Source organism: Lichenostomus cassidix, chromosome 4A (genome assembly GCF_008360975.1).
Source record: "Lichenostomus cassidix isolate B80296 chromosome 4A, HeHo_3.0, whole genome shotgun sequence".
NCBI classification, from domain to species: Eukaryota; Metazoa; Chordata; class Aves; order Passeriformes; family Meliphagidae; genus Lichenostomus; species Lichenostomus cassidix.
Window position 1 is genome coordinate 5,705,564 of NC_139485.1, and position 72,089 is coordinate 5,777,652.

The window sequence follows — 72,089 nt, forward strand, 5'->3', positions numbered from 1 at the left end:
CTCAGCCCTCCTTGTCTTAATCCACGCTGCATTGGGTATGATAGCTGAGACGAACCATTTTACAAAAAGTAATTTTCTTCCAGCTGAGATAACAAATTCGTAGGTCTGTGATAACCATCTAGAGCACTTGAGGTAACAATACCCCCCACCTGAACAAATTACCCAGCCTTCAAAGCCATACCTGTAACAAAAGACTGAGGTTGTGGCTTCTTTAGACCTGCTGTGATGAGGTGTAGGGAGATCCGACACAGTCCAACTGCTCTGAAAGCATCACAGAAAGAACACTCTCTTAGTTACTCAGTAAAGCAAGACCATTCCAATAAAAATGGAAGTGTACATATCTATATCTCCTGTGAAGAATAACGTGTTACAAAACGAATGATCTGGAACAACTGATGTTCTGGTACCTGATTGAAAAGCCATAAGACTGAACTGGGTGGTTCTTACTGATCAGTCCCCTGTTGCAATATATATTCATTCCATGACTGCATTTAACCCAGAAATTGGAAAAGGTTTTGTAACAGGCCAGTGATAGACTTGAAAATTGGAGTTCCATTGTATTTTTCTAGGTTGTACAAGGAATGTGGCTAATGAACCTGTGACTCACTTGAGTTTATTGGAAGGTCACAGCAAAACTGAGTCTCCTGAAGTGACAAGGTGGTAACCCATTATGTGAGACAAATTATTTTTCATTCTTTGAGTATGCATTAAAGTACAATTAATCATGATAACAATCTTTATGTATTAATAGAGCTCTGCTGCATAATTTGAGAAGATTTTCAATTTATTCTAGCACCAGCCAACATCCACCATAAAGTGTCTATTCTAATGTTAGTGACTTCTGTATGCAGAAGCTGTTGTAATATTTCTGCTTTGATTATAAAATAAGCTCTCTTTTTACAAACATAAAACTAAATACTGCTTATTATTTTAGAGTAAAACTGCAGGCAGCAGCATGAATAATACACCACTAAAAGATTGGAATAACTCAGGACAGCCAAATGAACGTTACATGGATAGTAATTTTCCATTTCCTTTTAACTAGAAATTTTTTCATTGTCAATACCCTGCACTATTTTTTTTATTTTTTTGAGAACTTTAAAATGATTTATAGAGAACTGCAAAGGTCATAGATTGAGTGTTCTTAACTAAAAGACAATTTAACCAGCCTTCTGAGAGAGGAAAAATCTACCATCTTAGGTTTGTTGCTACTTAAAGGTCAGAATTTATCCACATACCTTGCAGTAGATTATCAGGACTATTTCTGTTCTTCTGGATGTTAATTTCTTTTGAACACACTGGCAAATACTGTGTTATCATAGGATGCCACAGTGTGGTAGCTGCTGGTAAATGCTGTGGGTTTAACAGTAACTTTTTGAAATGTGTGATAATATGTGTGCAGGTGATTTTACTGAGCTTTTAAATATTTCTACACTTTTCCCCAAATGGACCTTTTTTTTACTGAGAGTGAATTTTAAGACTTTTCATGTCATTATGCTTGCATTTATTTTCTATTTTTTGGCTTCTCTTTATGTGATCAATAAGGAGCCTGTCCTGCTCACACTGCAGCTTGCAGTGCTGAAGAAGCAGTTGAGGCACAGAACAGACAGTGCCAGGTACATCAGCACTGGGGAATCAGACACTGTGCATCTGCTTTACAGGGAACAGTAAACAGATATAAATCCCCATATTCATCACTGTACTTGTGGGAATGCAAAACTGCAGCAATGACAGTGCTGGTAACTAGCAAGAAGCTTGCAAAAGTCTGGCATCTCCTTGTCTTTGTTTTCCCAAAAATACTTGCTGCTGTGGTTATGTTGATGCCCATTTTTTATTTTTTTCTGTTACGGAGAGATTTAAAAAATTTTGGGCAAGAAAAAACAAAGTAAGGAGGGTTTTTATATCCTTCTGGTTGATAGAGGTTTAGGATATAGAGTAATTTTATTTATTAGCCTGTCAATCAGTTTTCTGTGTTTAGAACTCCTTACTTTCTGGTTATGGTCTGTTTCTCTGACTGATCACTTTCATCTCAGGACATGGGTGGTGGAGAGAAATGAAACAGGGCTTTGTCAAGAGAATCATGTCCTGCTTCTTCAGGAGATGGAGAGCATGTGCTAGGCTCTGCCTCAAGTTCTGCAGATGAGAATGACACTATCCCCATCATAACTGGTGGTGATAAGTCAGATTTATCCTTTTTTTTATGGCTTCTCTGAAACTAGCTGTAATACACTTGGAAAGAACCTTTTTCATTCCCTGAGGCTCTGGTAGGATAACAGAAACCAAATTCTGTTCCACCTATTAGGTATGAATTTGGGGCCAAGATGAGTTGTGGCTACTGCAGAGCCACTGTACCTGGGACACCACCTTAGTACATGAACTACAGCTTTAATTAGGCTGCTTTTTGCAAGCAGAAATATTTCCCTTTCAGTGAAAAAATTGAAGGGACTCTGCTTGAATTAAATCTTGGTATGAAACTGTACTTAACTGCTTTGTTTGTTTGACTAAGATCTCACAGGGAGTTCCAGCAAGCCAGACCTGCTCCTTTGCCCACAAGGCTTTCAGTCTGGGCCAAAATGTTGTCTACCTTGTGAGGTTTTTGTGAGTTTGGCTTTTTGTGGTGGGTTTTTGTAGCAGGCTTTTTCCCCCCTTCTTTTTCTCTCTGCTGCTTCCCACACAGCTTGTCAGTGTTTTGCAAAGAGCGAGACAAAAGAGTGGAAGAATAAACTGAATGTCTTCTCAACACAATAAAAGTAAGAGAGTGACAGCCACTGACTGAGAATTAGAACTAAAAATATTCCTCTCTATTCTGAAGGTGAATCTTTGAGATAAGACTAATTTTGCTAATAAAAGCCCCCTGATGTCTCATTTCAATAGACTCAGTGCAGCAGTTTCTGGCAGGAGTTCCCACTCCTGTGTAGGTTTTGGCTTTGCTTAGAAAAACATCAAGCATGGTTGAGCATTTGTGAGCAAAATAGTTCTGGCAGTTCAGTCTTCTTTTGTTTTTTTCTTTGTTAACATTGCTTCAGGTATGTTGGTAACTCATGGTAGAGGTGAACAACTGTTCTAACAGACCCAAAAGCTGTTTGTCTCTCTTTGCACTGAATAGTTTGTTCTACTGACTCACAGATGGGACTACTGACCCATCAATAACCACATGCAAAGACGAACATCAGTGTCTCCTCTGAAATAAGGCAGTTCTGAAGACAGGTATGCAGAGTGAGCTGTAAAACAAGAGACATGTGCAGTACTAGCGTCCAACTGTTAATTTTAATAAACTCAGCTGTGAGCTGGAAGGAAGTGACTTGTTGATTTGTTATTCTGTTTTAATTTGGTACCCAAAACAAGTCCTTCAGGAGGCACTGTAGGTTTTTTTTTTTTCTTTTTGTCCTGAGAAACTTTAATTTGATGCGAGAGATAGAAAAGCTGAGAAGAAATAACTTTGGGAAACAAAAGGGGAATAGTAATTAAGGGCAGATTTCTAAAAATATTTAAACAACTAGACATGCAGTTACACTTACAAAAGAAACTGTGACAGCTGCTTGTGCTGGGCTGTACACAGCTATCTGAGAGAAGTGGGATAACTGCTTTCAGGAGGCAGGGTTCTTTGGGGTTTTTTGGGCTTTTTTTGTGATATTCAGTACATAAACTCTTTTCTGTGGGGGAAAAAGAAATGTTGAGGGATGGAGGGACTTCAGAACCTAACCCTGTTCATAGAGACTGTTCTTGACCTGAGATACAACACATCTGAAACCCAACATAGCCAAAAGAGCTGAGGGCCTGATATAGAGCAAAAATGAAAGTTCTTTGAAGTTCAGGCTTGTTGGCTGCCATTTCTCAAGCCAGGCAAAGCACTGAATGCTTTAGGAGAAAGAAGCAGGCCTGGCTCTGGAGTACACAAATTGTATCATGAATATGCTTCCACATTCACTGAGCTCCACCCACCTATAGCTCCTATCCTAAACACCATGTGCTTCCACAGCTTGCTTTGAAAATCAACACCCTTCGACTTCTGATTACAAAATCCCAGGTGAATATCAAGGAAAAAGACAAATAAATTGCTGCACAAATGTAATGTGTGTAAGACATGCTGCTAGCTACACTTCCACTGTTGAAACAAGTATGTTGTTAGCAATTCTTTAATTACAAGTTCTAGGATACTGTTTCATTTACGATGAATGTGCAGATGTTAAAGATACCAGCTGGAAAGACAATAAATTTCCCAGTGAGCTGAAATATTTTTATTTTTCTAAATATAGTTAAAAACCTAATTTCTTTGATTATTTAGGAACATAAATGAGAGAGAAGTCCTAGGAACATTTTTGCTGTGAGACACTTTCCATCAAGCAAAAGAGCAAAATACTCTCTTCCAAACTAATTCTATTTCTGTTTACCCCTTGGACCCTTAAAGACCCATATCTCTTGATTTTGCTGTTGTATAGAATTTCAGCAGTAACTCTTACCAGTGTGATTGTGATAAAATATAACAGGATGTGCTTACTGGCTTCATGCAGATATCTGGCTTTTCCAGCCTTAATAAGGTCTCAGGAGACTGCTTTTTCAAGGTAAAGCATTCTCATGTATGACTTTTCAATTAATTTTTTTTATTGCACCAAGTTTTACAGGATTTTGTCTCACATAATCTTCTAAATGGTTTCATGTTTTTTGTAGCAGCAGAATGCTCTCAGTGATAAATGAGGCAAACATTTTCCTGTCATTTATTCTAACTGCCTTATGCTCAAAAGACACATGGGAACACATTTTATAACTTGCCTTTGATTACATGTTTTGGATATTTTCACCTAGGTAACTAAGCTGCTGAAAAATGTCATACAATTATTAAATTACTCATAGTCAGAATTTTTTAGAAGCTCTTGATGCTAGATGGATTTGGAGTGAGTGATACTAAGTAATTTGCTTCTCAAATTTTCCTAACAAAATGGGCTGTGCACTTGATAGGTCTTCTGCTGTTTTGAGTGGAATAACATTGTCCAATACTTTTGGGAAATGGAATATTAAAAAAAATACCAAAACAAACAAACAAGCCCAAAACTACCCCAATGTACTCTTCTCAACAGCTTTGTGATCATATTCATTGCTTTTAGGGTTTTATCGATGCAGTAGGGCAAATCAACTTCATACTGCAGCAGCTTAATGAAGTTCAGATTTCATCATAATTGTATGCAGTTCATTAACTTTCATCCTTTTAAAAGAAGTATGGTCTATTCCTGCAATCCTTGGTCAACACCTGGCTGAGAAGACAGTCCCATTCACCATTTGGAGACTTGTATATATTCCTAATTACAGTGATCCTGCTTGGGATAATACAGGTTCTTTAACTACCTATCATTCACCTTTTGAAATCTGAGCAGCATCCAGTGCAGATTTTTCTCTAATCCCTCTGTCACCTGACAAACCCTCAGTCCTGATGTGTAGGATAATTTCATGTTAGAAAGTGAGCCATGGCCTTTGAGAGCCCTTGCTAAGGAGCCAGAGCCCAAGAACAGATGCTCTGTGCCAGCAAAAATCAGGAATATGCAGTGCTCCCCAAGAATTCAGTGGGGGATCATGTCCTAATTTAAAATCAGCATATATGTGTAGTGGGGCTGTTGAGCACACAAGGCAAATTGTGTCTGTGCCTTCATTAGCTGTTCCATGCTGTGCTCAGCAAATGGAAGTATCACAACACTGAGCTACCTCAGACACCAGCAGTTATGACAAATTTACAAAATTTTTCACCAGTTTCATTCATCAATATTGAACATGAGATTTGAATGCTGAATTACGAGTGAAATTGTTCTGCAAAATATACTGGGGTTTGAATAACTTTTCTAACTCTCAAATTTGCTCTAATACTTTACCATTCCTTAACAAAGAATCACATTTTAAAAATGTTCTCCATTTACATTTGAGGAGCTCTGCTTGGAGCAATAATGTCAGGAAGATGATATGTGTAATTGAGGGTAGACTTCATGATATAGTTTTAAAAATTACTTCTACTAAAGCATCTGTTCTGAGGGAACTGTAATGGATTTTACTGTGGCTGAAGTTCCCTTTCTATCCAAGCTGACAGAAATCTGTGCCTGCCTTTAATGAGGACCAAAATATTACCTCAAGTACATTTAGAGGTAACTTTACAAAAATATCTCTTCCTTGGAATTAAAAAAAGATGTTCCTTTATTTGCAGACTCTGGTAACCTGTTACCCCTGTCCTGCTGGAGTCTGGGATAATTTGCTATCACATCAAATGTATTTATTCTGTGATCATAGTTTGTATGTGCAAAATGAAGTTTGCTGCATTTCAAAGTTCAGTTTGAAAATATTAATCCAACAATTGCCCTGTTTCTGGGGTTGTCAGTAGAATGTTGAGGGATGTTTTGAGCAAGAATAATCAAGGTCAACTTGTACCTCTAAGAGGGCACAGTACAGGTTAGTACAATGAGGTGGGTTAAATGCAATTTCCCTGAGAATTCTCCCAATCATCAAACAGTGTCAGATCCCCAGGGTGCAGCAGTCCTCTTTGGAATCCCTATTTTCCTGCAGCAGAATACTGTCTTTAATAACATACCAAAAATGGATGTACTTTTCAATCTTGACCAGAATTGGAAAAAAAAAATACCTCTCTCAGATTAGTTTTTTTGGGGGGATTTACTGCTTCTTTCATGCTACTTTTTTAATTATAATTTTTTTAATCAATCTGCAGACTGAGCAAAGTGGCAGAATAGCTGAATGCTCATACTATGTGCAGTCATTGGACAATAACTTTGTTCAGTCTGTATTTTTCTACAAAAGTATTAAATATAACTATCTAAAGTTTCAAGTGAATAACAGTAGAAATGTTTCATAGGGGCCCTTCCAGAAATTTCTATTTTGGCATACAAATCTAAGTCAAATTAGATTTGCAGGAGACGTCTGTAAGTAGTTCATTTTCAGCAGCTTGCTTTTAATCAGTCTGAGTATTTCCTTGACCATGTCAGATTTTTGTAAGCACTGAAGGAGAACAATTTCTAGCAAAAGGTGAAGCATATAGCCTTATAAAGTTCTGGTACCATTGAAATGAAAAGCTTTTTTTTTTTTTTTAAGACTTAAAAGACTGCAAATAAAAATAAGGCTGACTTTGATACCTCTTAAAATCTTTGCATTTAGCACTGGACGTAGTGAACCATAGTATCTTCTTTTATCTACAGAAGAGATTCAGAAATTAAATAGTCCTAATATAAAGTAATACTCTTTGGGTTTTGTTTTGTGATGTAGATATTGCTGTTTACTATTCAACTTTTTAGAGTTAAAAAAAAAAGGTAAATATGTCAAAGAACACTTTGTTTTATCTGTGTAATTATTGGGCACTAACATGGACAATGGATATTGAATCTGCTGCTTGAATCTGCTGAGTCCTGACTGCATTGTATACATTTCCCCATCTATCTTGGGTCCTGTGGGACAATCATTCCCAAATTGAAATAATGGAGTGTAATAGTCATTTGATAGGTTCAGTTTTGATATAGCCATAGGACATCATTGATGATATTTCCTACATTACCACTTTCATCTGATATGTAATCAGATCATCAGAAAATAACATTCTGGGAACTTTGACTGTTATTGAGAAATGTTGTTTGTATTTTCTTCTCCTTCCAAGAAAAAGATGCAATTTTCAAACTTCAACCCATACTTAATTTGATGGATCTTCCAGAGAAGCCTAATTCTGTCGAACTCCATGGTGCTTATAGTGGATCCAAATTGTTCTTGCCCCTTTGTGGCACAACGTGTGTGTCTGCTGTCCTCATCCATCATTTGTCTGCTGTGTCCACAGAGCAGGCACAGGCTGGCACAGCTGCACAAACTGGGCCATTGCCTGGCAGTGAGGAGGCATCACTTCACCCCTCTGTGCTCAACCATTTTGGAGTGACAGCCATGGGGATGTCTCACACCCTCCTGGGGCTGGGGAGAGGTGGAGCACAGCACCTTCAGCATCACCTGCTTTACAGAGCACAAATTTATTTGGGGTAAGACCAAGCTCCTGGTATGACCTGGTGCAACAGAGAAGTTCCATTGTGACCAGTTAGACTGTTTCCTTTTTTAAAATATCCAGAAATGTGCCAGGTTATAGTGCAGATTTAGCTAATAAACTCTCTGGCCCAAGACACTTTTCTGTCACTTTATGATGGTACAGGTCATAGCATGATCTTGCTTCAGGCCCTGCCTGTGGCTGTCACATAAATAATGAAGTCCTATGCAGGAGATATTTAGATTACTCCTAAATGTTCAGCACAGGCTCAGCTAAATGAAACAGGTCTCCAACTGATATTTTCCCCCCATTATTCTACTTTAACAAGAGGACAGGAAGTCAGAAAGGACATAAACTTTATTACTAATGCTTCAAGTTCTCTCTAACAGTGGCTAATAAAACCTCATCAATGTAAGTAGTGTTCAGTCTTTCCAAACTAAAATGTACAGTGAAAGACAGAGAGAGGAACATATATGTTTCTCTCTCTATTTCTTCTGAAGTAAAACCTTGTTAACTCTGAGGAGAAGCTGCAAAATGAAGTGATAGTGTTATTTTATTAACCTTTGTTTTTAGCCAATTTTGCCTTAATGGCAACATGTAAATTTTCTCTCAATTTGGATGTCAATCTACTGGCATATGGAATATTGTTCATAGGATTCTTACTGGGTCAGTAGATGTTCTACTGTCAGTGGTATTTGCGAAAGCAGAATCTTACTGCCAATAAAAAGTGTGCTGTAACATCTTTAATATGCAAACATATGTTCGTCTTAAATCTGCCCTGGTTGCTAATAGCTGCAAGCTGACATCTGCTGCTGTTATTGAGCCTTGTCTAGGTCTCCAATAGCTATCTGAAGAGAAAAACCTGGGCTGAGTTTCAGAGTTCAAACTATGAAAGAATTTTAGCTATATGATCTAGAAGTCTTTGGGAACATATTTATTCAAAATATGAAATCTTTCTAGAAATAATTTGAGTAGCTTGAACCAGTCTAGCATTATAATAGACTAGGGAGCACTTTCCAAACTCATTGTGGAAATGTTTCAGTTGAACATGATTCGTGAGTTTAATAACTGGATTGCCCAATAATTTGCTTTCCTAGTGTGTCAGCATTGTGTACAGCTGTATCTCATTTGCTCCACTCCAATAAATATTAGTTCACTTCTAAGGGCACCCAGAGTGATGCCATCAATTCACAGATATCCTTGCTGGCAGCTCTGTCAGTATAACTCCAGTGCCATTGGCTCCAATGCCTTTCCCACACTGCTTTCTCAGTCATGCACTGTCTCAAAAGCCTGAATTAAAGTACAGTACAGCATAATAGACCAGACAAAAGCTTTCTGTTCTGCCTTTAAGGAACACCATTTTCCTCTTGGACCTGCACAGTTGAGGAAGAGGCAGGGTACAGAAAGGAGGAGAAGAGACAAAGTAAGGATGATATAAAGGGTGTCTGTCTGGTAATAGGCAACAGTACTTCTGGTTTCCTTTAACAGCTGCTGCTGTAGGAGTTCAGGCTAGAAATGCTGTATGGGGATATGGTTTGGATTTGTGCTGAAAATCCCTTTAATAATAAAGAGATGTTTCAGTTATATCTGAGCAGTTCTTACCCAGAGCCAAGGCCCTTCCTGCTCCTCACCCCACATGTGGGAGGGAGGCTGGGGGTGCACAGGGAGCTGAGAGGTGACACAGCCAGGACAGGTGACCCCAAGTGACCCAAGGGCCATCCCAGACCACATGGTATCATGCTTTGCAATAACAAAACCTGGGCAATAAGGGCTGAAGGGGACATTTAGAGTGATGGCATTTGCCATTTCCCAAGTCACCATCATGCAGATGAAGCTCTGCTGTCCTGGGAATGGCTGAAGTTCTCTCATGGGAAGTGGGGAGTGAATTCTTTGTTTTCCTTTCCTTGTGCACAAGGCTTTTACTTTTCCTGTTAAACTGCCTTTATCTCAACCCATGATTTTTTCTCACTTTACCCTTCTGCTTCTCTTCCCCATCCACTGCAGGGTGTGAGGAGCTGAGCTTACTACAGAGGTTAACCCATGACATTTCCTTAGGGCAGGGAGGATTTCCCCTATTCATATTTCAGAGTCTTTTTTCAGTATCAGCATTTCAACTACTCTGTGATAATCTTGCTGTGACATCAGAGAAAAAAGATCCTGTCAACAGTTTGATTTAGAATTTTATTTTTTACACTTGTAAAGGAATACTGATAGTAATTCACCTCTTTTCTATATTAAACTATTTAAAAGGTGTCTCTGTGGGTTCCATCTGCAAGCTGATGACACTGAAATTTGCAGCAGCAATGCTGGAAAGAGGCTTGGCTGTTCCTTACACTGAAGTGCGTATTTTCTGTGTGTGGATCCAAAATTCCTGCAGTTTCTACAATGTTTATTCTTGAAGGATGTCCACTGACACTGAGACCTGTATCTACTGAAGAGGAGCATGGCTGAGGGACAGAGTTTGCCATCCTGTGCTAGGGCACAGACTTTTGGAAGAAATAGATTGTTTGGGGGAAGAACAGACAAGATGATAAATGGACCAAATATTAATTAGCAATTAATGACTCCAGAGGGAGGACAGACAGCTTGGAAGCAATTTGTAGATTTAGTCTGGAAAATGATTTCCCCTCAGAAGAGCTCCAGAGGAGAGCTGTGGCCTTGGAGGGGAGGAGGTGGGCAGGCTGCTCAGCTGGCCATGGCACCCTCTGAAGCTGAACTGCAGCTAATGAAATGTTTTCCCTGCACTTGACTCTATTTGTGATGTCAGGTTCATGAATGCTAAGCCAAATCTATTCAACATTTTCCTGACTAGTACTGAATTCCTGGAATTTACAGGAATCTGTTATTTGCTGATTGCACTTTCTGCCCCAGTTCAAAGCACACATTGGTACAAGTTAAGTCTGTGGTCCATAAAAGGATTTTACTGTAGGCTGAGTGAAGGAGGCTATATATGTTCACAGTACCCTTATCTGGAGAAATAATGATCTTTCAGCATGTTCCTGTTGCTTTGGATTTTTGCCACCCTGTTGTGTGATTAGAGGCATAGAATGGTGTGCATGTTTCATATCAGGGGGCATAAGGGAGTCCAAATACCAAGTGTAAAGCTGTATTTTGCAGTGAAGCTCTGCTACTAATACATATTTATCTCTGTCTTGCTCCTGCAGGTGTTTTAAAAAATATTCATAAACTGAAAGAATCACATTGTTTTGATGGCTAAATAAAATTAGAAGGACAAATCTCACTATCACCAGTTTGTTCACAAGGCAGTACAAAGTTACCACGGTTAGATATGGTGTCCTGCTTTAATGCAGCAAAACCAGCACCTTTAGTGTGCTCACTAGTTCAGTACACTGGAATATTGTGTATATTCAATATTCCAGTTTATTTCTTGTTTAAATCCTTTGTTTTGCTATTCTAGTTCCTCTTTAAAATATCATATGAATGTTTGGGTTTGTTCCTCCCACCCTTGCTTATATCTTTAGGTAGTTGTGGCTGGTTTGAGAATAAGGCCAGTAATTTTGTTGGATTGTGGCCCCTATTGGCAGCAGGAGATTGTGCTGATACTTGAAAAAGGAATTTTGTAATGATACTAGGAATACCTTCAAATGAAATTACTTGTTAAGGTGAGATTTTCTTAATAATCTTGATTCCTCTGTAAAATAGATCAGGTGATGCTCTGAACCTCACTTATGAAGTACTCCATTGCAGAATTTAGGAATTGTGTGAGTAAGTTATGAAATATTTATTTCTTCCTTTACAGCTCTGGATTACTTGGACTGATTTTCCCATTAGGAGTTTGGGCTTGCAGGGCAAAGCCAATGCACAATGGGTATCCCTGACTGCACGGGGGAACACACCAACTTCTGGAAGGTAAAAGAAAACTGGAACCACAGTAATGCCCAGTGACAGAAGTTTCAAAGCACCCCCAGACTTTTGTAAAGCCTCTCTTGTGGAAAGAAATTTTTAAAATCTTGGTATTTTATGAAGAGTTTAGATGCGGGGAAAATGAAAAACACCCTACAGTTTTGTGAATAAGTCCAGTGACAGAAACCAAGGAAAAATAAAGAAGAAAACTTTTTCTATTCCAAGAAGGGACTGAACAGCACAAGATCTGTCTTACTGCTTTCATTAACAGCTTCTGAATTGTATGTCACAGAGGGAAATTGCTGGTTTTTGTATTTATTTATCATTGAACATAACTAAGCAGGGGCTCAAAAAATTAATTCTCAAAGAGGCAATTAAAATTAATGTCTATGATGGATGGAGGAAAGCAGGGAAAGTATAACAGCTTGTGGTTAAGTAAATCATAATCTTGGTGGAAAAGACCTGAGATTGTGTGTGACCTGTAATTGGAGAGTAGTGGGGGAGAAGGCTGCTTTCTTTGGAAGAGACAGAAGCTTACCTGATGGCTGATAAGTGACTTTAACTCTCTGCTCTGGAATCTGAATTAGGTAGAAATATTCTGCTCTCAAGGTCTCCAGCCTTGCTTATTCCCTTGAGCAGTGAAAGTACTATATATTCCTCTCTTATACTGTAGTGACCTAATATGCTGCCCAGCTTCTCCTAGTTATCTTTTGAAGGACAAAATCTATTTTACCCATTTCTTGTTATTTAGGGGAGTTTTTTGTTTGTCTCAAATAAGACTCCTAGAAAGTCTCTGTATTAAGTGACACAAAGCAACCTTTCAAAGCCTGTGAGCCAAAGTATGGAATTTAAAATTGTTTTACTATAATTCAGCATGTCATAATTCTCTGCATGTACTTAATAGCATTTATTTTACATGTACTCTATCTCCAACATAACTTTTAGTCACATGAACCTTTAATTCTGAAGTAGCAGTAAGGTTCCCAAGGCCAGATTTCAAGGGGAGCCTACCTTAAGTAGTTTTGTGTTTTGCCTGAGAGAGTTCTGGCAGCAGAACCCTTCCTGCTTGAGGCATGAGTGACTGAAGGATCAAGATCTCCTTTTCTCACCTTTTCCTTATTTCCCTCAAAGGTGGTTTCTGTGATATTCCCAGTCCCAAGTACTTACTGATCCTATAGTTTCTTCCAGTGCAGTACACAAAGCTCTTTTCACTTACTAGAATGAGCAAAGTGAACTTATTTATAAAACCTTAATCAGACAATTTAGGGGACAAGACTTTGAAATAAAGAAGCCTGATTATGTTTTGGGATTTTATAATTAATATGACCTTTATAATTAGCATGTGGATCTATAGTAATCTGAATTTAATCACTTCAAATTCAACATCAATCTCTTTCTCATCAATCAATTTCTCAAACAAAATGCTGTTTGAATGCTCCCTTTTACTTCATTTAATTTAAGCCACCTTAAGAAAATGATTTGTCAAAGTCCAGAATAATTCCCTTTTAAATTAAAAATAATACTTTATTCTCCTAGCCAGCAATGAATGTGTTTGTGGTCTCCTTCCAGTTCTCTGGAAAATGGAAGTGTGCAAAATCCTTGCCTTTTTATGTTAGCTAACTACACGGCATCATTTTTCTAAGAAGAAAATGCCTGCACAGCCACCTGTTGTTCCACAGAGGACATATACATGCTGGGTTTCAGTTAAAAAAGAGCTGCTATGAATGTCAAAACAAAACAATTAGGGAAAGATTAATTGCATTTTTCAGGTAGCTAATCTTTTCACTTAAAAAAAACAACAAAACAAAACAAAAAACTCAAACCAAAACAAAAAAAAAAAACCCAAAACCCAAAAAACCAAAAACCAAAAACAAACCCCACCAAACAAAATACCTGCAAGATTTTTCCTCTCTGAGTATTTTGTCTTGCTTAGTTTATGTATTGTTGTGAGGCCTTGGGGTTTAGGGTGGTTTTTTTTCATAATAACTTCTTCCATCTCGCTTGCAGAAAGTAGATGTATGGGACAGGGAGTAGGGATTGTAGAAGGAAAAAAGGGACAGTCCTGTGATTAAGATAATAAAATTATTATAGAGATTTTTTTTCCTCTTCCTCTGCAGGTTTTCTGTCAATGTTAGGATGGCCTTGTTAGGAGCAATCCTCTATCCAGGCTCGCTATAAATCTCATTTTCAGAACAAATTAACACTATGCTGTGCCTACTACAGCACCTCCCTTGAAGAAAATACCTCTTAGCATGGGCACACTGCTGCACCAGGGCTGCTGACAGACACCAAAGCTTTTGCTCTCCACATGACCCTGGCTCTCTCTGCGTTTGCCTAAAAGACAGTATAAAAAGCCCTTTTTTTTTTTTCCCTGGCAATGATATCTTATGCAGGTCAAGCTATTGCTTATTTCAAAGCAAATAAACACTTAGCACTCCTTGCCTCACTCTTGCATCCTTAAAATGTGCAAGTAACATCACCTTTTATCTTTCCAATGTGTGAAATCAAAAGGGGGAAGGGAGATTTTCACCCTTGAGAAACTCAGAGGCTCTCCTTGGCATTGAAATAAGTTCTGTGGCAACACCATAGGCAATGGGGACATCTTTAAAAATATTCAGAAAATTACTGTTAGTTATTTCCACTCCCTGGACCTTCTCCTATTCCTGTGGTGATAGGGAACAAGGAAATGGGATGAGGTTGTGTCAGGAGTGTCGCTGTTGAACCTCTAGCAGAGAAAATAAGTCTAGGTTTTAAGTGTGGCATCAAGAAGAAGCTTTTTTTATTTAATTCCAACTTATATAGACTTTTCAAAGGTCACCCAGATTGGTCAGTTCGAAGCCTCCCCCTAGGTCTGATTGGCCAAGCCTGAACTGTCCATATCTTGAGAAACTGTTTTAATAACATCCAAACTTTATCTTTGTTTGTAAAAACACAGGAAGAAGAGAGAAAGAATTCTCATGGGAAAGGTCTGTGCTAGCCACACAGGAGAAGTTCAGGTTGTGTAGGAGGAAAAGGCTTTTCACCCAGGGAGTGCTGGTCACTGGGACAGGATTTAGTAATTTAGCTTTAGGTAGTCCTGCAGGGGCCACAGACCTGGAGTTGATGATCCTTACAGGTCCCTTCCAACCTGAGATACTCTTTGATTCCTGACAGATTTCATTACCTACAGTGTGTGGAAATTCTCTTGTGATCTTGACTCATGGCCCTTGGCAGGGTGTAAGGCTGAGCAGCTTCACTGTGGGAAGAAGCAGACCCTTCCCTGGGCTTTCAAAGGTGATAATATTCAGAGTGTATATTATATGGAGGGCAGAAGAAGTATAAAGGGTTGGTTGTGGTTTCTTTTTGTTTTTCTTCTAGGAAAGGACAATATAATTTACTGAGGTTAAAAAAATCAGTATGCAAAAGGTGGAAAAAATCTTCTTACTGCAGAGCAAGGAATGAAGGTGCATCTTCATGTTTCCTATTCATTAAAAATTTCCCAACGTTTCTTTATGGCAGAAATTCAAACACAGCTTGTTAACTTGATGTAAACTGGATACAAAATTTTGCGAATTACAGTGATTCAAGCATGTCCTGTTCGTCAGTTCTTCTGATGGAGGCAGACCCTCCATGCTGCTCTGGTATCCTCAATTGAAATTCTATTTCAAAGTAACAGCATTCTCCAGAGACACAGTCATTCAACATCCTGCATCTAATTGCAGAATCCAGGGCCTGAGGATTTCTGTCCATCTAATGAATTTCCCAGTGATCTCTTTTTCCAAAGCAGCCACAGTTTATTTCTCCTTATTTTTTGCTAGTAAGAGCTGGGCTGAAAGAAAGTTACTTGTAGGACTTTGAAGTATTGAGTCATTCATTTATTCACAGAAATAATTAACGGATGTAGTTTTACATTAACTGTTTTTCTGTTGCACAAGATAGCAATTTAATCTAGGTTTTAAATCATCTGCAATCATTAACAAAAAAAAAAGCCAACCAACCAAAAATAAAATAGTCTTTCTTCTTCACATTGAAAGCTAATTTCTCTTTTGTGTTAGATGACTAAGTACCTACCACCAGAAATAAAACGGAGTATGAAAGAGCTAAGCATAATACAGAATATATATTTAAATATGGAAAGAATAAAAAAACAAAAAAAGCAAAAAACCCAACAACAAAGTAAACCCTGCCACAGGTGGGGTTACAATGGAGACCCTAGCCGAGGTGTTAGGAGACTTCTGCAGCACCAGCCTGGCACAGAGGTATTTGAAAGAATCCATAAACCTCTGTAATGTTCCTTCTAGCTTTGCCTTGGTATAGGGAAAGGCAACGTACAGGAAATTCAATCACCTTTCTGACCACAGCAGAAGGTTATTTTCCTCCAAGGTCTGTCTTACAATGGGTCTGCCCTACCAAATGGTCCTTTGCTTCCCCCTCCAGTGTTGGCTGGGTGAAGGTGGTGAGACTTCTCTGTGAGGTGCTGCCCTGCTCCAGGGCAGCAGGAGGGTGCAGCACTTGAAAAAAAAAAATTCCAGAGCCTGGAGGCTCCCAAAGAACATTTCGAAAACAGATTTTTAATTTCACTGGTTCAATCCTTAAGCTTTAGGGTGTTCAAGTTTTTAAAAAGCTTTGATAGGTGTCATGCCAATTTTATAATAGTTAAAAGATTGTTTCGTTTTTTCAGGGTGTATTGTAAAGTAGGCACATTAATGGAGAATTCCATCCTTAAATTGTGCAATCATTCTGGGTATGGTAGAGAGTTTGAGCTCTTTGTGTTAAATTAGCCTCTTATTGATGGTTTTCTTCTGCTTTTTTTGGGAGGAGTTGTCAGTGTTTTTTGGAGGGTTTGGGGTAGTTTGTTTTTTTTTTTTTTGGGAGAGGGTGGTATGGAGATTTTGTTGGGTTTGTTGGTTGGTTGGTTGGTTGGTTGGTTGGTTTGGGTTTGTTTTGAAGGTAGTGGGGTTTGATTGATTTCAGAATGTAATTTAAAAGAATATTTTCCATAGCAGGTGCACAGAATTGCTCAAGCAGAGTTAAATGCCCAAGTCTCACTAAATTTCAGCTAGACTGCACATGAATTAACTTTTATACTGGCATTAGAAAAAGTCCCACACTGGTTTATAAAAATATTTCCTTCTCAGTAATGACTGCAAGAGAAAGTTATTACTTGAGAGTTTTAGATCAACTCTGACTCTAATTGTCATTACTGCCACTGATGCTTTGAAACTCAGCTCCAAGTTTATCATATAACATTTGGTATCAGCTGTAAAATTCTCCAGTGTTTGATTGAATGGCAAATGTTATTACCATCCCAAAAGGTTTTAATTAAGATGTTTGGAGGCCAAACAGCTGTGCATGGAAATGCTTACTTCAGCTGAAAAAAAATCAAACTTTGGAACCCATAGTTGCAAATACTTAATTTATATGCCTTATCTTCTGCTTATTATAGAAATCCAAATTAATGGAACTAGTAGAAATTGCAGACACACTTCTGCTGGTACAAAGTGGGGAACTGGGAATGAAAATGAGCACAGGATTCATCTCTTTGTATTTGTAGAACATCTGATTGCTACACCTTGGCACAAGCAAGTCTCTCCCAGAGAGGATTGAGCCTGGGGGGGATCAGGCTGAAAAAACAAGAAGACCTGAAGTAGTATGTGACTCTGAGCGTTTCTCTAAATTTAAGATGGAAAATTCCTAGAAAGTCAGCCTTGTATCCGTAATATCCAAGTGCAGGGCATCTAGTGATCTCTTATGTTAAACTTTTTGGATAATGTGGAGAATTTTTTTTGTTGGGCTTTTGTCTATCTCTCACTTAGATTTTACTTATGACTGAAATAGATGGGCATATAGGTACCAAGTTTAGGAACTTGGTTTTTTGTGGAGGGGCAGGGAGGGAGGTTGTTTTTTTTGGTTTGTTTTGGTGTTTGTTTGTTTGTTGTTTTTTTTAAATTCCAGTCAGCAAATTCTACTACCTTGCTCAAAAATGCACTGTAGATGTGCATGCAATGGGGTTGTATTTTGGTTACAGTTCAAGTTTTTTGGGGGGGTTTATGGCAAGGAGGGTTTTTCCATAGTATACAATCTTGCAGCATAAAAATATAAACTGGAGTATAAAAACTTTCAAAGCAAAACCATCTTCTTCCTGCACTATGAACCACAGCAGAATGGGGGGCTCCTAGAAAGCCCAGCAACTGTTGGATTAAATTACTTTAATTTTTTCTACTTTACTGACTGAATTGGTTTGAAAACTGGGAGTAACCTTGAAGACTGAACAGAGACCTTCAGTATTCTGAGCCACCAAAAGAGATAGAGGTGTCCAAGAGCCTTTTAGCAGATGCCTTGTTGTAAGGGCAGATCTTGCTGTAGATCCTGCTGGGGTGTGACAGTGAATGTAGATATAGGCATGAGGACCCCTTTCCCTATGCTTTCATCCCCTCTCTTCCTGTCTCAGCTCCTTCTCAAAACAAATTCCCAGAATATATCTGAAGAGCTGACACCTGTATGCCACCCTTGTAAATTAAAAAAAAAATAAAATAGGTGGATTATTTTAACAGCTTCTCTCCTGGCAGGCATATCTCGTCTGTCATAGGAATCTAATTCAGAGGCACAGTAGGTTTCCAGCCATTAGCAGAAGTTGTGGGTTACATTTCACTCACTACCCTTGGAAAAAACACCCAGCATGGATTCTAACAAAGGAGAGCTGTGCCACTTGGGAAGAGGCTTGCCATGCTATAGCACTCCTGCTTTGAAATGGGTTCCACAAAGGAAGAAATGTGAGGAACCTTCCCACACTGGAAGGGCAAGAAAGCAAATGTTCACACTATGTTCACTTTCCAGTGTGCAAGAACAGCTTACCAAAGTAACAGGAAAATGAAATCAGGAAAGAACTCCAATGCCAATAAAATACAATCTTTTTTGTGCCAGTGTCTTTCAATTGAATTTCAGGGTATGCTTACTTTCTTTCCTGCTGTGCTCCCCTGCAACTCATACAGCACTGGCTGTTATCTTGGAGATAGACTGAAAATCAAATTCATGAGGGTAATCTCTTCTCATTTCTCTCTCTGTTCTGTCTCCTGTAGTGCTGATATGATCCCTAGAAGATGGAGGAGCGGATTTCCCCTTCAGTTCCCTTGAATTCAGGAGGTAATGATGGCATTTACCACTATGTTAAAAAACCACCTAAATGGCAATATCCAGGAGTCTGAAGGTACACTGTCAGTCAGGAGAAGTGTCAGTCTTGCTCTTGTGCAGGTGTACTGAGGGCAGCAGTGACCAGGGAGGGACTGCACCGTGGCAAGAGCACAGCTCTGTTGGACAGCCATCCCCAAGCCACAGTAAAGCTGCCCTCACTTGCAGCATAGGGCTAAGGGTATTGATGCTCTTTAGTACTGATAAAAGAAGGCTCAGGGGACACCTTATTCCTCTCTACAACTTCCTGAAAGGTTGTGGCAAGGTGGAGGTTGGTCTTTTCTCTCAGGCAACCAGTGACAGGGAAAGAGGAAATGGTCTCAGGTTGTACCAGGGGAGTTTCAGCTTAGAGATTAGGGACAATTTCTTCACTGAGAGTGGTTAAGCATTGGAATGGGCTGCCCAGGGAAGTGGAGTCAATGACCCTGGAAGTGTTCAAGAAAACAAGCAGAAACCCAATGTGGTTTAGTGGAATGGTGGTACTCGGCTGAAGGGTGATGATCTGGGAGGTCTTTTCCAACCTCAATTACTCTATATTCCTTTAGCTGGAGCTGCCAGCTCCCCCTGCACCAACGCACTGATTTCAGGCACGCAGAGGTGAGAATAAAACCCTCCATACTGTGGGATCTGTAGCTCTGTGAAGCTGTTGGGAATTGCTGGAGGGCATGCTGTGCTATTGGGAGTCCCGGAGGAGCCTCACTGAGGTATCAGAACCCATTATATGCAAGCTGTATTTCCAAACACTTGCAGCAGAAATCTCACTGAGGCAATAACCGCGAATTATGACCCTCGGGGTGGAGAGCAAAATGTTCTGTTGTTATGGGAAGAAGTAATGGATGTCATCTCCACTGCTGCTCTTCGTGATGCAGCTCTGCTGCGCCTGGATCACCGCAGTGCAGGGGAGCAGGGAGCCCTCCCTGCTGAGGATGCTCTCTCTGAAAAGAAAAAAGGCCCTGCTTCCCTTGGTGGTGCTCTCTCTGGAGAGGAAAAAGGGTTCTGCCCTTGCTTCCCTTGAGACCCAAGTCTTGTGTTTGTGGAGCACCTGGTAGAGAGCTGGGTGCATTCTGTTCACTCTCTGTCTCTCTGCCCTGTCACAGCATGTGCTCTTGTTGAAATTTTGCAAATTTAACAGTCTGGGCTTGGTCTTAGGGCTTCACAGCGATGGGAAGAATGATTAGGAAATGATGTTTGAGTAAAATTGCATGAGCTGCTTTGTTAGTGTTACAGTTCCCACACAATGTTCAGCTAAGCTTTATGAAATAAGGCACTTAGCAGACAGAATGGTCAGATATCTGGGTTCCTAAAGGCTTATTGATTAGCCAAGACAATGCAGCTAAAGTCCTTGAAATTAAAAATCAGCCTCATATTTTCCTATATTAGCAAAAGTTAAAGTATAAATTAAAAATACGCTTCTAGAAAACAAAAGTTTTTCAAACCCAGAGGAAGCCATGTCAATAAGAATAATTTCCATTTTGATTTTCTGGCAGGCTGAATAGGAACTGCAAACTATCTTTTCTGAAGGAGGTGGGACACAATTATTGAATAGACTTGTCCTTTTCCTCAAGTTCCTATGTGTGATTGAACTGAACTACTCTTCCTACAGAAAATAAAGGCTGTGCATTTTTTCAAGGTGGTCATTTGAATTGAAAAAGAGAAGAGAAATGGAAAAATAGCCAAAATACCATAATTTGCAATGAATGTGACTGTGTGTTGTCCAGTGAGCAGATCATGACACAATTTGAGCCACAGATAGCAGGTTAAATAATGAGTGTTATTCAGCTTTCTGTCCAACTTCTCAACTGGGAAACTGATGTATGTAGATAAAAATCATATGAGACCAAAATGTTTTTTTCCCCTCCCTTTTTTAATGAAAATTGATTTGCAGCATCCAAAATCAGCTGTGCATATTAGATAAGGATGATTTCAGTTTTTCTACAGAATTAATGTGTTTTGTTTTATGAATATTTATTTTCTGAGATTACTCAAGCAAAGACCTATTTTTGAGTGAATAAAAGTTTCTGCTAAATGAAAGAAATATCTTTTCTCCATTTTATCTCCAGAAAAGCTTACTATGGCAGCGGCCCAATTTAAGTAATAAGACATTTTGAGGTAGTCTGTATTTGGGATCATATTAAGTTTAAAATTAGACCTTAACAGTTTCCAAGGGGTTTTTTTTAAAATACATTTTTAAGAAGAAATCTCAAATATAGACCATCTTAAGAGCTAATTTTGTACAATAGTCTGTTACCTAGTGAGGCTTCTGTGCCCAGTAAGAGGAAGTAGGCAAATATCCTCTATATTACGAGATTGTGGCCCTTCTAGTTACACACAATTGTAGCTATGCATTGATAGTCCTGCCCTTTGTGGTTTTTTTCTGCAGTGCTCTTAGAAAGAAATAACGAATCTTCATAATGTGAAAGAAACTTGAGCTGGTGATAGCAGGGAATGAAGGCAGCTGGGCAGGGCTGGGGAACCTGTGCTCTCTGTGGGGCAGTGAGGAGCTGGCCAGCCTACAATATTCATCATCCTGTATCTGCTGAACTACGTTATGCACAAGTCGATTTAAAAAGCAATAACGTCTATTCCTGATAATGTCCACTTTTATTGGAAACTGTGAAGACCAACATGCTTGATTTGCTGAAAAGCATTTTATTAATTTATCACAGTTTAAGATACAGCATACTTACATTCCAGAGCATATGCCTTTATTATGAGTTGCAATAAGTGTATTCTTGTTGTGGTTAGTATAAGGATGACCACTTCTTACTGTTGTCAGTACTTGCCCTCAGTCTGTAATTGCTGCTCTTCCTCCTTGCTGTGATATTTCTCTTGATGGGCAAAATGCTGCTGTAGATACCAAAATAGCTCACAGCCAGACAAGACCCTATAGGTTTAATAATGAAAACATTCTTTGAAAGCTGGAGCACTGGGACAAATGCTGCCAGGTGCAAGTGCTTCCATGTTCATGTATTCTTAAGCTTAAATAAACCCATATTCTCTTCTTCAGCATCCTGATCATCTTGGCTGTGCTGCACTCATTCCTTTGTGGTGTTGTCTGACAAGCTCAACTGGACAAAACATTCCAGCTGAGGTCTCACAAGGGCCAAACAGGAGTTAATGACCATCAATACATCAGCCACTACCCCCATTTCTATACCATCTGCAAACTGGGTGTTCCCTTTCTTGCCATCCAGGTTGTTAATAAAAACCTTGAGCAATATTGGGTCTGATATTGAAGTGGCCACCCTTGAGAGGTCCCACTAGCAACTGGCCACCAGCTGGACTTTCGCTTTTCACTGCTACTTTTCTTGTTTCTCTTCTTGTGATTAGAATGGCTTTGAGGAAGACTTACTACACGATTTTCACACAGACTGTTGTTTTCCTCCTTTTTCTTAAAAATGCGTTATATGCCTTTCTCCAGTCATAGGGAAGTCTCTGAGAACCACGTCCTATGAAAGTCTACTTCCTTGGGACCTTCAGCTGCACCCCATCTGTTTGCATGGATTTGTTTATTGTTCAGTCCTGCCAATAGCCTTCCTCATTATAGAAACACAGGATTTACAGTAGGATGGAAATGCAGTGATCCAAAACATTGTTGGAGCTTCTGATGCTGCAAATTGGAATTTTCAATTTTTTATTTTTTTTTAAATCACTTGTGTTGCATCAGCTTATGCTTTGACAGATGGTTAAGCATCCCCTAAGACTAAAATAGAATATTGGGAATACGTCTTTATCGATACCAAAGTCTAGTAAACAACCTTCTGTTCCTCATATCCTCTGGAAAATGTCAGGCTTGGTTTGCTTATATCTTGTAATGCTGTTGCTGATAGAAACGTGTGAATGTCTGCTACTGTTAATGGATAAGATAAATAAGAATTACTATGTGGCTAACTGACAGACATGAGAAAACTAGCTCTGCTGAATCCTTGATCAATGTTTTTTCAGAGGAAATATTTTCTGCTTGTTTTGAACGGAAGTTTGGCTGGCCCAGGGAGCTGGTAATGTTATTCCACCTTTTTTCCTTAAATCACTACTCACAGGCCAGACTGGCAAAGCAGTAACTGCGAGGTTTTGCTCTCTAAAGACTGATTGATGGCCTGTGTGAAATAAGTTTGTTCTCTCAGTATAGTTACTGGTGGAAGAGAGTCGTGTCATAAAACTCAGCACAGTGTATTGTCTCTGGAAATTTGACAAGAAAGTGAGGACTGATAGAGCTTGGAAATTAATTACCTTTCTGCAGCTAGAGGGTCTTCTGTCAAAACATAAAATGGTGGAAAGGTATTAGTGACACCTTAGTGATCATCTCTGTATTTAAAACAGGACAACCATCAGAACATTTTTTACTATTTCTTCTGTTCTTTAAAGCCATGCTAGCAATGATAAATTCATCCACATTTCAATATCAAAGGGAGAAGATTGTACCAGATGAAAAGGAAGTTAATGAACAAATGCCTCTATTCACTGCATATGTTATTTTTAGAGCTGAGTAGAACGGGTGGTTGGGGGGTATTTGTTTGTTTCAGGGGATTTTTTTTTCCTTTATTCCTATTGTCATCACTAGACAGAAAATTTGATAAAGAGCTGTATTAACCCTGTAACATTGCCCAGTGTCCATCCCATATTCCAAAGGGCTGCACCACTGCACACAAACTCCCAGCCTTCCCAGGGCTGTTGCAGCTGGTTTCAGATGGAAATGTCTGTATTCAAGTCCATTGTAGTGCACTGATGATAGGGCCATGTTGCACTGCTGTTGAAAGAGAATGTGATTCATTGCTGTGCTTTCAGATATCACAAATGTGTTGCTGTAAAAAGAGGAGAGAGTCCTAATTCTCCCTCTCTGCTGCAAGCCCTAGTGCACCATATGCTGAAGGATACTGCATTTTAAGTTAATAATGAGATACAGCATAATAAGGTCAAAGCAGTGATGATCAAACTGAACATATGTTGTGCCATATTCCTACTGAATGAAGACCTCCAATTATTGGTGGTGTTGTTACCAAGGCAGAAGTTTTTTTCCCCAGGAGGTATTCCCGATATGCTGTAAGAAAATCTGACATACAGGCTCAGGAAAACTGGTATCAAATGATCTGTAAATGTCTTCAGCATTAGTTAATATTTTCATCAATAAACTGGAAAAGAGATAGAACAGCAGGCTAATGGAATTCAATGACTTGTTGAGAGAGTCTTTAAATATATCTGGGAAACAATGCAACTTAATGGTGCAATGGGTAACATAAAAAGAAATCCAGGAGAAAAAAAACAAAGAGAGAGAAATATGTCAAGAACTCATTGGTAGAGAAACCAGATGTTCCCCTTCTCTTTTACATAGGATAGAATACAAAATTGCCTCTTTGATCACTTCCCATATATTCAGGGGGTAAATGCAAGGAGAAGCAAAGTGGAGACTTTACCCAACACGTATGTCATGTAATGTCAGCTGTACTTGGTTGTTTGATGGCTGTCCACCATATTAGAATAATTTTGATGACTCAAAGCCTCGCTATTAAAAAGTTACCATGAGTATTGCAAAGCCATTTGGCTCCATCAGTGCTCTGTGATAGAGAACACAGCGTGGAGAGCACCCTTCTTCAAAGAGCAGCTTCCTCAGGCAAGACTCCACTGCTTACTGCATGTGTTCAGTCAGGTGTCTTTTCACCAGATGTTTCTAATTTTATTCATGCTAGTGCATTAAACCCAAAGCTTTCCCTGCAACCTCTGCAGTCAGAGAGCACAGACTATCACAGAGGACTACATAAAAGCAAGCAAAGATAAAAACCTCATAAAAATTTGATGTTGACTTATAGCTAAATTAATTGCATTTCTTATGTAAGTAAAAGTTGCTCCTCGGCTGGGATTCTCTAATTAAAGTGTTGAAGGACAGGGCAATTACACAATTTTGACTTTAAAATAAATAGGAATTGCTTCTAAATTACTACACTTTTAGGGATCTGGCCAATTTTAAAGTGGTTGTAGGAAACTGCATGACTAAGACAAGCAATGAAAAATATTTCTACAAGTTTGTTTGATGCATAGAACATTCACTTTTAAATGTATTTTTTTTTCAGTAGAAGTGATATTTATGCATGTCAGTTGAAACTAATTTTTTTTTACATACTTATTTCCTTTAAATCAGGTTCCTTTTGGTCATCCACAGTTTCTGCTTGTAAATGAATTGCTTTTGAGGTAGTTAGGTGGTGGTAGTTAGGTCCAGTGCACAGTCTGGAGCTGGTGCTTCTCACATATGCTCACGTCCATTTGCATTCTCCTGAAATGCCAAGTGACATTTCCCTGTCTGTAATCTCAGCTACCTTCAGATAAGAAGTGCCTTTTGGGTAGAGATGCTTTTCCCCGCTGTTCTTTGCTAAATAATGTTGTGAATTGTCATGTTTGGTTATGCTACATTACTTTGTGTCAGGAAAGCAGGGCTGTAGAGCAGCAGAGCTGGGGAGTGATGAATGTTCACTGTTCATTATTCCTGTCCTCGGAGTGCGATCAGTACCTCCATGTGTGGTGAGCAATTAGCAGGTTAAGTACCTGCATGACAGTGGTTCAAAAAGAGGGATATTCTTTGATTCCCTTGCTGTGTTTCTGTCCTGTGTCTCATAGTTTGGGATTTAAGACAAACTTCCCATTCTGTCTGCGTATGCTCTTTTAGACTTTGCCTTCTTCAAGCATATTTTAGAACAGCACATAAAGCAGTGCAACCAAAAGCATGAATGTGTGTATGGACAAGTGATTGTATTGGAAAATTAATATTCATTAGCTTGAGCCACAGCTGTTTCATTGTTGTCATCACTTGCCAATTCCAAAATAAAACATCAAGAGGGAAAATATGTGTTTCTGTCAGTTTTAAAGGCCCAGATGCTTAAACAGTGCATAAAGATGTGAGTACTTGATGGCTTTCAGTTGTCCCTGTATCACACTCAACATATATCCACAGTTTCTCTCACATTCACCCAGGGCAGGGGGGAATTCATGCATATGCCTATTTATGCTTTTAAAGACAAGATGTTTCTAGGGAGTTTTCTAATGTTTGCTATACTTGATTTTTCCCATGGCAGGGGGAAAAGCAACTTCTCTCTTAGGTCTGTTTAATTTTGTCACATGATGAATATCAGGTATTTTGGATAATGTGTCCTAAAACCATTAGCTGGTAGTTTAATTTTTAAATTCTGCCACCACATGTTTAAATGCAGCAGATGGTTACAGCTGTGGGACATACTATGCAACAAGAACCTAACTGAATGTCTGTTTTCATTTCAGTGCATTGAGTGATATAATTTCATCAGGTTAATAGGGCAGCATAATACCCTTTTCTCTGCTTGATGTAAATAGTAATGTTAAAGGCAGTTTTGCTAACTTTTTGGAATCCATAGGTAGAACAAGAGCTGAAGTGAAGGTATCTTTCATTTTGAACTACCTACTGGTTTTGCCTGCAAATATAAGAAATAAACTTCTTCCTCTTCTCTGGGAGAATGATCTCCAAAGCCAGCAGATGCTGATGCTCTTGGTTGATGCACTTTCCATGCAATTAGGGCAGAAGCTGATTCAGCTTTCATAGCTTATCTCAAGGCACATATTACGGATCATTGCCCCTGAGACACCTCATGCTCCCATTTGTATTGATCAGTTGGCTTCATGAAGGTAAGACTGAGCTTTCTAATTTTTTCATATATGCTTGCCTTTCAAAAACTGGAAAGAAAAAAAAAAAGCAAAACAAAAATTTATTAATTGGCAAATTAAAAAAAAAGAAATCTAAGACTCAAGGCACTTATGTACAAAAAAGAAAAAAAAGGGCTAAAAAACTCTATAAATTGAATTGTAAACCATATTTAACTACTCCTGGATATTTTAATAAAGAAGAACAATGAGCTCGACCTGTCACAGCTGAGACTGAAATGCTGCTGATGCACTGAAGGTGGACTGTACTTATCTATTCAATTTTACCCTCATACGTGGATCTGAAACCAGCTAGGGAGCACCTGACTCCTCTAATCCTGTTGAGGGCAGCCCTCTGTGAGTTTGATTATGTTCCTTCCCAAACATGTATGAGCTGCCAGCACTTGCAGCAGAGAACAGGAGGGGTATCTGAAATAAATTCTGATTTTACTTGATGTCCTCAGCTATAAATTCTGCCATTCAGCAGCTGCTCTACAGAGAGCTGAGCTCCAGCAGAGAGGGTGGAGAGGGAACTTGCAAGAAAAGGAGAATGCAAGAAGCACTTCAAGGCAGCAATTGCCACAGATATCCAAAGGTATTTCTGTGAAAATGAGCCTCTACTACAGCAGTGCTCAAACTCTGCATTCAGCACCACTGGGAATCTTGTCCACCCAGTTTTCTCTACCAAACTGAGTGCTCCATCTGACCTGCACCAACTACTGCTTGCCTTGGATTCTTTGAAAGCATTGCACTTGACAGCACCTCTGTCAGGCATTCAGAACACACTGTGGTTCTTGAGCAATGCCTTCAGAGCAGGTGTCTTTACAAACAGTTCCATGGTGAGGGGATGGGTGTTAAGGTCTCTGAAATGGGTCTGAATGTCTCTACTGACTGCAAGATGCAGGTTTGTTACAGAGCCCAGGCAGTTTGATTCCTGAACCAGACAAAGGCTCCTCACAAGCCTGATGTTCTGAGCTCAGGTGGAAAGCACAGGTTCAAGGGGAACATGCAGCAGTCAGCTGGGGCAGGCTGCACCTTGCTGGTGCCTCAGCCATGGGGAAAGGAGGAGGGCAGCGTGCAGCTGGGAGTTTGGGATAACAGGGGCTGTGCCCTCTGAAACACCAAGAGAGAAAAACCCTGCATGTGCCCCAGGGGACTCTCTCCCTTTATTGCAATAAAGTGCAGGAGTCCTCTCTCTTCTTCATGGACACTGGTTTTTCCCAGCAGGGTTTTCAGTTAGGATGACAAAGGGCACCTGTGGCTCAACCAGGTGAAGGCACTCAGGCACTGGGCAGCAGCTGGGAACCCCAGGGTTTCCCGGAGTTGGGACAGTGAGGGGATAAAATCCCAGGAGTTTCAAGTCCCTCCTAAGAGCCACCAGCTTGAGCTGTTATATTTTTGTTTACTTAATGCATCAAAATTAAATTGATTGAAGGATCTGAACATCTGAGACTGTGCTGCAGGAAACCTGGGGTTGAGCTGGCAAGGAAACCTGGTATGGCTGTGAGTGTGGGGTGTGTGGGGAGCCAGCTGGGGACTTGTGGGGCCACTGGAGCCACCACAGGGACAGTCTGAGGTGGTGCCAGAGAAGCTGCTGGATGGCTGCACAGGGATGAGTCCTTCACAGGGATATTGCACTGGATACCAGAATCCAGGAAATGTGAGGTAAAGAAGTGCTTCAGTATGGCATTGCCAAAATTGAGAAAAGTTTATGACCTGTTGTGGAAATTTAGTGAGTGTTCTTACTCATTATCTGTGTCTGAACCCAAAATTAAAGCCATTGCCGTTCTTATAGCAGTTAGGCATATTTGAGACTTGTTTAGTGGTTTCAGGTGTTCAGGGGTTTTTTGTTTGTTTCCTTCTTCTCCCTTTTATTAAAGAATAATGAAGAATAATTTCTGTGGCTTAACGCCTTGTACATTACATTTCAAACACCCTTGAATGATGATTTTTTTTTTCTTTTATAGTCAAGAAATAAGACTTTGAAAGCAAAGGTCAACAATGTAGAAGTAAATGCCTGTGATATAGCATCAGCAGCAATTTGAGCCACAAGTGACCTTCAATTTAACTTCTATTGACATCAAAGAAATGTTCCAGAGAACAAGGACAGTACATGGCCTTGTAAATGTTAGTCTGAAATAAATTCACCTTTGCTGCAAGTTTTTATATACTAACACTCAGAGTAAACAAGTTCTACTGCTTTGAGGATTACAAGATTTTAGGAAGGTGTCTTTGATAAAGTGTGCAGTGAAAAAAATAGTAAGTTTCTTGGATTTCTTTTTCCTTTTTTTTTTCTTGGTGACAAATTATGAAAGAAGGATTTAAGATTAACAATTGTATTTGATCTTGATATATTTACTTTGTTCCAGAAAACTTTACCAACCTGATGCCTCTCCTTGTTCTGTGTACATGTTTAAAATAATTCCATGTGAATTGCTGCCTGCTTATATGTTTAAATATCATTATGTTTTCTCTTTGCTTCCTTGGTTGAAGTAATAAAATTCTAGCTTTCCTTTTTAATATAAGGTTGTAAAGTTGTTGCCTTGAGATATGGGAGAGTGGGAAGCTGTGTTATTACTGAACACTAAGTTAGATAATTCAGTGAGATGGAATTCTGACAGACTCTTGAACTTCTCAAACCACATGTTTCTGAAGATGCAGAGATAGAGATGGGAGGGATGCAGTGGTAGGGACTTGAGAGTGCTTTGCTAATGGTTGAACTCCCTGTTCTTAAAGGGCCTTTTCCAACAGAAATGATTCAGTGTAAAGGAAACTGCCTGGTCTGGAAAAGTATTTGATGTGAATACGTAGAAGGAGACATCCTTTCTGGGGTATCAGCAGAGATTTCTGTAATTCTTAATTAACTTCAGCATTCCAGTGGTAGGTTTAAATTTAACTGAAGCGTTTTAATGCTTCCAAAACTTACTTTTATTAGTAACCTTGCTTTTGAATGTAATCCATATAAACTTAGTAAAATCTTCATGAGGGACTGAAGCTATTTAAGGGTTCACAGACAGGACAGCATTTAGCAGAGTTTTCTTGCCTCAGCATTTGCTATATGAATACCAATGAGAAAAAGACAACATTTTGTTTTCTCCTTGAACTCTGACTACCGTCTAGATGTGGATTATTTTGATACCAGGATCTTCCTTTTCTTGATAAATATATAGGTATGGAGAGTGTATGAAAATAATAATAACAAAAAATTACTATGTTGTCCTGATCCTGATCATGTCTCCTGGCATTTCATGATTCAGTACTTGGAGAATAAATTATCTACAGTGAACTGACTTGGTGAAGAATGTGACTTACTTGCTGAAGAATGTGTAGGAGGGGGGAGAAATTAGCATATATTGTTACTTTATACAGTGCTAAGCCTGAATTTCAAATAGATGATAGTGTATTCATTTTTTTTTTCCTAAATTGATATTCACTCTAGACAGCAATGCCATTGTTTGTAAATGATGTCACCTTACAAATCATGTGGGTGCTTCATTCAGTAAAAGAGCAGTCTAGGAGCCATGGACATATTATTAAGAAGAGCTTAAATGCTTAGCATATAGTTATTGCCAGGAGAACATATAGATCTGAGCATGGTGCTGATGAGATGATTAGTCATGTTGTGCAGGCCAGATATTTTTATAGCTAAATCACTGCCTGTTCAAAGCAGTTAATTTTTTTTTTTCTTTTTAATATGAGAAGCAGCAACAGTAAAAGATGTTTAGAATCAGTGTTGTCTTTCCCACATGAATTCATTTATCTGTCCTTCTTTATTTCTTTCCTCAGCCACTGTTTTACAGTTTCACTTGTCTTGTTCTGTTATTTGCACCCCAATGAGGCAGCAATGCAATGAAAACATGATTTATTGCTGAAGATAAACATGAGCTAAGAAAAGCTTTTAGGCCATCATGAAAGGGAAAATTTAGAGATAAAAAGGTTGAGGTGTCATTGCCATTATTTATGTTAGGGCAGTGGCTCAGCATAGATGGACCTTTTGCAATTCTGGGGTTTTTTAAGGCAAAGTATGAGGTGAATGCCCTTTTTGAAGAACTTTTGCTCTAATTGTAATAAGAATGGTTGAGAAAATGGGACAGCACCATTTCACAGATAAGAAACTGAGAACAAAGAGAAATCAGTGCTTGATTCAGTGTCTACATGAGCATGTGTTTGCTTTCAGACTGACTAGTTCCATTTCAATTCACCACTGTATTCAGAGTGATTTTTTTTACCAGCTGAAGATCCAGCCCAAGAAGTTCTCCTTGTATCAGTTTGTCTGGTCCATGAAGAATAGCATCCTTCTTCAGCTGCTTTTTTGCTATGCTAATGAAATACTGTAGATTTTAAACATAGAACTGGGTTTTTATCAGTCTGCCATATGTTTTCCATAGATAACTACATGGTCTAATTGGTTTGATTCAAACTACTGACATCAATATGCAAATGGGGTTGAATGGAATGTGTTTATACTGCAGCTTCTTTCTGAACCATTGATTGAAATATGAGTGCTTAAAATAGATCTGTGGGGAATATTTAAGTAGTTTGCAACTGTACACATTCTGTCTTGCCTATGCTGAGTCCTATGAAACAAATAAGGAAAAATTACTGGTCAACTGCTCTTCCCTAACCTAGCACAATATGTGCATCTTCATGCTTGCAAGATTTTTAAAATTGAGTTAGAGCAGAAACAGCATATTCAGAAAGGTGTATATATATGCTTATGTGATGCTATATCGTGCTAGCTCTGCAGAGATACTGCTGGAGCACAGGCCTTTCTGACACTTTTAAAGTATTAGTTCCCTTTCCTTTTAATATTGCATGGTTATGGTGTTGTAATGGATGTGTCTGCCTGGTTTCCTCTCTTACTCTTTGCCTCTGTCCTTTCTTTCCCTGTCCTTCCCCAATCTGTTAGGGCCAGATAGCAGGTGGGCCATGCCATCATGCCCATTATTTGCATTGCAAGGGTTGCCAGTACAATCTTTTAATGCTCATTTTTCATTCCCACAAAACATCACATTTTCTATGCAGGAGTCAAAAACTGTTTATGCTTGCATCTCTGGATTGCCACAAAAACATGCAGGCTTGGTATGTAATCATAAGTGACTACAAAATTTCCAGTCCTACTGGAAGGTGCCTGAATTTAAACAAAATTGTTTTGTAGGGAAGCAAAAATAGGCACATGTTAAGCAAGTTTGAAACACGTTAACTCGATTTTTAGAAGTTTCACTGGCAGGTTTGCGTGATTGGGTAACAAAACAGCTGCAGGCTGATTTCTGAGTGTTCTTTTTTCAAGCAGCAGTCATTAACAAGTAAAAAATATCTTGTATACAATAAAATATCACCTCTAGTCTTCCCCATCATATAACCATGTTTTCTGAGAGCAGCTCAGCATCATATTAAATAGATTTTTACTAGTATTAATCATGTGTTGGTTTCTTGACTTGGTTCTCTTTATTAAGTGAAGAAGCCCATGCTGCCAAGAGCCACATTATTGCACCAATGAGTGTCTTTCATATCCTCACCAAATTACAGATTGACGATACACAAAGTAGTGAGTGCACTTGGAGCTATTTCGAGCCCCTTAAAAGCTGCTGGTATTTTAAAGTACCAATTTTTAAGAATAAGCTATTGGAGCAGAATTTCCGCTGCTCTTTCAAGAAAAGCAAAGGGCCAAAGTGAAAAAGGCTTGTAAAATCGAATTCCTAAGGGCCAGGTCATCAAGTCATAGATGAAAGCAGTCAAGTAAATGGCCAGCAAATTAGGATAGCACAATCCTGCCTAAATACCCTTGATAAAGGTGTCTTCTGCATGGAGCCTGTTCAATCACTCCTTTGTATAGCTGCTAGAGACAGGGGGATAGATTGTCTTCTTCAAATGTGAAAAATAGTATGATACCAAATTATGTCTTTTATTGCAGGTTTACAATGTTGGTTTTGTTATGCTAATCATGAAAACAGAAGAAAAAAGAAAATCATAGCCTCATGTAAGTCACTGAGAATGCAACCAGTCAGTTCCAAGGGGGACAGGATTGCATTGCTGCTGCTTTCATTCTTCCTTCATGCTCCTGTTATTTAGATGGAGTCACTGGTGAGGAGCAGCTTCCATGAGAAGGGGCACTGAGGCTGCTGGGGCACTGAGGCTGCTGGGGCTCTTAGTCTCAATGCACTCCCCAGCAGGGCTGCTCTGGAGAGCCCAAGTCTCTCTAATGCAAACAGCAAATTAGCTCTTCCATCTGGCTTTTGCTTCCAGCTCCAGGGGGGATTTCAGGAGCTGAGCTGCTTTCTCAGTGGGGATACTCAGCTATCTTCATTCAGCAAGACACACATGCTCTTCACTCTTAGGCTGCAGCTAGGACTGTTCAGCTGGGTTACTCCTTCACTTCCTGTAAATACTCCATTGGAGAAGGAAAATTAGATTGAAAATTCTGGGCAGCTAGGCCAGAAATTAGATTAAGTACTTGTAGAAAGGAACAATGAATGGCAAAAACTTTGTTAGACCTTGCTGTGCTTCAGACGAAGGTACTAAAACCATGTTTGTTACAAAGGTTGGAGCTATTTGCTTGTGCAGCTGCTTCTCTGTGGGTGGATCCACTGGTGCACAAAGTCACTTAATTGGGGACAATTTCTAAGACCATTGTTCAGAGAGAGCTCTCTGAAACCTGAGGGGGAAATGAAGATGAATCTACAGGAAATAGCATAACAGCATATTGAGTTTTACACAAATTTTATAGGCCTACTACAAAATGCTTTTTGGCTGAAAGACTTTCTAATAAGATTAACATTTACAATTCTCCTCCAGACTTTCCTGAATGACAATGTGCAGCTGTGGTTCAAGATGTTTACAGAAATAAGCAGCATTTCCAGGGGTACTAATGTGTGGTAAAATTATTCACATAGGGAAAAGGATTAGATTTAAACATATACAGAAAGTTGTATCAATACCAAATTTCTAGTGAATTGTTTGCCCCTAGTGTAAAAATGAGTAGGACCTCATCTCGTGAGCATGTATTCACTTGCTTAAATTTGTTCCCTTGAGTCACTTTGTACTGGATTTGGATATGTTGCCTTAAACTGATCCAAACATCCTGGCTTTAAAAGGATAAAAACCGTATTGATCACTTACAGCATCAAGTGGAAAACAGCACTATGATGAGACTTTGGATACGAGAGTGACTTCATCACCAGAAGTTACTGTTTGAAAATTTTTTAAAATTTAAATTGGGATGAGTATGTTGACCTGTGTGATAGTGAGTAAAAGAACAAAAATGTTCAAGATATCTACACGTTCTTTGGAGCAAACTACATACAGCTTTATGACTCTGCTTTCAGCTTCCTAATTTCAACACCTGACATCTTTCAGCAATGCAAGTTCCTGTTCCAGAGACAAGGCACAGCTCTGTAGGACACCCAGCAATCTCCTTTAAAGTTAGCTTTATTCATAGGAAGTTTGGAATCTTACTCTCAGCAATAACTGTGCATTAATTAGTATCCTTACTGAGGAAATATGCTTCAACTCATGCAGTGAGAAACTTCTCTAAATTGAAAAGCACAGCATATTTGCAGATAGATTATAGATCTGAGAACGGTTTTTAAATTCCGAATTAACATGTTAAGGTTGCATGCAAAGTAATCCTTCAGATAACATCTAAAATTGCTGCATAACTAGCATATCAAAGCTAATGTGTTTCTTCATTACTGTATATCCCTTGTCATAAATTTCTGTGTATTAGGAATTCAATTCTGAAGAGAAAAATTGGTTTGCTTTAATTTGCACTTGTAAAAATATGCCTCTGTGTGTGTGTGTATGTATATATACACATATATATATATACATACAAAACCTATTTCCTGCATTGCCTCTTTGTTAATATCTGTGTTCATGCTTCTACATAAAGAGCAGTGCTATGAGTTGGGTCGCAAGGCTGATTAACCAGTGAAAACCAGCTAACTTTGCAAAACTGTACTCACAAATCTAGATTTGCAGGCTGAGTTGCTATGTTTCAGTTGATTGCAAGATGTCCTTATAAATATTTTTATAAAATTCTGACAGTATATCTCTTCTGGATAAAAATAGTTACCTGTGTTCTATAACTGATCCCTGAGGGTCAGCAGTAAGACAGAAAGTTAAAAAAAACATTATATGAGGGACTGAAAATGAAACTGGAATAATACTGGTTTTGGTGGGGAGACCCTGCTGGGAGGACTGCAGATTCCTGGAGCAGATTTTAAGGGCCTGCTTTAGCAAAACACTTGCAGTCAGTTCTGCTTCTGAGTGCTTGTGTCTCTCATATGCTGCAGTCTGAATTACATGATTGGGAACAAGCATCTGGGTGAAATCTGGTTATTCATCTACCCCAGGATTTCTGAACACAACATTTATTAAAAAAGGCAAAACAAAATATATAAATTAGGGCCTTGAGAGGCAGTGTAAATAGAGATACAAAGAGACTTTTGAACACACTCAAATTCCTGGCATGACTCTGATAAGAAGCAAGCCATTAGGGACCAGAATTGTAATTTAACGAGTTTTTGTAGCGTGGCCAAGGAAAATGCTGCATTAACTATCCTTACAGATTCTTCAACAAAGTCCACTTCAATGACTTAATGGTGTTCTAATACTTAAAAGTAAATAAATTAATGGATGGATTTTGCCTGTCTAGTACATATGGACACATGGCAACCATATAATGATAATATCTGGGGCTAAAGAGGAGAGATTTTAATTAAAAGTTCTTGGTATGTATTGACCAGACTGAGCATTGGAAGAAGCACTGAGCCAGTAAATCAAGTCTCATATGAGAAACCAAATAAAGGAAGAATTACTTGTATTGTCAGGATACTTTTTCATCTGTAGAACAAATTTCATTAATTTCATTTATTTTATTTCCACATAAAATGTATATATTTATTTATATTTATTTTATATGTAAAAATATGTATATATTATGGGGGCACCTATGCCAGTGTAGCATTTCACCTAAAAATGTTTTGTTAATGTCATATGTCAAAGGTGCTGGCATACGATCAACATTTTTCATATCAAACTATCAAATGGATTGAATTCCTCTGCATGCACTTGGGAGTGTTTTAACCCACTGCTGACTCAAAATATTGCTGGACCTGGCCTACATATTTTTTTGAGCTTTTCTGTCTGCATCAGAACGTTATAAACAAGCTGCTCTTGTGGTGCCACACACCTGTGCCTAGAAACAGAGCATCATTTCAAAACCAAACTTGATCTGAAATGAAAATGTGAAATTTAATTAAGCCAGTAGTAAATGTAACTGACTTCCAAATATTTAATTAAAAAGATTAGAAGTTCATTACCAGACCACTGATAACTGAAAGTGAAAACACTGCCACCAGTTAGTCACACTGTCAGGAAAAATGCCTCTTCAAAGCAATGCTTTATGCACTGTTACGTTGCTGACAAGCACATTTTTATGAGCCTGATCATATTCACAAAAAAATGAACTGCTTTGCAGGTAAAATCTCTCTAGCTGCCACTGTATGTTCAATTGTTCAATAGTTTTCTTGTAGCTATAAGAACTAATTTCTTGAACAGCTCTGTAATTATTATGATACCTGACCTGGGAAGAATGATGAAAAATATTAACATCAGTTAGTAAACAGGAAGTGGTTTCACTTTAGGATCATATTCTTAGGTCCTGTGAAGCTAAGAAAGGAATAATTAATTCTTAGCATGGGGCTTCCTCAAGGGTTATCAATGTACCTCTTTATATATAATGATATCGTATCAAAATAATTATTTAAAGTAAATTTGTTTCACACCTTTTTTGGAAGCAGAAAAAAAGAAAAAAATATTAAGAGGACTATGATGCATTTTCTCCCAGACATCCACAGCACTGCAAACTTCGTAGGCAACATTACTCATAAAAACTCCTTTTTCCTGGTATAATTGTGCTGAATAACCCTTTTTAACCTGTGATCCTACAGTGATTGGTCTGACTGAATTTTACTGTAATTTCCTTTCTTTTTCTGAAATTTGTAATGTTGAGCTGTTCTCCTCACCAGCAAATTTTAATTCTAATCTAGAAAGGGAGGGGTTTTTTATTTCTATAGCACCAACTTCCTCTACACAGAGTTGTGGCTTTCTAGGAGCTAGAAATGACTTCATAAAATCTTGTTGTGTTTTCCTGACCCTTCTTCCAAAACCGAAACACTCAATCTCCTGCATAGTCTGACTTCAAAATTAACATTCTTAAACTAGAATTTCACAAGGGTCTGTAATACTAAGGGTGAGCTCAAATGAGAAAGGAACTAAATACTTTTTTTTTCCCCAGTGACAGAAGCAGAATAGGGTTTTTGTTTGTTTGTTCATTCTCATCACTGTTGCATAAATATAAATCCTGAGTCAAAAAGTTTCAAGGTTGTGTATTTGTGTGTGTGCTGGAAAAAGAGTTTCATAAACTTGTCTACAAAAATGTTCTAGGGTTCTGTTTGGGAGAAACAGGATGGGATGGCTGAGAAGTACATCTCAGTTGCATGCACAGGGATGAAACATTGACCACCAAAGCATAAAACCAAAACACCCAAACAGCTTTTATGATAATAGTAAATTTTCAATGAACTGCAAAACCTTTCATATTAACACATGGCATTATGCAAATCAGCTTCCTCTTCTTTGAGCAACTAATGCAGTCTGCTCTGCCGGGAAAGGCTGAAAAGACTCCCAAGGCAATGGTAAACATTACTGGAATCATATTACCAATGATCTAGGACTTAAAATCGTGTCTTCTGTGCTCCTGTGAAGTGTTATCTCTGGCTGTGCTTCCAGCCAGAGCTGCATTAAAGATGAAGCAGGGAGATGCAGCAGACTTCAATGGATCTGCAGGAAAGTGAATAGGGAACCGAGTTGTCACACGCACTAGTTTAATTGGTTGCCTCTAAAATGTTCAGACAGGAGATACTTCTTCATGTAACACTTAACTTTCATATGGAAAGCATTGCCATGGGAAGCTTTAGAAGCCAAAATTAGAATTTCAAAGCAAGAAATGAGACAGATGAATGGAGGCTAGATCACTCAGAAACTACAAACTGAGGTAGCCCAGGTACAACCTCCAGTTGCAGAGGTCCCTAAAATTTCAGTTTGTCAGCTGAGACATCCTCTGAAATTAAGGACCTCTTTACTCATGCATCTTTTTACTTTCCCTGAACTGACATTGCGTTAGACACAAAACTGAACTAAAATTTTCCTCTTATAGCACAGTTGTGCTCTCAAGTGTATATATTTCCATCTTGTTTTTATACTGTTCATAGACTCACAGACTTGAAAAGGTTTAGGTTGAAAAAGACCTTTGAGTTCATCCAGTCCAGCATGGAAGAACCAAGCAGCATTTTTGTAATGCTGAGAAAGCCAAATTATTGCAGTGCTGCAATAAAATGCATTCCAAAAAATGTAGTTAGTGTAAGGCAAATAATTGAACATTTCTGTTGGATATCAAAGTTGGATAATCACTGTAGAAGTTTAATTATGCCACAAATCAAAATACAAAACAATTTTTATTCTGGTACATAGAATTTTTTCCAAATATTGACATATGTGTTGAAGATGTGAGTTTGGAACTCTTGCATGACCTGTCATGTATGTTAGTGGTGTAATGCAGTTAATTTTACTGTGTTTCAGAGCAAACTAATTCTGTATTGGCTACAGTTGCTATTAGGCATGTAATCACCTTTTTCAGTTTTTGAATCAAACCCTCAGAGATGCAGGGGTTTCCTGTCTCCCTGGCTGTTTTGAAGATTGATTAGTGTTTGCACAGCTATTTAAAGACAAGAACTGCTGTTTCCATGGTAGTAAATATGGTCAGTTAATGTTTGTGTTGCATTTATTTTGTAATTTTGGAATTAGAGATAAGATATCAAGACATATCATTGGTCAGTAATCCCATAAGCTGTGGCTTTCAGTTTTGAGAATCTATCTTGACTTCTTGAATTTTACTATTTCAGGATAAAAGCTTTTTAATTTCTTAATTATTTTAATGTCTAATAGCTTTATATGAATTTTAATTTTGGCCAACAAGAAAATTGCAATTAGCTTGTAAAGTAAGTACTCAGTGAGTCAGAGCTGAAGACAGCCTTTTTCTTCAGGGCCACTAACCCTCTGCACCTTTGTCTTGTTATACAAGTCAGAACAATGACTGCAATCACACATTATAATCATCATGGGAGATACTAACAGATTCTGCCTTCTAATCTCAATGAAGATTGTGATTCTCAATTTCAAAGCACAAATCCAGAGTTTGAAACCATGGGGTGGAATGGTGCAGGAGGAGAAGGAGGAATAAGAAAAAGAAGACTTTTTCCTGATTTTACACATGTCCAAATAGTGAGGTCATGTCCTAGTTGCAATAAAAAGAAATAAGTACATTTTAATTTAAACACTTAGCTACAATGCTGCAGCTGCAATTGCACCACTAATATGAAAAGAGCATTAATTGGCATGCAGTTTTCCAAAATAATCTAAAGACTGTCTGTCACCTGCCAGTCCCAGTGTGAATCTAGTTTATAATGGCAGATCATATCCATCCCCACTCCCTATGTCATTTTTTTAATTGCTGTCTTTGTTCAGTCTCAGCATTTGGCTGTCACATCTCTAAGAAAAATGATCCAACTGTTTTGCCACTTGCTCTAAGAAATAAGTTACTCTCAGCATATGGAGGCTTTCACAAACAATATGGTTTCAGTCCTCTGTGCTTTGGATTTCTCCACAGAAAATTGGTAAAGCTAGTGTGAGATTAACTAAAAATGCTGCTGTCCATATCAGCAGAGCCTGCAAAAACTTCTGCTGCAGAGGAGCTTGCTGAGGAGATGGATTTAATGTGCATCCTGCTTCAACTGAACTTACTATAGCAAAGAAATAAGCAGGGTACTGAAAGGCAATGCTTGATAACGAAGAGATTCCACCTCCCAGACCTGTCCAGGTCCCTGTGGGTGGCATTTCCAGGGTGTGATGCACCACACAGCTTGGTGGTGTTGGCAGAGCTGCTGAGGGTGCCCAAGGTCCCATTAAACAGTGCCAGTCCCAATTTCATGGTCACTGCAGCCAAGGCTGTATCCAAAATATTTTGAAAGTTTCACAGTGTAAGAGTCTGTAAAGGAATGTCTTCCTGTTACTCAAAGCTGACTTCATCCAAGCACTTTAGTACTTGTGTTAGAAGTGCCAGTAAATTTTTTTATGTCTCTAAGTCTCCACTTGTACATTTTTAAAGGCTATTCCTCCTTAAATGAAAAAAGTATTTAAAAGTGGAACACAGGAACAGTCATTTTAAGATGTTAAAGGTCATTTTGCAATCTAATCACTCATCTATTTCCATCAAAGTAATTCAAAATATTTTTTAGTAGTAATTGCTTTGATTTTAACTTCTTCTGGTCTTTCTTGACATGTGAAATTCTTCAGTGTGATGTGCTTGAAAAACATCAGTAAAGTGTTGGTTCTCACTCTCCAAGCTGATAGATTTTCTTCATAAGTGTCAGCTCTGCTGTTTTCATGTTATGTAATTTATCAGCTTTTCATTTTCTTTCGTTTGGTAAAAATTTTTTTATAATATTTTGCTGTATGTTTCTGTCTATAATTTTATTTATGTTCCAATACTATTGTCTGGCAATAATGGTAATAGAACTAAAGTTTGTGTGAGCTTCACACAGTCCAATTTTTTGATAACTTAAATTTGCCATTTTACAATTCTAAGAAAACATTAATTTTTATATAGAAGGGTTTAGAAGCTTATTTTACATCCTCACGTTAAAATTTCATTTTCATTTCTTACAAGCCAGAAAAAGAATAGCCTGGAAAACAGATGTAGTTCTTAGAGCATTCCTCTTGGAAGAGTTTTATCTTAAGCAATAAGTCTGACATTTCAAGGCACAGTGTGACATTTTTCATGTAAGAATGGGAGTAAAGGGCCATGATTTGCTACCCTCCTGCTGCTTTTTCATTCAACCTTATTAATTTCAAAGGGGACATTTCTTGTCTATGTTTCAACCGAAATAATGGCTAATAAGGAAGGCTGAAAATGATGATAAAATGGAGATACAGGCAAATATGTTATTTTAAGAAGGTACGTTTCTTGTCAGCTCCATGTTCAGTGAATATCTTTGTGTTCTGCTAGAAATTCACAGATAGGAACTGAATCAGGGTGAAATTGGATCTCATCTGTGAGGAATTCATCAGTGTTTAAAGTAAATTAGGTAAAAATAATAACCACTAAAGCCACATGCTTCTGTGTTCAATCAGTCCATATGTGGAAGGGAACAACTTTCTGAGAATGGATGAGTTTCCAAAGTCTTTCTGTGCTGTAAGGATCTGGTACCTTTTTCTGACATATTTAGTTCCAAACCATATGAAAGAAAATATCTTACCAGAGATGTTATGTGAGGGTGAAAACATGAGAGTGTGCTTTGATTAAGGTGAGGAGGTAGATATTAAATTCATCAGCTGTGGAACCTAATTTAACAAGAATGGCTTGAGGAAAAACCATTGTGGCAGGAAGCTTAGTGGAAACCTGTTAGTGCAGAAGGGAAAGGAGTTTTTCTAATAGGGTGTGCCAGCATGAGTGACAGTGTTATGAAGTGCCTTGCAACCTTCAGGGGATCACTGGGTGGACAGGCTTTGGCACCAGCAGCTGTAAAGAACAAAATCAATCGGGAGGAAGGGAAGTATTTTTGTGCTGGAACTGAATCACTGTATAAAATGGCTGTAGGGAGCAAAAACTGTAATGATGTGTGTGTGTTGTAGAGGAGCATCTAGTAAAGGAAGAGTACAACAACCCTCACCCAAAGCTTTTAAAGCACAAAACCAATCACGTTAGAGGAATGTTTCAGCCTTAGTACCCTGGGCCTGCTCTCACTCTTGTTCCAGAAAAGATTTACAGCTGATTTCAGGCTCCTTGCTTAGTCATTCTCAGGAAATATATCGTAAGCCTCATCTCCCCCACTATAAGTCAGAAGAAACTCTTTTAGTCAGAAGGGCTTAGGCAAGAGAAAAGTTCACTATCACCAGGATTTTCTGACTGAAACTTGATGTTGCTCTTCTTCTTCCATCTTTGACTGAGCAATAGTACTTGCTCCCTGAAAAAGATTTAAAAGGAGGGCAGTGGTAACACTGGTCTTGCTTTAGCTTCAGATCTGTGAGAATTGAGAACTAAAGTGGGTAGACATGAGCCAAGTTTAGGGAGGAATAGCTCTGCAGTCACCTGTGATGGTAAGTGCAGGTCCTTAGCATTTGTCAGAAGAGGCAAAATCCACTTGGAGTGGAAGAAAAAAGATGAGTATAAAAAAAATCCAAACCTCTTAGGATCAATGTCTGTTTTAATAGGAAGTTTGAGAGTCAATTGTTATTTCAACAACCAGTTCAGAGGAATGAGCTCTCTCATAGCTCTGATCAAGGGCAGAGGAGGATTCCTACTGGGGTGTGTAAAACACACCTTTATTCTCTCAGATGGACTGCGCTCTTAATTTCTTTGACTTTCCTTGTAGAATTGCTCTCAGATGGGAAACAGGGTCAATACTTGTGCTCTTTGCATTGCATTTCTTCAGCTCATAGCCTGAGTTTTTCAAGCATAGGGGATGAATGGGGAGGATGTGTGGGGTGGTTTTGGGGGGTTAATTATGGAAGAAACTCTCAGCAGCCAGAGAAGAACCATAAAATGAAGAATAATTCTTCAGTGCTAAGTTCTATTTTGGCCACGCCTGCTCCAAAATACTCATCATTTGAGTTTGTAAAGCCATGTAGATACTTTTACATAGTAAAAGGCCAGCTTTGAAGACCTATTTCAGCTCTTATCATGAACTCAAGATGGTCTGAATTTAACCTCACAGATATTTTGATCTAAATTTGTCTGAATTCAAGCTTTATCACATGTTCCATTTCTTTACCTTTGCTGATCAAAGCAGGACATTTGATCTGTGAGTTTAATGTTGCTGATGGCTGTGTTGTAAAGTGGTTTCATGTTCCTATGTTTTAGGGAGAATGACTTTATTAGAGAGGTTGTTGGAAAAGCTACAGGAAAACAAGAAGGCATTTTAATAAAAATAGGCAGAATTATATATATTTCCTTTTGAAACAGAACTCTCAAAGAAGTCACTGAGATCATTTTACTTACCAATGTATTGACAGTTAAATGTAAAACATTTATAAATTTAAATCTGGAGACTTAAATGATAGTGAAATAAAGCCATAATAAAGTGACCAGAGCTGCTCAGTGTTTCTGTGGTAGGATTTCAAAGTTCCACATCATCTATCAATCTGCCAGCATTAATAGAGATGTGTGGTTTTTTTCCAAATATGTGTGTATATATTATAACCCACAAAACTGCATAACAAAACCAGATAATTTTATACTCTGATCTGGTTTTAGAAATCTGAGTAGCTCACTGCAGGGATCTGGTGCTTCATATAGTTCCAAAGTATCTTTTAAGTGGGAAAAGTTTTATGGAGCATTGACAAATGCCTTAGTTCAGACATTGTACTTTGGTATCTCTTAAAATATAATGTTATTACAGACCATTTATATGTTTTGTGACACGTATTACTAGTGTTCCTCCTGGACACACAAAATTATCTCTACCTTCTAAATCTGTCAATAACAGACCTGTAAATGGTAAATCATATTTGGTAATGTAATTAGTAAGTTTTTAAGGGTTTGACATTTTCCATCTTCTGCTATTTAAATTGATTTTTATATAAAGCAATTAAGGACATCCTTTTTCCATTAAGGAAATTATATTTAACTTCTGTTGTGATAATGTATGTTATATATAGAGGAGAGAAGGTACTTGGGTTTCACTTTTTTCCCCACAAGGTCATTTTCGTTGCTGGTGGTGATGGTGGTGTAATTTTTCAGAATAAATGTATTAATAGGTGGTGCTCTCAGCAGAAAAATCAATCAAGACTTCAAATATAAATATTTCTTTTGACATAATTACTGTCAGGAATGAGAAATTATTTTAATTCACTAAACAACTTTAGGCTTTTGACAGATTAATAAGCAGTATGGAAAGTGTCACCTGAAAGCTATAACATGAGCACTTTACTTTCTTGCCTGAGATTATTGCTTATTGCTGGAGTTTTCCATGACACTTCATTAGGATGGTGGCAGACAAATAAATATGCACAGATATGATGAAGAGCTTTTGAAAGTATGTGCATTAGTCCTTTCATCAGACACTGAGCTGTTTGGAACAGAGCAGTGTGAGAGCAGCAAAGAGCTACTCTGGGCAGAGAGAAGATGAAAATAGCTTGAGATAGTTTGGTTTCCTGCAAAAGTGCTTGAGGAACAAACATTTCTTACTTCCTCATTGTTGATCTCAGTATTTCTTTTTACAAACCAGTCTTTAGTTTGTTTATCTGTGCACATCACTCAAGGCAAAGCACTGACATTGATTCCATAAGGATTGCAATTAATTGCATAAGTTACTGGCAGTGTAACCTCCAACTGAGTTTTGTACAAAAGTCCAAGAGAGATATTTTTGTCCTTCAGCTTAGTCATAAATGTGAGAACCTCATTTCTTAAGGTTTCTGCTCTGAGATTTGCTTCAGGAGAACAATGGTGAGGAACAGATTAAAATTATACTTTTATGAGTTTGCTAAATTTTAGATAACTCCATAGGCTCTAACAGTGTCCGTAGCTGACTCTGTCTGACACATACACAGAAATGTTTTTCCCTGTCTCATTCAGGATTAAAATATTGCAGAGTATTCCTTAACCCACATGGAAGAAAGTCCTAAACTATATCATCTGAATTTGGCATAAAGCAGGAGGGGTTGGCTGGGTGATCTCCAGAGATACATCTCAGCTTGAATTATTCTAGAATTCTGTGATACATGATTAGTTCTATAAGAAAAATATCTATATTTCTAACAGACATAGCCCAATTCTTTCTCAACAAAATCTTACAAAGTAGAAAGTAAAGGTATATACACATTTCATTAGCTTCAAACACAGTTACTGTGATATTTTGTCTTGCCTGGAAAGTTTGGCTGAGCAGCAGTGAACATAACTGTTGAAGGGCTGAGATCAACAAGAACAACTTGACCTGCAGGAGCATTCTGTGTCCTGCACTAGTGAGCACCCAAGGGTGTTAGAAACTGTGATACAGGGCTGGGGGCCTGGGGAGTAGGAGTTTGCTTTTTTCCTATCTGATTGTTTTTTTACAGTTTCCACCATGCTGAGGTACCTTTGGAGACTTGCTCTCAGTGACATTGTGTCTTTTTTTACTGTGAAAATACTTGGCAAGGGATCTCATCAGAGTTGCTTCTTGATGTTAATACTTCAATACATTCTGATACAGGGGGAAGTTTCATATCCTTGGAAGTAGCTTACAAAACTTGTGACATGTCACATCCTGTGTCACCAATTGTTATGATGCACATTTAATAAGAATTTCCTTAGGAACACATGTTCATCAGTAGATGAAGCTGCATGCAGAGGTGTAGCTCTTTTTAAGGACGAGGTTATGCTGGTAGTATGTAAAACAATGTTTTAGTGGCATTGATCAGACTTTACTAGGTATACAAATGTTCACTCTATTAAGGTACATTGCATAACTTTCCTGAGGAAAAATGTTATGACCGTAATTTAAAATGTTCTGAGACTGCCATAGAATCCCAAGTGGCTTATTCAGCATTCTTCTTTAAATGGTTTTGTGGTTTGATAGTGCACTTAGTTATTTTAAAATATCTGTGGACAAGAGCATCCTCTTTGCAGACAGTCAGAAGGTAATATTGAATTATCATCTTGATAGCAGTGCCAGTGCCTCAATAATGCTGGTAGATGTTTTTCTTTATTCCTCTTCATTGATCCACTTTTTTTCATCTGTCTACTCAACCACAGAGAAAGATGGAAAGTTGTTTTCTTTTTATGTGATTATTCCACACTTGAGTCTCAATTTTTTGAAGAGGGCTGGAATACCATTAATAATCTTTAGGTTTAGCAATGTTAGGAAGAGTGTGTCTACATCTGTGCTTCTTGTATTTTTTTTAAGTGAAAAGAATATTTTGGTCCCAGACCTCATCTCTTCTGATAATAGCATAGTGGCCTCAGCTAGAAGGTAGGCATTGATTTGTTTTCATTGTGTGTTTTTTAGTAACAGGAATCAGTTTCATATATATGGAATTCTTTCTTTCCTTTAAAGAAAAAAGGTCTAGATGTTGCTGATTTATAGTTCCATGTTAGACTTTAAACTTCAAAGTGTTTCAAAGAAACACACATTTCAGTTTGATGGTTTCAGTGAAGTGAAACTGAGCTTTTCACAATATCACGTCTGTGAATACCTATATGGATAATTAATTTTTAAAGTATCTTTGTGAACTAGATGAGTCATTCTGATTAAGTATCATAAATGTTTATTAGAGGCCTGTGCCTCTGCTTTCAAACTTGTTTGCCTTGGATGGTCAAAAGGACAAGAAACAGTGAAAATTCATATTGGGGAAGAAAGGAGATAAGCTTAAAACTGGAAAAGGAAAACACATTTCTCTTTAACCACACAGTGTGCAATTAGTGTTGAATGCTGGAATTTGACACTGTGAGGGAAAAAAAATAGAGGCAAAAATGTAATGAGAAATAGGAGTACTCAGACTAAACCTAGCACTAAAAAATACATAGAAATATTGTTAAATGTAGAGCCTTCAATCTTTACAGACTTTTGGAAAGGATAAATGGAGGATGATGATCATTCCAGGTCTGGTTGCTTCCTTTATTTCTCTCGTGTTGGTGCTGATGGAGGTGATGAAGCAGGCAAGCCTTGCCTCAGTCTAGTGGGACAATATTTCTGTTCCTAGCCAAAATCTTAGGCAAATAAATAGGTGGCCTAGTTTCAGAGGAATGAAATAACTCCAGTAAAGGTTGAGGATAAGCACAGACAAGGATGTAATGTTCTTACTCAGGACAGGACCTAAGCTTGTGTCTGCCCTGAAACACCGAAATAGGACTTGTTGGCTCTTTATGTCCTTCCAGGCTGGCAAACCACCAAGTGCTTTGCAGAACTGGGCTGAAAATACCTCAGCAGAATTGTTGTTGGACATGTAAAATGAGGTGGATAATTTAGTCAGGTAGGTTTGTTTATTGTTTTACTGTTGCAGTTATATCAGAGTTCAAACCTTTCTTCCTTCTGTTTTCCATATCAAATCACTGGATCACATCCTTGCTTTGTGCATTTCCTGCACAATTTTTGAAAACTGCATTAATGAACAAACATAATGTAGGAGCAAAACATATTGGTAAGAAGTAAAAACAAGAGCTTGCATCTTGGAAAATGCAAAATATTTCAACTTAATGTCTCGTTGTTCTCCATGAAGTTTATTCTCTATTTTGAATTAACAGAGCTCCTATTCTGACTCTACAGATGAAGAATGATAGTTATAGATGGCTTTAATTTCATTGAGAGAGAAAGAGGTTCCTGCATTTTATTAGCATGTGGAACACTAGGGAAAACATGTTTGTTAATTCACTTCAGCAGGGGAAACTTGAAAAATGTCATATACTTTGGGCTTTCTCCTCCCCTATTTGTCACTTTTCTCAAGAAGCTACTACAGGTTTTTCCAGACCTGTCTGTAAAAAATAATGAAAAGCAGAATTTAACTTCAATCCAATGGAATTTCAAAATATGTGATGCAAACACCTTTGCAGTTGTGTTGTTTGGCTTTAATATTTTCAGTTCTCCAGAAAATTGTCCCTATTTTTCCCCTATTCTTGAAAAAGAAAGGCTGCTGTTAATTAAAATTAGTTTCATTATTAGTTTTTGTCTCCAAAATAACTAGATGAAATCTCATTTACTTGTATCATTTTGTAGATGAAGATGAATGGCATTGTTTTTCCATTTCATCTCTCTTTAAAAGTTTAGTAATTCATTGATCTTTTAGATAAGTTTGGTTTAATGCCATAAGCTTCCAATAGAATAAGGTAAAATAAACAGTTTGTGATTATTGGACTATCCAAACAAACAATTTAAAAGTCTGTGCAAGATAGAGAATAAAGATTTTCACCCTACTGCAAAATCAAAGTACAAATTACAACCTCCTAACTGGAAGAAGGGGTTTTTAGCTGTGTAAAGTTGCAGAGTCTTTAATTAATCTGAGTTCAGTGACAGGAAAATATGAAAACAATTAACTTAACATTCTGTTTATTGAGCAAAGCAAGTGAAGGAATGTGTCCACTACCTGGAAATCAGCTGATATACTTCCCTTTCAATAGGAAAGAGAGTGAAACAGGAAGTTTAGTAAAGGAGTAAATGCTCTTCCATTTTCCTTGCTGTTTAGTTTACAAGATTACTCTTTTCACTTCTCCATGGGATTCTCAATGACCATGAAGAGCCTCGAGTACTTTATTTAAAGACCAAAACACAACTAAAAAAGTCCCCACATCCCAAGGTCAGACCCAACTTCTGGTCCTGAAGACTAGCAGCAAGTGTAAGCCCTTTGTTTTCTGAGCTCTCGTTCTAAATATGATATAAATCAACCTTTTAGTGACCCAGATGGCCTGCAACTAATCACCATTTTCATTTGTGCATACTAGAAAATTAACAGGATCATTAGGCCCTGCTGGCATCAGCTGCTATAAGGACAGAAAGGGTTTTTGTTGTTTTTTTTGTTTTGTTTTTGTTTAGCAGGATGAAATTAACTTTTCAGTAGCCCATGCAGTTGTCCTATAACATTTATAAAAATGTCATACCTGACTAAATGAGCTCCAGTTCTAAATGCTGTTGGGAAATGCACAGCCTGCAGTGTCAGTGGGGATGGGAAATCACTGGCTGCAATTGAACTCTGCATAGATGTCACTGCTGGTTGTAAATTCCTCTGTTGGGCACATTGCTGAGAATCATAGGGGTTTTTTTCTTAGTTTTTAACAGTTTTGAGCTAATTAAACCAACATTTTTTCCTTCATTTCTCTTTCTGACAAACATGTAGAAATAATCCCAGTTAAGACACGGGAATCCTACTTTTGACAAGAACTGAGCTAAAGCACTACACCAGAAAAACACTTCATCAATTTTTGACATTTTCTTCCTTTGCTTCCCTCTCACAGCTTCTAAAGAAATTATTTAGTGGACACTGATAAGGTATCCTAGTATGTCACTGATAAGAGAGGAAAGAAGATAAGAGTTTCCAAGATGTATTATCAGAAATTCAGGAAGCTATTAACATATTGAGCAAAGATAAGCAGATAAATAACTTGTGGCAACCTCACAGACTGCTGGAATGATCCTCAAGTATTGATTTGGATGAGAGAGTCATTAATCCCTGCAAAATGCATCTTAAATTCTCATCCTATTAGGAAGTAAAATCCTGGCCTTGTGATCAATACCGTTCCTCCTGTTGACTTCTCTGCACCAGAAGGTCATAACAAATTTTCATAACGTGTAGAGCCTGAGAAGTCAAAAATCCAGGCTTGCAGAGAGGCTGCTGGCAAATAAGGACTTTGCAAGTGACACCCAGGCTGGTAGCACCTGGTGGAGGTGTTGGTGATGAGAAGCTCCTCTTGACCTGGCCAGGAGCACTTGCAGCCCAGAAAGCTAAATGTGCCTTTATGTCATCTTTGAAAAGTCAGGTTTTACACAACTTTTAAGGCATAATTTTTAAATAAGAGCATTAATTCTGTTTCTTGTTTAAAATGTATAATTAATACAATCATAAGGAAATGAATCTTTAAATTCCATCCCTAATTACATTAAAGTATTCCCAGTTGTTTTCTGTGTGTAGAAGCAGCAGTTATCTAGCAACAGAAGGCCTCAAATTAATTTAGGAATTTATTTATACATATGCTTGTGTATACACATACCTATGTGAAAATTTCACTGTTTTTCTTAGCCAGGGCAACCTGATTTTAGTTCATTCTGCTTTGTGTTTTTTGTTTCATTTTTCTGAACTGTTAGATCCAATTTCAGATTTTATCAAAATCTGTTATCGGAATTTTCCCTAATGTCTATTTTCTTCCTCCCTTACTGGAAGAACAATGACAGGCAGTGGTGGTTTAGGTTATTCACGGCTGTCTTTTTTGCTCATGGGTTATTAATTTGCCTCACATCAGAATATAGAAAAATGTAACTGTCAGTGAGCAGTAACAGGGAAAGGGTAGTCAATTAAATCTTTGGAAAGCTTCCTAGTCCCGTACTCCAGCTAACACTTCAGGTTAAGATGAAAGGCTGGGGCTAAAATCTTCATTTCTTTAAACATTCTTTACAGATAGTGGTATTCAAGGTAGACATATATGTGTTAGAAAAATCAAAGCTTTCCATAATGAAGTTTTAACTTTTTGACAGCTTTTTTGTGAAATCAATGTATTCACAAGAATTCACCATCTTCAATTTGCACATTAAAAAACTAATATGACTTAGATTTGATTTTTTAAATGATCAAGTATTCTGTTTAAGACAGTTACCTCTTTCCCAAAGAGATTTGTTTGTTCAATATGTGAGTTCTCCATTCTTTGCTAGATGGCTAATCACCTTTATCACATACTGGTTTGGACTAAAAAGTATGAAAAGCATTTTATAGGAACAAGTTAACCCTTATTTTCTAAGCAGTTACTCACCATATTAGTCCAAGGAATTCAGATGTGATCACTTTTGCAAGACTGGAGCCACAGGCAGGGAGAGTAGACCTTGTATCAAACCTTTAAGTCACCTTTTTGTCTGAAGGCAGTAAATTTCCAGAATCTTTTACAAAAATGATTTGTTTGGTGGGGCAGACAGTGCATTATATATTTCCAATTTATTAAAGACACAAATTCACAAATCTGGTGACTCAGTACAGTTCAAATTATAGTGAGTGCATGTGATACCCACATCCTTGGCTGTCATGCAAAGAACTGAAACGTGCTGAGACTTTTTACTGCCAAATTTCTCAGAGTTGCCTGCTGGGGTTTCACCAGTCAAGAGCAGTTGCCAACCTTAAGATTTCTTTGAGTGAATTTCTGGCTGATTTATGCTCTGATTCACAGGGTGGCAGCTCACTCCTTGATTTGATCTCATGCAAAAGAGTTTGTGTATTTTGATTATAACAGAGCAACAGCTTCAGTGGCTGGTGACTGCAAGGGGAAATGGGGACATGGGTCATGCCATGCTCACAGAAAGAAGCTGTTGTGCTCCAGTGTGAGACTCAGTCTCGGCAATTTATAATTCCCCACCAAGAGCATCCCAGACCAAGCAAGGCAACTCCCTCAAGAGACCATTCCCAGGAAGGTGAACTCCCCAGATCACCTCTGCTGAGCCCCAGTTTGCCAAGCTGTGTGTTTCTCTCCCCTCTTCTGGCTCGGTGTGTGCACACCCACCCCTTTGGAGAAAGGCTTGGGGTGAGAGCCAGGGCTATCATTACCATTCTGTTCAGTGCTTTGCTGCTTGTTTTCCCGATGCACAGCAGTGGATGTGGGCCTGGTGATGTAATAAATGGGTACAAAAGGTTAAATCTTGTTCAGCATATGGGGAGAAATTGCAGATAAAAGGAGAGTGCTGCCCATTTGCCAAAAATCTGATTCATGCAAGAAAATCAGGGAGGAGGGATAGAGCAGAGAAAGGCTGCTGTTATTTTTTAACAAAAGACACTAGAAGCACAATCAGTAGATTCTGTCTTGACTGAAATTACATCGTTTTGAGCATATAATTGTTGGGAAAAAATTGTCTGGGAGCAGCTAAAGCTTGCTTTTGCTTTCCCAGAGCATCTGTAGCTAGTTGTATTTCATGCTAGCAATCTTAGCCATTTAAAAATCAGATAAATTCACCCTAGGATTATAAAATTGAACAATTAGAAAAGGAGTCGGAATACATGAGAAGTTGCCTTTTCACCAATTAACTTTGGGTGTAATTTTTTTTTCATCAGACTGAGGTTTTGACAGCTTGTATTATGTGGCTTCCCCTGGGGTTTTAGCAAGTTCGGTGATATTTGAGTTTAGCTCATAATTAAACCCCTGAACTTTTTATAGTCTTTACTGACTGATTTAGCTCTGTGCCAGGGATGGAAAGGCACGAGATCCCTGACACACATCATCTGAGGCATAGTGCTTAAATTGACAGATGGAAAGACAGAGGGTAAGACAAATTTCAGGAAAATTTCCATTAAGGTTCAGAAATGGGTCTTTGGAAATGGTTCTTTGTCTTACTGGATTCCTCTTTTCACATGAAAATACAGTATGGTAAGCAGAAAATCAATATATTTACCGTGATTACGGTACAAATTTGGATATTAAACCAGAAAGGAGAGTGAGGCTGCCCTCCCAGTAAAGAAGCAAGAGCAGAACTGCACTGAGAGGCAGAAAGGAAAGCTGCAGCTCCACAGCATTGCTCCATCAGGCACCATCTTACAAAAAAAGAAACTGAGGAGTAAAATTCAACAATAAAAAGTAAATCTAGCAAATAGCGTGAAGGTCAGAGATAAATACAACCATCAGGGAAAGGAGAAGGAAAGTGGGGAAGAAACAAGAGAGAACCTCAGCAGAAGTGCAGCTGCAAATTGGAGTGACTAAGGAACATGAAAGAGGAGGTGGAGTAATTGGATGTCTCAGTGGTAGGTGACTTAGCAATTGCATGAGTGGATACAGCAGCTCTATAGGACACAGCATTTGCTTGTCATTCAGGGGGAACTGCTGTTAAATTCAAAGTGGGAAGAACAACAGAAAGAGACAGTTCAGGAGCGTTACTCTGGGAAGATTAAAACAGGAATTTCAGTCCAAGTCACTGTGTTAGCTCCCTAACAGGGCTCCTTCCGTTTTCATCTGGATTTTAGGTTTGACAGGAAAAGAATTATTTTCACTAAAGATATAAAGGGCAGCATTTTCAAAAGTTCCTGTATGCTTTTTCAGAAGTTGCTTAAACTTAATTTCATAGAATCACAGAATGGCTTGGGTTGGGAAGGACCTTTGGGATCATCAAGATCCACTCCCCTGCTGTGAGCAGGGACACCTTCCTCTATCCCAGGTTGCTCCAAGCCTTGTACAACCTCCCTTTGAACACTCCCAGGGATGGAACAGCCACAGCTTCTCTGGGTAACCTCTGCCAGTGCCTCCCCAACCTCACAGGAAAGAATTTCTTCTATATCTCTCATCTAAGCCTCCCTCCTTTCAGTTTAAAGCCATTTCCCCTTGTCCTATCACCCTGTGCCTATGTAAAATGTCCCTCACCAGCTCTCTTTTAGCCCCTTGAGGTACTAGTAGCTGCTCTAAGGGATGAGGAATGACTGTACATATCTAGAGAGCTAACATATCAGAGTGCCTTTGATACTTGTTTAATCTGAATAAAGTGAGGTACTTTGAGGCAGTAATGTCATCAAAACACCCTAGTCAAGTAGATTCCCAGTAAAATACTACAATTTTATTAATTTCTAGGGGACACAGCATCTTCTCAGAGAATCCTTTTCCTTCAGAAATGGAATTTTGTGTGAGGAAACCATTATGATTTTCTCCCAACTCATGGTACTTAGATGCTGGTACTGATCTGCCAACTGTTTCTAAGAACTGCTCCTACCTCTCTTAAAATTCATGGCCTCCATTCTTCCTTTGGAAATAGAATATATCGAATGCCTCTCCTATTCTGGTAAGAACAGCATGGCCAAAAGAAAAGTATATTATCTATCCTGTTACCAGTAAAAGATTTAATTAACCTCGTGCTTATTTTCACCTTTTAGTCATCTGTCAGTTGTTCTGTGATAATAATTCATTTTTGTTGGCTTAACACAAGTTAAATTTGCACAAAGTGAATTTGGCTGAACCTCAGCTGTATATGCCAGATGACAGGTAAATGTATTTGTCTTTATTGTGGTGTGAATTCCATGGAATCTCTTTGCTGTACATTCAGGCATCCTTCATACTGAACAAGAGGGTGTTGACTGAACTGCTGGGCATTACAGAAAGAGATATTCAGAAAATGTATAAATCAGAAGCTGGAAGTAGATATGGTGATTGCCTCAGAATCATGATAGATGAATTGTTTCAGAAGAGGATAAAACCCAAACCAACATTTTTAAGGAAGCTGTTAAGTGTTATCATAATTTTGGGCACTAATTTCTGTCCAAATATCTAATCTTTTGGACAGGCAGTTGTCATGAAGTGTACCTATTACATTCCTAGACAAACCAGGGAGTGATAAAAAGGAAAAGCCATGCAAAGCTGTGAACCCCAAAGCTCTTGCTGTATGGAGTGTGACAATTTATTTTTCTTGCCATTGCTTATTTTGATTTGTATGGAGTGTGAGTCTAGGACAAGAGAGGAGGGTTGAAAATTTCATGTGGTTTACATATGATGCGATAATTTGAGGGATTAAAACTTGGGAACTTGTTAGAAAATATCTGTTATTTTTTTCTGTGGTCTCTCATCCTCTGTGTTGGTGCCTTTGGAAGCAGTCAGAATTGTGGTGCATTCTGGAGGAATTGTTCTGCTGAAGTTCCTCACTCACAAGGAGAATAGGATGTAAAAAAGCAAACTATAGCTTTTGTGAGGAACTTAAAATCCTTTTTACTTTTCCCACTTCTGGTAAATGCTCATATTTTCAGTCTATCATTTTCTCAAAGCAATATATTGGGTTTTATTTTTTTCAGAAACATGTTTTTTTTCAAAAGCCTCTAGATAAACTGCCTTTTTTCTAAATTACAGCAATATATGTGTTTCTTCAAACATGCTGTGCTTCATGTACACTTAGTCTTCTCTGCTTTTTACAACTGAAGATCACACGTGAAAGAACTTTTCTTATCTGTGCAACGAAAGCCAAGATATTATATCACATATTAATGAGGTTATAGAGAGGCATTTAATTCTTATTTATATGTCTCATTAAATACCATAAAAAATCCACTCAAAGTTGCTCAAGAATTTAGAAATAATTTCCAGTGCTTCTTGGTCCACTGAAGTGCCACCTGGACTTTCAAGTGAAAGGGAATAAACCTAGAAATAATTTTTTCACAACAGACCTTTTTGGTGTCCAGTAACTCTATCTTCCCTTCCTTTCTCCTTGCTCGCCCAGCCAATATTCACATTAGCTGAGATATATTTGCTTTGTAATTGAATTTCAGTTTAATGTATTACTGGAAATTACTTTTGAAAAAAAATCGTAAGGGGAGAGGCTTCAGTACCACTTTCCCAAACTGAAAAATAACTTCCCCCGCATATCCAGAATCCAGATTTATTAGATCTGTCTTCCTAACACAGAACACAGGCTGCTGGCTAAAAAAGAATAACTAATAGTTAACCTCTTGGGCTAGAGGAAAGATTCAGCTTTCAACTGTCCTTTGAGTTTGTTTTCTTTTCTCCTTGTGGCAAAACAGCTGAAAATGAGAAAATGTAAGGGATGTGCTTTCTTCACCTGTAGGTGCACAACAGCTGGTGCTAGCAGGGCATGGGGCAGTAATGAATGGTGTCTGGGCCATAACTGTGGTCAGAAATCCCCATTCCCTCTGCTCTGGGGACAGCTGCATGCATCCTGTTGCTCCCAAATGCCATCACCTTCTAGCTGGCTCTCAAACACTGGTTTTCATCCTGGAGGCATTGCATTTTCCTTTGTGAAAGAGGGTTTCAAATCTGCAGGCTCAGGATTGATAGCAATGCCAATTAAGCACTGCTTCTCGTTTAATAGTACATCTATGTATTTAATATTTATATGTTGGTCTAAAATGCATGTTCTACACAGGCAATTTTGCCTTTTTTCTTTTCTTTTTAATTGAAGCAAATCATATTCCTCTGATATCTGTTTCCTTGCCAAGTTTTCTCCAATTAGGAAAAAGAAAAGAACAATCATCCCCAGGCAACCCTGCTACTCTTACTTGTAATTAAACCATCACACCTGAAACATCCAGCAGGCTGCTTGTGAGGTTTCTGAGGTACACAGAGATGCCACACTAATATCTTTGGGCTGAGTGCCAAAGCACAGAGATGTCTAAGCTAGGAAGTGAACCAATGCTTTATAGGAAGGGGAAATGTATTCCTTGATTAAGCAATAATGGAATATGCAGCCCAGGGAAAAAGTGAATATTAGGACATAAAGTTGCTTTTGTCCCTCTGTAAAACGATTCTGTCATTTAGATGTGAGTTCTGTTTTGTGAAAAATGTGGATTTTTAATTTTTTTTTTAAATATGCATCTTCTGCATGAGGCATGACCATGCTGAATTTCAATGGGAATGTCTGAGGGGAGCCATTGAAGCTTTCCTGTTCCTGTTATTTTCCTCAGGGACCATTCTCCTAAGACATCCCTGATACAATTCACAGCACAGCCAAATAAACTCCAACCTGTGGCATTTGGCAGCTTCATAACTGTATTTCTCCAAGAAGTTGCTCCTCTTTTCTAGAGCTGTTTCAGAGAGCTGTAGGATCTGGGAGAGTCAATCAGCTGCCCTGGGGTACCATTGAAGTTGCCTCAACAATAGTAGAGAACTGATTGAAGTGAGATTTCTTTTTTTTCCACATAGTATTCCTTCAAATAAAAATCTGTTTCCAAGTAGAACATCTCACTGGAGAAGAATATGATTTAAAATATTTTTTTCTTCTTCCATGTGTTGCTAAGAACCCAGAGGCTTTATAATTACCTTGTAGCTGAAAAATCAATGGGTCACTGGATGTTACTGGCCTCCACTGGTTAGAAAATATATGTGATTTTCTCAGTGCCACGGTTCTTCCAGCAAAGAAGAGAACACATAATTTTTTTTTAAGGTTCTTAGAAAAAAGTTTTGAGAGGGAAATAGTCAACTAATAAAAAAAAAAGAAAATGGAGAGGGGGAAAAAAAACCCCTCAACCTTCCTATTAATGCTTGAAACTGGAAAGAATATTTAAAAGATACTTTTAGTTGTTTTGCTAAAGAAACATTTTAATTTCCTCATTTTCTGTCTTCAGAAGAAGATTTTTTAATAGTGAAGTCATCCTCCTCCTAGCAACAAATGCCTTTTACAGGAGCTTCGTCTGTGGTTTGGTTGGTTTTTTCCCCTGGTGCCTTGTATTATCAGCAATATTTTTGTATTTCCCCTCACTTGTTTCCTAAAGACAATTATAAAAGATGGAAATCTTTCCATGACCCTGACTTATTCCTAAGAAATAGGTTATCCTTTTAGACTGAAGTAATTGGTTTTTGCAGGAAAACACCATTAACTTGGCATAACAGTGTCTCTTAGAGCCCAAGCTCAGGGTCATTAAATTGTGTCCTTGTTGACAGTGAAAATTCCATCCTCTGCTGCATGTGTCCCAGCACAACAGCTCCAAGTCCTCAAAACAAATTTTACATCAAATTAAGAAATGGAGTAAAAGCATGCTTGTTTAGGAATGCATCATGGATCAGGGTGAACATCAGTGCTCTGAGAGATACTCCTGCAGCATGGGTAAAACTGGGGTTATATTATATTACACTTAGGTTGAATTTTCAGGCATGGACTGTCACAGATCTGGGTGAGACACTGTTAGTGCAAGAGCTTACATTTGTGCTGTTGAAAATGAAGCCTGAGTTTTGGAGATTGAAATTTGGATGGTTCCCAATTACACTGGGACATCTATCATCATTTTTGGATTTATCACCTGAATTCTTCTTTGAGAAAGATTTTTAGCTGTTGTTTTCACCTGAAGTGCTCCCCTCAGGCTGTGTGTGGAGAGGAGGCAGCTGCAGAGGGTGATTTGTACCAGGCAGGATCAGGAATCCAATCTGGAGCATCACTCCCACCCAAAGAGCTGTAGAGGGAATAGAGAAGGATGAAGCCTTCGATTCAAGCAGGTCAGCAAGATGCTCAGAGCTGGAGGAAGTCCTTTCTTGGATTTTAGCATTAATTACCTTTGTCAGACCAATTCAGGAAGATGCGTGATCTCTTCTTTCTGATGAATGTTCTTTCTGATGGACAATACCTTCCCCAGCACTGTGCAAGTGGCTGTGAGTGCCTGCAGAGCAGGGATGTGTGCAGGGCTTCAGTTCTCACTGCCACTGCAGCTGAGCAAACCTTGCTGTCCTATTTTATATGTGGGGAAATTGCAGTGCAGAAAAAAATTAACCAACATGCCTACAAGGTACCCTATGGCTCAACAGATTAAACATTAATGCAGGATTTCATTGAGTGTAATTCTGCTCTGGGATTTCTGTTTGTTCATTTGCTTTGTTTGGCAGAGGTTTGAAGTTTTGATGCTCTTCTCCTCAGTTTTGCTAAAAGCAGTTTTTATGTTACCTTTGATTCAGAATGCTTGAGGGTGGCTTTAAAATTCTGGTTGAATTGGAATAGGAAAATCTTCTGTATATTGGATCAGTTCATTTCAAAGCCAGAAAAGCTGCTTTAGTCTGGGAAGGAATGCTTATAGCACCTCTTCCATCATTCCAGCAGCCTGTCTGATTTAACTCATTCCATGGCCTGAGTTATTGGGAAAGCCTGGAGAAATCTGCATCTCACTTGATGTCTCACTGCCTCATTGCCTCTGGCATGTTGGCCACCAGCATTGAAACAGCTTATTCTCCTTAAACTAATCCATCATTTTAGTTTTAGTGGTGCAGTTGACACATTTTTCATTCAATTATTTTACTATACCTACATTAGGACAACATAATCAAACCAAACAATGTGCTAATTTCACCAGTTTCTGAACCTTATACATTTTTGCAAGAAATTGGATTGGCATAGTAGGATTGAACCACTGAATTTCTGAGCCTAAACTGTTAATCGTTCACAATAGCATGTTCTAGGGGGGTTTATAAGAGGAATTATTTAGTTAGAGGATTATTCAGTCAGGTATGCATGCATACTCTTATTTTGGGTACACCTACTTGAGTACTTGCATATTTTTTCTCATTAAAGTGATTTTCTTCTTAATTTTTGTGGAATGAAAGTTTACAGCCCTGAGACATTGTTATTTAATGGGTTTTATTTTTTTAATATTTTATAAGTCTGAAAAATTGCAATGAAATGCTCAAAATTTCCTCTGTTATTCTGCATAATTTAGTCTGAATTGAAAGAGCTTAACATTGGATTGTACTGGTTCTGTGCAGTAATGAATAGCTCTTGAGACAGGTTTTTTTCCTGAAACTCTCATTATTGGCTTTTGTCTGCTTCTATCAACATCAAGGAAGATTTTACAGGTATTTTCAAAAAAACACCAAACACCAGTAAAAGTTTCATAGCATTTGAATTAACTGTGTCAGGGCATAAATAAATCAAAATAGCCAAAATAATGAATCTGAAATTAGAAACTATAGCAATTTTGATACAAATATAGACAGGTAATCTATTTATCCTTTCTCATTTATTTAACTTAACTACATACAGGGGAAAAAAAAAAAAAAGATGGTTCTTTACCTGCCCTCTGGGCAAAAGAAGTGAACTGTATAAGTCATTTCCCCCCCCATTTTCAGACTATTTAAATTGGGTAGTTTGATAAAAATCTCTGTTTAGATAGAGAAACTGAAGATGTTACAACTCTGTGAGTGAATAGGCACTATGTCCTAAGGACTCTGCAGCTGTTTACATGGATAAAGAATATATAGATTTTTCTCACAAAATTGTGGGGTTTTTTTCCTTAACATTATCTTATTGCCTATTGCAATTTTACTTCTTTCTTTTGTCTGTTTTTATGAGTCTGCTTGACTGAGGTCTTGCTCTTCACCAAAAGAAAAAAGAACAATATAGCACTGAATGGTTGCAATGAATGGTTGCTCAGAGAGGACAAATTAAAGCTGAACAATTATAGTGAGGAGAATAACACGTGCAAAGTGAAAATACAACAGGAAAGCTCCCAGAGAATATATCAAACTGAAGTTCTGAAAACATCTCTGTGTTGATTCATGTCTGTAGGCCAAGTCATGGTCCTTTAACAGGACTTTTTCATTTCACTGCCAGAAGCCAGGTTAGGATCCATTACAGGAATGATGGAGGAGAACCTGGGGCAAGAGGGAATCACCTCAAGTCTGTGCTGTTTGCTGCCTTACTCTAAGGCAGCTTTATTTCATTTTTATTTTCATGCCCTGCAGATAACAAATCTGGAAAGGACAATACTTTTTTAGGAAAAGGTGTTTATATAGAAGGGAATTTTACAGTTCTGTAAATGCCGCTAGGAAAATTGGAGTAGAAAATTTGACCTGTGTTTTTGTGACTTTAGGCACTTAATGTTGCTCTTAGGTACCTAATGGTTCCAAAAAGCACTCTCATCTGTCTGCATGTCTTCCTGCTGGCTGCTGCACATTTGAAAACCCAGAGCAGGTCCTGTTTTATCAGAAATACCTGATCAAGGGGGAGATTTAACAAAGAATAACTTGATTGAAAAAGTAATAATAGAAAAAGCAGTGGTTAAAGACCAGTAATTTTTCAGTTCATCTTAGAATTATAGAAACAATTGAAAGTAAAATATCATTCCTGTATTTTATCCAATGAAAAATTATGCCCTGAAGGATGCTTAAAATTAGTTTTCCCACTCAATTATAAAATGTCATCTTATAATGCTGCTTTCAAGAGTGCAAGTGCCCTTGTTGTTTAACAGAACACATAATTAAAAAATATTTTTCAATATTCAGAATTAATTTTCCTTCTCATAGCTTTAATTCAGAACTAACGATAGCCCTTTGGTCTTGCAGTTAGCCATTAATTTGTTTTCCTTTGTTTTGGTCTGCATATACCTAGAAATCTTATACATAGGCACAGACTGACTTGCACAAGTTGAGAATTCTCAGCTTTTCTTCATGGGAAGATGGATATAAACATTGTCACTGGAATTTTCTTTTTCAGGCCTGGAAAGCTCTATTTATTTCACTATTATGTCTAAGGAAAGAAATAGAATAACTAGACAGAAAATGCCTGCTGAAGTCTGAAAGCTGACTGGTCCTCCTCTGCCTGAGAATCTCACCAGGAGGAAGCATGGAAATCTAATTTTTCTTATGTATAGTGATACTTCACTACCTTAAAGGCTTTATCTTCTTTTGTAAGTGCAGCAAAATCTGATTCTAATCCCGTACCTGATTAACATTAGAATATTTTTGTCTATTATTTGTATTCATCACCTGTTTCAGTAGGACAAATTGATTTATTTTGTTCTTCAGTGTATACTGTATTTTAGATAGTTTACATGGATTCCTCCTCTCCATCATACGTAGTTCATGTTCATGTGACAACTAAAATTTGGCTGAAAGGTATCAACAGTCATACTAAACACTCATGATATTTTTAGTTTGGAAGAGAAAGTATCCAAGAAATAGCAGCTGCAGTTTCAATTAGCTGGTGAGACATTGTCTGTTTAAGTAACAAACACCTGTCTTAAAAACCTGGTTTTATCTACATAGAACTAATGCTCTTCAAATCCAACTTATGTGGGGTCTGCATGCAATGTTCTCTGATCACTCAAGTAAGGAACTAAGGTTACTTATTATTCACCTGCTTCAGAAAGTTTTTATGATGTAAACAGCTTCAAGAAACACAAGAAAGGCTTAAAAACAATCGAGGTGGGGGTTTTCATACTGTGAGATTTCATGTTTACCATTGCAAAAAAACCCCACATTGTTTTATTTATTTTCCCAGAGGGAATATTTAAATATCATTAGGAGTTCACACTGGTTCTTTTCTCTGGTAGATCTCTGTATGATTTCCCAAACAAGCCAAGTGCATTAGGGGTATTTTGTTTGTTGGCTGTTTGTTTTTACCTGTCGCTCTAAATACAGTCTGGTGTTCTCATGAATAGAAACTCTTGATCTTTTACAGCTCAGAAAATTGTCAAAAGTTCTTTTTTTTTTTTTTTCCCCACTGTGATTCCTCTACTCAGGGAGAGAGCAGCTGGCACAGGATGGATGCAGCAGAGGATGCCCTCGTGGTGGCATCGTTAAAAAGCCCCCAGCAGATGGGAGCTGCTCCCCAGGGAAGAGTGCCAGGGACTGGGAATGGTCAGAGTGCTCTGGGACTGAGCTGGGAGCCCAGCTGGGAGCTCAGCGAGGTGAGGAGATGAGGAAAAGGCAAAATCCCCGAGAGGGAGGAGGAAAAGTGAGGTGGAGGTGGGGAAATGTGGAACAGCAGGAGTTCAGAAAAGATAGCTGATCGTGGAGGCAAAAGCAGAGGTCTGGAATTAAGAAATGGGGGCACAGATGTGTGGCAGAGAATGAGTTGGCTCAGGAGGGGAGAGGGGAAGCAGCAGCAAGTGTCCCAGGGCTGGAAAGCCCTGGGCAAAGAAGCCCAGAGGGGATGGAGAAGGCAGCAAATTGAGAAGGAGGCGGATGCCAGGAAAGGAGCAGAAGCATTAGAAATTTTGGACAACATAGAGCTCAGTGGTGGTGTGTATGTATGATATAGGTACACCTCAAAAGGATAGATTGGTCAGTCTAATACTTTTTAATATTTGAAAACTGAGATATGAATAAAATCATTCCTCTCAAATGATTAAATTTCTTTTTTTTTTTTAGTGTTTGAAAAACCTGGCAAAATTATTTCCTCACCTGTTCCTCTGACTTCATACTGGTTTTTAGGTGAATGGGTATTTTAATGAACTCATTTCTCTTTTAAATCATTAAATATATTCATGCTTGATAATATGCATCACTTCTTTCTGTGGGGGATATTATTACTAGAAATAATGTGGTGCATTATAATTGCATTAGAATGTAGATTTAGGCCATATTTAACTTCCTCCTGAGCTGTGTTGTGCAGGCAGTGTACAAAATCGATGCAGTCCAAGGTAAAACCCGACAGGATGAGCTGGAGCCTGCAGGGGTCAGCAAAGAAACTGCTCAAATTCTGCCCCTCTCAATCTGCTCCGATTTCCTCTGCTCTGTGGAGCACAGCAGAAGCAGCACACACACTCTGAATTAATCACTCAGCTCGGTATTAATAATTCAGAGCAAATTACAATGAGCCGATCTGCAAATGTACTTTGGAAAGTCAACGGTGGAGCTCTCGTTCGCTTTCAAGCTGCAAAAATCTAAATCTCACTGGAAAAAGGTTGGAAATCTCTGAAAGCTGTCTTTTATACTGGGAGTCACAGTCAAACTGTGTTCTTGTGTGTTTTAATGAGTCAGCAGGAGGATGGAGAGAGGATGTGCCACAGGATTTTTCTCCAAAAAGGGATGTTTAGCAGTGTTGGGTTATCTGAGCTTCCTGTGGGATGTTCTGCATGCATGAGGATTTAAAGATAGACCTCCAGCTCTGGGAGATAAGTAACATTAGTCATGATGGAAGAATAATATTTTTCCTCTCAAAGGTAATAATCTGAGAATCTTTGGCTACATTTCAAACCCATTCTCACTACTAGATGGGTTTTCCTTTAACTCCAGCCTTTCTGCAAAGGAAATATCTATGTCAGTGAAATTCCCTGTCAGGAAAGCATTTTATTTCTGACCAACCTAAGTTCTTGTGTGTTTGAGCCAACAATAAGGAAGGAGAACTGAAACCTGGCCAGAGAGGGACATGATTTTGTTGTTCCCACTGGGCAGCAAAGGGACTGAGATTGGCCAACGCAGCTAATGGCCAGCTGAAATCACACATTTCATTTCATGTCAGCAAAATAGAGTAAAACATTTCATAAAATATTTCAGAATTTTGACATGCATTTTTTATTATTTTTTAATGCATGGATTGGATACAGCAATACCAGTTATTTTATGTGTTATTAAAAACATGTCACATTCCTGGTTGATGCAAAAGATTTCTTTTTTGGTCACCTCTGTATTAAAGATGAAACAATAACTCAGAAGGTAAATGATTTCTTCTATTCTCAAAAAAAGGTTGTAATGGTATTTTGTAGAAAAATGTGCACATTCTGGACTTCCAAAAAGAGAAAATCTCTGCTGAGAAATCAGAGAATTACACTGGGGACCATCATTCTCATCTTTCTTGAAGTGCAGTGCTCAGTAAGAAGCAAGGCTGATGCCCTGCTCTGGGAATGGAAGATACACTGTCCTGTACTCAATATTCCCAGTTATTAATCCTCCTTTAACCTTTTCCTTTTTTTCAATGGCTTGGTGAGCTATTCCAGTTCCTAGTTTCCTTTTAGCTTCACAGTTGCTTAGTAAATTGTTCCCTATCCAGTATTTTAGCAGTTTATTCTTCCTGCCCAAGTGTTAAACTTTACAGCTGTCTTTATTGAATGGCATCTTATTTTTTTGTCTGGAGTATTTTTTCAGTTTGTCAAAATCATTGTGAATTGTAGACCTGTCCTCCAACATGCTTGGGACCCTTCTGTGCTTAGAGTCACTTGTGATTTTAATAGCTGTGTTTTTTATGCCACCACACACTTTGGTAATGCTTTTTGTAATTAAGGTGTATATCAAAGTAATTTACTGTAGTCATTAAAAAGAAAAAAATCCAAAAAGATAGGCAGGGGAAATCATTATTCTTTTGGCAATAACACATTCAGATAGTCAGCAACACCTATTCTAAACTGAGAAATAATCTTTCATTCAGGGCCCTCAAATCCCCCCAAAGATTTCCAGCTGCAGCACAGCCTGGAGCAATGGAGAATAGAGAGATCCCAGGTTAATTTGCTGTGCTGTGCAGCATGTGCTGCATACACACAGGCCCAGTCCTTGTTGTCCCTCAGGAATAGTTGATAATGAACTCAATTTGTGACACTAATAGCAAATAAACTGTCTAAAAGAAAATGAAATTTGATTGCCTTCAATTCCAGGAATACACAGAGGCTTGTTTACCTGCGTCACACCATTTCTGGTCCCTAAGAATGAATCTGATAATTTAGAGCCTTTGGACCTGGACTCTGGTGTACTGAATTTTACCAAAGGCTCAGTGCCTAGTGTGACTTACATTCAGCACTTTTAGCCAAGGGGAATTAGAGGGACTTAATGTATCCAAACCCAATATACAATCAATGCCAGAGGGCATTTCTTGCTCTCCAAGGAGAGACTGAGTGACTAAAGAGGGAGACAGGATAGCTGCTAAAAAAGGGTGTGGGGTCACAGCAGGCTGGAATAAATCTCATCCCACCACATCTCTTTGCACAGTCACCTGTCATAATGTATTTCTGGATCCATGGATATTTAGATGATTTTCAAGCCTCAGTTCTTTCGGTAATAATGGAGAAGTGGATTGAGAGCAGAGCAAATAAATTAAATTACTTATGTAGGAGGCAGTGAAATATGACTAAATGCATTGGGATCTTGTTGTTCCTGATGATGCATCTGAATCATTCACCTCTTCTGAGCCATTCAGTTTCCTGGTGGACACACTCCTAGGAGAGAGGTTTAGCTCAAAACTACCTACAAGGAAGTATATGCTTGAGTAAATCTAATTTAGAAAACATTAGCAATTATTATGGAAGCCTTGTTTATATTTAGGTTGTTATCATTCACCGAACTTTATAATGCTTTTGGACAGGGACTAGATTTGTTTTATGGGGATGCTGGTGCTGTAAATGCTGTAATCAGAGTCAAAAGCCTTTGTTTTTGTACTACATGTATGCAATGCCAATGAAAGGAAAATCTTTACTGAGAAAACAGTAAAAGAAAGTTTACCATCCTCAAAGTAGGTCTCAAAAAATAAAAATAAACCAAAGCCAAGCAAACAAACAAAAAATCCAGGTGAAAAGGATGTATGAATTTTAAGAATTTATCACTAAATATCACACCTTAGAATTTAAATGTCTCATAAAATTTAAAAAAAAAAAGTCTGTGCAGTAGTTGCCCCTAATTTCATCACTTTCTGTGATAGCTGAAGGGTTTGTCACTACACTGAGCAAACACCTGATCCCAGGGAACCTCCAGATTTCCATGGGAACAATAAGGTTTCCCTGTTCCTCCTCCAGGACACCTGAGTTTGCAGAGCTCTCCAGAGCCAGGGGCTGACCTGCTGGAAATCGAGGCCACTCTGCTCACTTCCCACCAGAAACGTGGTTTGGTGTGGTCATGCTTGGATTGACTTGATGGTGTCCTCATCTCGAATATTGCACTGAAGTGTTGAATGGAAGCTGAACCCTTAGGAATGGGCAGGTTTTAGACCCCTGGCTACTCAACTTTTCCATTTCAGGTTTTTTCCTGTGTGAGGCAGTTCCTTTTCTCAAGGTTTCTCCTTCACACTTTTGGTACACTATGCTGACCTGGTCCAGCTTCCCCAGAGGACTTTCAGTTCCACAGAATCCATACTCCCATGTGTGCTAGCAATTTGTCTCTTACAGTCCATCCAGTAATGGAAATAACATAGATTTCAGGAAAAAAATGAAAAAAAAAGAAAAGAAAAAGATAGAAAAGTGACTGTTCTTTGCATTAATTAGCTCAAGACAAATAGGAAGATGGATGAAACACTATAAACAGACTTGCATACAATTTTCAGAATGTGTTTCCTCATCATTAAAATGTACTTTGGACAGAATATTCCTGTCCTGTGTGTGACTGTTCTGGGTTAGGGACATCCACCTCTGTCTGTTGTCACGTCTGCTCTTTTCTGAAACCATTTTCATCTTCTGAGGTCATTTCTCTGAGATTGTATCAATCATTCACCCTGCCTCTGCTTTAAAAGACTGTGTTCTACTGATTCTTTTTTTCTACTTCACCCCCAATTCCCCCTTTTTTTTTTCTCTTTTTTTGTGATTTCAGACAATCTGACATCTTCAGATTTCATCCATCTTGTGATAATAACCTGTTTTCAGTCTGATGGGCACTTAAGGGTTTTTTCTCCTCTACTGTTCCTACTCTGGTAAATAACCAAGTTGACCCTGCTGACTGTTCTTTACATGTGCCCATTGATGTATTCAAAACACAGCCAATAATTCCTGAATTTTGCACAGACATTTTCTGCAGTCATTTTCTGCAAAGACCTGGGAAGCAGATGAAGGTGCTGTGAACCTATGACAAACTGGTAAAAAATAATTTAGTAATCTGCTTCTGCAAAACTGCTTTCAGGTAGGTTTTTCCAGAAAGAATTTTCTCAGCTAGTAAGGTTACTCTTTGGCTGTCAAAGCGTTGTAGCAAGGTTCAGGTAGCATGAAGCTTCTAAATATTTCTCTGGTTTCTAAAAGCCATCATACTTATTTATAATGTGACAAATTATTATATTCTTTAATATTTAAATGGATGCTATTTTAAGCAGTTACTGAACAACAAAGTAATTTAAATTCTCTGATGTTATTTCTCACCCATTGGTGTGCTTGCTCTAAATCCAAAGGAATTTATGGATCTCAAATAATTTTTCTGTAATGCTTTCAATTCAGCGTTCAATTTTTGAACCTATAACATTTTCTGCTAGCTATGCACATTTATAGTCCTTTCTTTGCTGATATCCATCTAACTCTGAAGTGCAATTATATTGTATTTCCTGTTTGCAAGTATAGAAAGTCTATATTGACCCTAGTGGGATAGAAACCTATTGCTGGTACAGTAGCCAATAAATCTTGGAGTTGGAATATGTCTGCTTTAATCTTCACTGTAATCAATTAAGCTTTGAGGTAGGAACTGCTAAGGTTTAATTCAGCTGGCTGTTTGCAGGAGTCTGTGAGCTGTCTTTTCTGAGGGATTGGTTCTGATATTAGGATGCAGTAGTAGAAGAGTAAATCTATACACAAGATCTAAATTTGGGCACAAGCTATAAAATGATGGTTGAACTACACAGATGGGTAATTTATTGTCTGCTTTTTGATCAAAAGTCAATAATTTATAAGGCTGAAGAATAGGTGATTTTTAGTTTGCACAGAAAACTTGTGTACATGTGTTGCTAAAATTTCACATGACTTGTTTGTTTTGTTTCAGGGTTTTTTTTTAGCAATTATTTTAAATATGAATACTGACTCATGCATTAGTCAGACTGCTGATTTGAAGATGCACTTCCAAATGCCATGTGGTAACACAGCTCCTGCTACTACTTCCACTTGTGTTATCCTTTCTTTTTCTCCAGCTAAGCCTCAGAAATTCAACTGTATGATCCTCACTGTCTGGCACTCCTTCAGAAATGGCTCTCAGCCTGCAGATCCTGTTTAGCTATCAAGACACTTAATCTCAGAGCCTCAGGAAAGCATGAGGCACTTCCCAGGATGGTAAATGTGAGATCCCTGTGGGTTTAACCATTCAGGAAAAGCACCCCTAAGCTGCTTTGCACCAGGGAGGCACAAGAACCCCACAGGGCCCAGAGGTTGTCAGTGCCAAGGGTTTGTGAGGCACTGCTGGAGGAGACATCACCCAGAGTGGCCCCAACATGATGGCCAAGGCCAGCAGTGGCCAAACCAGGCTCACATGGCCCAGGCCTGACTGACATTAGAGAGACTGACTCTGTCTGCAGGAGCAGCTCCAGGAGCTCCCCAGCTGCCCCCACACTGTGCAGAGCCTCCCTCCCTTGCCCAGTGCTATCCCTGGGCTGTTTTCCATCCCAGACTCTGCTGTGCTCTCCCTGGGCTGACCTGTGTGCAGCAGTGTGGGTGGAAATCTTTCTGATGAGCTGGTCCCTCACAAGTTTCCTGTATCTGTGACAGAACCAGAATAATAAGAGTTCTTTTCTTGTCTCTCTGCTCCATTTGCCTTTTTTCCCCCCCACCTTAGCTCCAGCCTAAATGGAGCAGAGGATCCTGCTGCTGGAGGGAATAAACTTCTCTTTCCCTGTGAAATACAGAAGCAGTAAGATGCTCCAGGTATTCATTTTTCCACCCCCCAGACAAGTCAGGCATTATAAAGCCTGAGCAATAGACAGCATCTCGTGGTTGGTTTTTTGGTTTTTGGGGGTTTTTTTTGTTTGTTTGGGTTTTTTTGGTCTGTTTTTTTACCTGAGAGGCTTTTCATCTAAAAGCAAAGATCCATTTAAACCGAAAAGCTCTTGTGGCAGTGTATTAGTTTTTTCAAAAGTTCCGTGATGAGGACCAGTGACAAAGCCAGCAGAGCCCATCCTTCCCCAGGCACCATGGGCTCAGGGCTCTCACCTGACATGGCAAGTGCATCACAGCTTCCTGCTCTGCCTCATGTAGAGGAAAGCCTGGAACTGAAGCCTTGCAGGAAGCTGGATGCACAGCCTTAGTGTCAGACACCTCAGAACGTTCCTTGCTGCAGTATTCTTTCAAAATCTTTACATGGCCCTAGTTCTAGCTTCCATGCTTTTTTGCAAGAAGCAAAAATAATCTTTTTTGCTACATGCTCTAGCATTGTGTGTCATCAAGAAGGGATTCAAAAGAATAATACCCTGCTCTTTCCCTTTTGTGCCTTTTCCTTTTCGCCCCCCGCCCCAAAAAAAAAACATATACAGAAGACCCAGTTTGAAGCTTTATATAAAATCTGGATTTTTCTTCTGGTTTTTAGAGGCAATGAATCAGACCAATAGTTAACACTACACATTATCTCAGATACTCAGGGGTGTGTGTCTCTATATCCCAGTTTCCATCAGCCACCAGTAGCTGGCTGATCTTATTTCAATGCATGATTATAAAAACACAAAAGTAGCACATTTCTTAGCTGGGTAGACATGTTGCTATTTATGGTGTTTTAGTAATGTATATTTATGAGCTTCTAAAATTGTGTGTCCAATTTCAGAACTTATTTAATGTCCAAATCTCATGAACTATGAAGTATACGTTTTAACATACATGATTCTTAACAGTACAGAAGAAAAATTACAAGTAATATTATGACTAATTTCCTGTGGGAACTGATAAATTGCATGCGTATTTATTTCTTGTGGAAAACTCTGAATTCATGGTTTCATAATTCCCAGCCAGAATACTTATACCCTTGACAAATAAAGTAAAACATATTTGACACTTTTAAAACCCATTTACTTGCCATTTTGAGAACTTGGTCTTCACTAACAGAAAAATGCCTTTTTTTCCCAGCAAACAAGCAAACTTGTAACTGACCTACCATTTGAAAAGGATAAAAATCTCCTTGCTATTATTTCCACATCTATTTTTTAAAAAATATTTTTAAACTGATTTATATGTCTCACTTTCATGCATCTTCACTCAAATGCATCTTGAACTCAAGCCTTCAATAGTGTTATTTAATCAGGAGAAACAGATAAACATTTTCCAATGTCCCACTGTTCTCTTTGTTTGAATTTTACTGGACTTATATTATGCACTTGAAAATATTTGTGATCTATAGGCATTTTAAATGTTGTATATTAATTAAAGAATTTCAGTGTGTGCTGGCTTCTACTTTGCTATTCTAAAAAAGCAAAACTCTATCCCTTCTAGTTATCTAAATACTACTCAGGTGGTATTTCTCTCTGGGTAGAGTTTCTAATGTCTCATAAGGGATGCACTCCATTTCAGCCACAGTAAATTCAGTTTAAAATTCATCCAACCTCAAAGAAAACAAACTATTTCTCCTTTTTTCTTCTAGCTGGATAGAAGTTATAATTTGCAAAACAGTCACATGGCATATTGCCATGTCAATCAACCTTTTTAAAAGGGAATTTGATTTAAACACTGCTTGCTTAAATCGTGTGTCTACACAGTCCTACACATCCATGCTTTCAAAGAAATTAATAGTTGTCAAAAGAACGAAACACGTATTATCTGTTCCTTACACTGACTTGAGCAATAATGAATACTGTTACAAAGGAAGACTCCAGAAGATATGACAGACATTGAATCTTTTGTTTTGCTGGGTTTTTTAATCACATCAGGAGCACTGAACATGAATTAAAACTTGTTGTTGTGTGTGGAGAGAATCAAAAGTCTTGCAGAATTAAAATCCCCTCTTTTAATTTATATTTGTTTCCATAATTTTGGGAGAACTGAAAGGTATAGGGGAGGATTTTCTTGTCATGAAATGAAGTCTTATATGAAAACAAAATATATTTGAAATTGTCAGAAAGATCCAACCATGAAAGATGATTTTAAATATGTGGCTAAAGAATGTTGTGATTTTTAATACAACTTCTCCAATACCTATTGTAGAAAGTAATTTTTTCCCAGGAACTCAAGGGATAGTGTGGCACCACCTTTGCTGACCCTTTTGCCTGATCCACAGTCATGAACTCAGCTGGAGTTTCTTTTGTGATGTTCTCACTGATGTTCCCAATTCCTGCCTGACTTCTGCCTGTGCTTATTGCTGAGGAATCCTGTCCTGGGTTGTGGGGCACTAAGCAGGCTATGTTGCAGATTAGACATTTTCTCTGAGCTTTGATAGTTCCATCTTCTTTCCGTTCTAACTTTCCTAACTCCTCAGAGCTCTAATTCGGCTGCTACAGGTGTTTCCCTTTTTCCTTCTTATCAGATCAGTTTCAAATATAAATGCTGCTGCCATATTTGATGCTATCTCAAATTTCTTTCTGGATTTCTTTTTCGTGGTTTATCTTTTCTTCCTGAAATCTCTGGAGAGTTTGAAGCCAGTACAAAGACAAATTATTTGGGGCACCAAGGCTCGAGTTGTGTTGGGCAGATATAAAACTCAGTTCCATTTTGGGGGAAAAGGTTACATTTACAGCTAAACAGGATACTTATTTATAATTCTGAACCAGACAAGACCAAAATTAAGCCACTTATATCTGATAATCTGTCTCTTATCACTGTGTGCTGTGGTTTATTTTTAGAGTGGTAATTCACTCTAAGAGTACCTATGCCTGAGTGTCTATAGCTCTGTACAAAAGTAGAGCCATGACAATATTTTTACCCAAAAGCTAAAGCTCTGCACTAAATCAAAAGCTCAGCCAGGCCTCTTTTTCTTCTTTTCCTTGCCATGACTTCAGAGCTAAATGCTGTGCAGCTTCTGGGTGGTGTTTTGGGACTGACCCAAGGACTTCCTACATCCCAGGGACGTTCTTGGGTCTCTCACAGCAGCTGTGACCCCTGCCTGATTTAATCCACTCCAGCAGGTGAGGTTCATATCCTCCCTGTAAAGATTGCACGTGTGAACAGGCTGACTGCACTGCCAGCTGGGGAGGGAATTCCTTCTGAATGGGATCAAGGTGAACTTCTTTCATTTTCTCGCTACAGAAGAGCAAGCTTTAGGAATATGTATCTTTTTATCCTCTCCAACAGGCTCCAGATTACTATAGTTTGTGCCATTTGGAATTACTGATAGATGTCACTGGGCTCAGAGGGACTAGCAGTGACATTTGTGATCATAAAATGTCCTGTTCTGGCTTTCTAGACAACTAAAGCTTAGTGGAGTCAATATATTTTTCATGGACTTAGAGAGTTATACATAAAACCTCAAAAGCACAAACAAAATCTTAACACTTGCTTGGAAACAATTACAGATGAGGCTGTTCATACAGACTGATATTCTTTTTTTTCCTATATCTGAATATTCAGCACTAATCTTCTTACTGCTTATACCTGCCTTAAAACTACGTGGAATTTTGAATTATGAACACATGAGTATTACGCTAAAAATTAACTTTGGATAAGTTGTCTGTGAGGATGTGTCACAAATAGGAGCTGATGACAAGATTAATTAGCATCACTGCAGGTTGTGAAAGATGCAAAAAAAAATAGGTCAGGAAAGAAAGTAAAATTAAAAATATAAATAAAGAGAAAAAATCCTGTCATACCATTTCACAGAAAGTAACCTGAGCTGAACCACTGGATCTGTTAATCCAGTGTA

At 38.3% G+C, this 72,089-nt stretch overlaps 1 long non-coding RNA gene across 1 annotated transcript; it reads right to left on the minus strand.

The window, feature by feature from the left end:
* Nucleotides 1-36,311: 36,311 nt before the first annotated feature.
* LOC146437380 (uncharacterized) lies at nt 36,312-42,643 on the minus strand. Its single transcript, XR_014852330.1, has 3 exons — nt 42,589-42,643; nt 37,421-37,540; nt 36,312-36,367 (listed from the first exon to the last, which is right to left on the minus strand). It is a non-coding gene; the product is annotated as an uncharacterized LOC146437380 (long non-coding RNA).
* Between the last annotated feature and the right edge of the window lie 29,446 nt (nt 42,644-72,089).